The sequence below is a fragment of the Phaseolus vulgaris genome, chromosome 10 (assembly GCF_000499845.2).
Source record: "Phaseolus vulgaris cultivar G19833 chromosome 10, P. vulgaris v2.0, whole genome shotgun sequence".
NCBI classification, from domain to species: Eukaryota; Viridiplantae; Streptophyta; class Magnoliopsida; order Fabales; family Fabaceae; genus Phaseolus; species Phaseolus vulgaris.
The window spans coordinates 803,107-864,054 of record NC_023750.2 but is presented as its reverse complement, the minus strand read 5'-3'; the positions used below and the strand labels follow the sequence as shown (position 1 = coordinate 864,054).

At 31.6% G+C, this 60,948-nt stretch overlaps 5 protein-coding genes across 7 annotated transcripts; 2 read left to right on the top strand and 3 right to left on the bottom strand.

Moving 5' to 3' along the window:
• The first annotated feature begins 239 nt into the window (after positions 1-239).
• Positions 240-5,056, top strand: LOC137818224 (uncharacterized). 2 transcript variants are annotated; one of them, XM_068621513.1, is made up of 3 exons: positions 240-444; positions 1,511-4,207; positions 4,314-5,056. In XM_068621513.1, the coding sequence occupies exons 2-3, from the start codon at positions 1,598-1,600 to the stop codon at positions 4,584-4,586; spliced, it is 2,883 nt and encodes a 960-aa protein (XP_068477614.1). In that variant the 5' UTR covers positions 240-444; positions 1,511-1,597; the 3' UTR covers positions 4,587-5,056. The 2 variants fall into 2 exon arrangements, with proteins under 2 accessions (XP_068477614.1, XP_068477615.1); XM_068621514.1 differs by lacking the exon at positions 240-444 and adding an exon at positions 1,198-1,390.
• A 1,712-nt stretch (positions 5,057-6,768) lies between these two features.
• LOC137819307 (uncharacterized) lies at positions 6,769-9,874 on the top strand. Of its 2 annotated transcripts, none has more exons than XM_068623107.1 (6): positions 6,769-7,403; positions 7,815-7,896; positions 8,323-8,498; positions 8,950-9,010; positions 9,126-9,174; positions 9,659-9,874. In XM_068623107.1, the coding sequence occupies exons 1-5, from the start codon at positions 7,260-7,262 to the stop codon at positions 9,140-9,142; spliced, it is 480 nt and encodes a 159-aa protein (XP_068479208.1). In that variant the 5' UTR covers positions 6,769-7,259; the 3' UTR covers positions 9,143-9,174; positions 9,659-9,874. The 2 variants fall into 2 exon arrangements, 1 of the variants encoding a protein (XP_068479208.1); XR_011082268.1 differs by having other exon boundaries at positions 6,982-7,403; positions 9,126-9,369.
• Positions 9,875-12,340: 2,466 nt separating this feature from the next.
• LOC137818223 (uncharacterized) lies at positions 12,341-14,122 on the bottom strand. The gene is made up of 2 exons (XM_068621512.1): positions 13,685-14,122; positions 12,341-12,586 (listed from the first exon to the last, which is right to left on the bottom strand). Exons 1-2 carry the CDS (start codon positions 14,025-14,027, stop codon positions 12,570-12,572), a joined length of 360 nt encoding a protein of 119 aa, XP_068477613.1. The 5' UTR covers positions 14,028-14,122; the 3' UTR covers positions 12,341-12,569.
• Positions 14,123-16,011: 1,889 nt separating this feature from the next.
• Positions 16,012-22,859, bottom strand: LOC137818222 (rop guanine nucleotide exchange factor 7-like). Its single transcript, XM_068621511.1, has 9 exons — positions 22,663-22,859; positions 20,680-20,763; positions 19,370-20,202; positions 18,974-19,096; positions 18,704-18,858; positions 18,282-18,356; positions 17,912-18,202; positions 17,105-17,461; positions 16,012-16,749 (listed from the first exon to the last, which is right to left on the bottom strand). Exons 3-9 carry the CDS (start codon positions 19,701-19,703, stop codon positions 16,255-16,257), a joined length of 1,830 nt encoding a protein of 609 aa, XP_068477612.1. The 5' UTR covers positions 19,704-20,202; positions 20,680-20,763; positions 22,663-22,859; the 3' UTR covers positions 16,012-16,254.
• A 16,454-nt stretch (positions 22,860-39,313) lies between these two features.
• Positions 39,314-46,087, bottom strand: LOC137819558 (uncharacterized). Its single transcript, XM_068623445.1, has 2 exons — positions 45,299-46,087; positions 39,314-39,752 (listed from the first exon to the last, which is right to left on the bottom strand). The coding sequence occupies exons 1-2, from the start codon at positions 45,706-45,708 to the stop codon at positions 39,515-39,517; spliced, it is 648 nt and encodes a 215-aa protein (XP_068479546.1). The 5' UTR covers positions 45,709-46,087; the 3' UTR covers positions 39,314-39,514.
• Positions 46,088-60,948: the final 14,861 nt, after the last annotated feature.

The following is a 60,948-nucleotide window of genomic DNA, read 5'->3' as shown; positions in this document are numbered from 1 at the left end:
ATTTAGTTTTATTCATAACACATATTATTTATTTTTAAAGTAATTTCCTTATAAATAAATGATGTTATACATAATATATATTTCTTTTTACGAGGTAAATCACATAGTGCATTAAAACCATCTTTATTTTTCTTTCTCTTTTCTCTTTTTCTTTTTCTTTTCCTTTTTCCTGTACTAACGTAATCGATGATTATTCCAATTCTCTTTCCTAAGGAGAAAAAACGCGGCACGTTAATACAAAACCGAAAATAAAGAAAAAATATACGAAGATGAACGAAGAAGAAAGAACGAAATGATGAAAGAAACAACAATGGCCTTTTTGTAATTCTTTACTTCGCTTCTAAACTACGTTCTTATTGTTTTCCCACTATGCTTCGGATCCTTCTCTCGATCATTGCAGCCACACCAACGTTTCTTTCGGTTTTTCTTTTTCACTCTTCTTCGGTAAGATTTGATGTTCTCGTTTCCTCAGATGATTTCGTGTTGTTCAATTTTGAGTTTTGTGTCGCTTTCTTTTTCTGGGTTTGTCTCTCTTCTTCTAATAGGTAAGTGCAGTGACAATGAAGGAAAATTCGAGTTTTAGTGTTTGAAGGAAACTAATTGATATGCGTGTTTTAAAGTTGTTTTTCCTTTTGGGAATGTGGGTTTTGTTGCTCTTGATTCTTCAATGTAACTTGTAGTTTCTGTTCTTGTTACAGTGTCTTTTTTTTTTTCAAGGCTAGTTCGGTATTGATTATCTCATTTTTCTACATTAAATTTTATTTTTTTTCTGGTTTTTGAGTTGGGTTGAGTATTGGAAATTCAAGAATAGAAATCCATCGTTTTCGTTATTAACGACTTGCAGATATCACTGTCACAGTGTCGTGTATGTCAATTTATGTGCAATGAATGATGTGTATATGGTTCTCTGTATTTGGCTGGTGTTTCTGTTTTGGGTTATGCGATGTGAGATTCTGTGTAGTTAGCATCAAATTTAGAAGAATTGATATGACTTTTTAGTGTGAAGTGGAGTTTAGTCCCTCTGTTTTGGAAAGGAAGAGTAGGTATCCATCATCACTTTGTCCATTGAATCAGAGAGTGGATGAATGGGTTTGAACAAGTCTACGTGCATTTCCTTTGTTCAATGCATTCATTTGTTTCCTTTTCACGTTACCTTTTTCCTTAATAAATTCTGGAGGACAGCGTCAATTTTGTTCCATTTTTGTGGGGATTGATGTTGCTATTTATGTTTGGTGCCATGAGGAAACGGTACCCCTTCAGTGTGACCAATCTTTTTTTCCTCTGGATTGTTTAATAATCATGACTTGTGTCATGGCGTGAACCCTTCTTTTGAAAAACCTTGTCTCATTGTTTACTCTTTGGAGCCTGGTTAATTTTTTATTTTTTAAGGGTATTTACTTCCTTGATTCTAGTACTAGATAATGCAAAGTTCTTTGTGTACCATCATTTTAACCTTAATTTTCAAACCCCTTTTCTTTATACTGATGCAATTGTGGAAATTTACTGGCAGATAATTGAGTGAAGGAGAACCTCTTCTGCAGCATTAGCATATGGGTGAGTCGTCAGCGTGAAATGTGAAGTTTGAGTGTATATTTTGATGCCAACCAATAATATACAGCCAAGTAATGGATTGTTGAAACCTGCTGAGGACATGGGATTTAGTTTGGAGTTCGTAAAGAGCAGCTCAGAACAGCATAGCAGTTCAAAGACAGCAAAAGAATGTCCCGTATTGCGCCATTCGAAACGAAGTCTGAAGGAAGGTGATAAGTTGAAGTCAAAGAGTGGTGTTGGTGCACACTGCAGTGATCTCAAACAAAAGACCATGCTAGATGCAGGAGGCAAGATTCAGAACTCAGAAACTGTGAGGAAAAGGGCAACTGAAAGAGATGAACTTGTCAAGCACATGTCTAATTTACCAGGTTATCTCCAGCGTGCCAATAGAGTAGAAAACATTAAAGAGAAAGCTTTTAATGTTGGTGTTCTAGATTGGTCTCGACTTGAGAAGTGGAAGCAGAAGCATATCCCAGTACTAGCTAGTAATTTCTTATCATTCAACAGCAGCGAATCGTCGTCAAGAGCAGCCAACAAACCATCAACCAGTGTTGGCAGCAAGGGAAAATTCAAAGAAGAGAAAAGTTTGACTTCTTCAGGCAACAGGCCATCTTATAGGGAATCTGAAAGTGCCAAAATTCCTTATGATGTGAAACGATTTGAATCTTCCAGAAGTGTAATTAAGAGCACTGGAGACGAGAAGACAATGATACCCCGGGTGTTTGAGTCCTCTGGCAAAACTCACTCAGATATTTCACTTGGAAAGGAGAAGATGAATGACTATAGTAAAAGGAATTCAGGAGTCAATTTTTTTGCATCAAACACAAGGCTCCATGGAATCTCATCGGTCCCTAATGAAAATGCAAATGATAGGGTTGATGGAGATAAGCAGAACATGGAGGGTTTGCAAGAGCGTAATCACAAGAAAAAAGAAAGAAATCATAAGTCTAGTTTTGATATGGGACTGCCATCAATCAAGTCAAAAGGCAAAGGGGTCTCAACCAGTTGTAAGAATGTGAGTTCCAGCAATAGTGAAACCAGAAAAAAGGTAAATCAGTTGCAGGAATCAGATTTTGACATTGGTCGTAAACACTTCCATAGCAAGCCTAGTAATATTGTGCTGCTTTGTCCCCAAGAAATTCCCCAGTCAAGTTCTGCAGAGGATTTTCAGCTTTCTGAATCTAGATTGTCATCAGATGAAAACTTTTCAGAATCAACCAAAAGTAGTTTGTCATATATTTCCCTTCCTGAGGAGGTTTATACTGAAGATGGATGTTCCAAAATCTCACAGTCAGGGGCACTGCGTTCTGCAGTTGAGATTTCTCCTCCTATGGAAACAATGCAACACAGCATTAGTACTGACCACTGCATAGACCGCTCGTCTATTATGTCTGAGACACCATCTTCCATAATGAATAAGATGTCTAGTTTGCAATGTGCAGGTGCTAGCTTTGAAAAGGATATTTTAGATGCTAAGCTGAGAGATGAGTGTGCTTTCAATAATTTCAAGGAATCACTGGACCAAGAAACTGCTGAACTGACAGCTCAGGAGGAAATGAATCCATCCCATAGTCGTCGGTTTAGTTTCAGCCTAAGTCGAATTGGAAGAAGTTTCAGTTTTAAAGAGGGGCCAACACTTCCACAATATGGTTCCATGCATGTCAGTGCAAAGTCTGGTCCTGTGACCCCTCAATCTTCTATACGTTGGGACAATCCAAGCAAAGACAAGGCTAATAATAGTCATAACAGAAATCGATCCAGCCCCTTGCGGAGGTTGCTGGACCCTATATTGAAGCTCAAGGCTTCAGACAAACACCATTCAGCTCAAAGTGGTCAGACACTAGAGGGAAGCGTGAATTCAAGGTTCAGGACTGTTGGTGTCAATGAATCACTGCTTCTTTCCGAAAAGAGCAAAGGATCACGAGTTCAAGGCCTCTTGCAGCTTACAATAAAAAACGGTGTGCCTTTGTTTAAATTTGTGCTCAACAATGATAGAAAGATTTTTGCTGCTACCAGGAATAGTTTAACATCACTGGATAAGGGCGATTTAGGCTTCTGTTTCACGTTCTACCAAGTTAATGAAATTAAGAAAAAGAGTGGTGGGTGGATCAGTCATGGAAACAAAGAAAAAAACTGTGGCTATGCGTACAATGTTATTGCTCAGATGAAAAGCTCTAAACTCACAGAATCAGGCGATCAGCACCCTGATAAAAAGCTTATGGTTAAAGAATATGTTCTAGTGGGTGTGGAAGTTGGCCATACAGATCAAAGACCACCAAAGTTCGTCAAGAGCGCAGAGCTTGCAGCTGTTGTTATCACGACCTCATGTGAAAATAGCAATAGAGGACTGCATGATGATAATTACTTGCTGAAGAAAGGATGCTCAAAGTGCTTGGCAGATGAAAGTTGCCTGTGCAATTCAGGACAAAATGATGCCTCTGATTGCACTACAGTTATACTTCCAGGTGGTATACATGCTTCACCAAATAAAGGTGAACCAACCCCATTGATCTACCGATGGAAATCCAGAGGTTCATGTGATTGTGGCGGTTGGGACATTGGTTGTAAGCTGCTTGTGCTCTCTAACCCGAAGCAGTATTCAAGTATTCCAAAGAGCTGTCAACCTTACCAAGATCGTTTTCAACTTTTTGTTGAGGTATAGCTTTAAAGTTCTACATAAGGGCATCATGCTTTGTATACAGTTTCTAATATTGTATTGCAGACTTCCCATTACATATTGTTATCCTTATCTTTACTTTCAGGAAGGAGCTGAGCAAGACAAACCAGTTTTCACTTTGTTGCCTCTGAAGGACAGTTTCTACTCGGTTGAATTCGACTCAATAATCTCTCACTTACAGGCATTTTTCATCTCAGTTGCGGCTATAAACTGCCAGAAACTACCAGGTATTTTGGAAATAGATGACATGCATGAGGAAATCCTTAAGGAAGCCAGTTCCGAGAACAACAGCAAACTTCAGAAAGCACCTTTAAAATATGCTCCAATGCCACCATTATCCCCTGTTGGTAGAGTTTAAATTCACAAGAGGTTTTCATTTTTGTTGTTGATAGTTATTATGATTAGCTTTTAAAATCTTCAACAAGTAGCTGAGGAATAGCAAGTTAATGCAATGCAATTGTGTCATAAATGTTACTCTTGCACTTGAATTTTTACACTTTTACTTTCAACAAGGAGAGGAGGAAAAAAGAATTCTCTGCGCCTCCTCTCCCTTTTCTACTGCAAAAGTGTAGAGAATTAAGGCTTGGAGTAACATTTTTGTTTCTCTACTTTCTTATGTGTTTCCTTTCATACATGCAAACCGATATAGTAATAGTCCCTACCACTGGAATACCATATACCTGTTGTGGCAGAAAAACGGAATGGTCGTTGTATTTATCGTAACCATTGTACAAAAGGAACCACTGCAGCAAGACCATCTTTGTACAAAACAAAACGTCAAGAAATAAAACTAGTAGGGTTATCCTTTCCACTACTTGATTGAACATTCTCAGATTCTCAGATTTTTCAGTCCCAGAATTATTTGATTTTGGTTTTTTTCTTGAATTCTTAAGATAACCCAATCTAAAGTTAACTCTTTTAAATTTTATAGTTAAACTTCTAAACTAATTTAGCATATGAATAGTTACTTAAAATCAAGGAAAAACTCATGAAAACTATTCTATGTGGCACTAAGTTAATTTAAGACACATTTGAAACCAATCATTAAACTCATAAAAGTGATGTGTTACTTGAAATATTTCCTAGTTTTTTCTTATGACTCTGAGATTGTAATTTCTTAACAAAAACTAATATGGTTAATTTATTAATTTTATATTAATTATCTAAAAGGTCAAAACTAAGTATAATTTCGAAGAGAAAAAGAAAAACAACAAATATGTGTGCTAATAATAAACTATCTTCATTGCTGAGAAAAAAAAAATAGTAAACTATCTTATCAGTTAATAAAAACAATAAATTGTAAAAGGAAAACACAGAGTTAAAATAAAATTATACATTCATTATCACGGTAGTCTATGTGCAATATGTCATATCCTATCATTTTTTATAACTATTTAAAGTTACATGAAATATAGTTCTTTAAAAAGAAATGTAAAATATTAATTGTACTACAGAGATATGTAAATATGGGATATTATTATCATTAATCCTAAATAATCCGGAATAATAAATAATATTTAATGATGTCTAATGCATAATTAAAATCATTAAACTCTTTCATTAATATTATTAAAAAATCATTAAATAAAAATTAATTTTAAAAATATAAAATAATTAATAATTATATTGACTAAATTAGATTGATAAAATAGCTTCTAAATTGATAAATAGCTTCTAAATTGATGTCTAATAATTTAATTATTTTTTTTGAATTTTTAAGATAATAATATTAATATATATGAATTTTATTCGTATTATTACTGTTTATTTGTTATTTATTTTTACTACGGAAACACAGGTGCTACCGCGGCGGTTGTGTATCCGCATTTCCTTATTCAGTTCAACTTCTACCATAATAAAAAATTTAACATACACAAATAATTTTGGATAAGTCAAATTTGAAAAATAAAAATAATATGTAAAAGAAAAATGATAATTTGATTAATCAACTTTTTTTATGGTTTGAGTTTCAAGAAAAATGATAATTTGATTAATCAACTTTTTTTATGGTTTGAGTTTCTCTTCTTCAAACTTTAAACTTGATGAATATTTGTAGTAAGAAAACTATTGAAATAATTCCTTATTCATTATTTTTACATGATAAAATTTTTAGTGTGAATTAGAATGTTAAAATATTCTATAATTCATTTCTAATAGTAGTATTATAATATGTAATATAATTTACGTTGAAATCTTTTTATTAAATTAAAAAAAATTAACAAAAACTCATTTTAATAATTTCTTTTACTACAAATTAATTTTAGACTAAAAATAAAAATTAATTTCACAATGTAACGTGGTACATTTTCATCATCCACTGTTGAATTAACCGTTTTCTTATTAGTTATGTCTTAAAAGTGCAAAGTAAAAGAAAAGTGGTCCAAAATATTACAAACCAAACACCACTACAGATGAGTGAAGACATTGGACAGAATGAAGTACTTGTGCCAGAAAGAGGTTGGGATTTGCTTCATGGGCCCACATATTGGCCACGTGGCAGAGTTCCGTTTCATGCTGAACTCAACACGAGGACTAGAATTGGAAAACATTCGAACAGAAAACGGAAAGCAGAGAAGAAAGAAAGAAACTGCTCTCTCTGCTTCGGTTTCTCTCTTTAGGAGTTAATACGAACAAAATGAGGAAAAGTGCAAAACCCAAACTCCTAGTAAGAAAATCAACAGCAAAAGTTTGAAACTTTTTACAACACTCCATCTTTTCTGCCTTATAAAACGGTGTGAGGAGCTGTTTCATTTGAAAAACGCACACTCTTTGAAGAGGGTTTCATCATTCACGTGTCTCTCCCTTTTCTTCTGCTTGTTCTCTTCTTTTCTATTACGTTTTCTCTTCTCTTCTTGTTGTTTTCTGTTTGTTTCCCGAGAACAACGTGATTGGGTTTTTTCTCACTTCAAGACCTTTATCAGGCGGTGGTTGGTGTACTTTTGTGGGGTTGTCTGTTTATAAAGGACCCTGGCACACTTTCTTTTGATTCCACACTTGTTTCCATACATAAGATTTTAGTTTTAGAGGTAGAATGGAAGGGAATAAGCAAAAGGGTATCTCCTCTTCCTTCACTTCTGAGCTCTTTGGCTCCATCAAAGAGTCTCACCACCACCCTTCTTCTTCTGCTGCTGGTGGGATTTTTGGGTCCATTTTTTCTCCTCCGTCCAAGACCAAGGTGTGCTTTTCATTTCAGCACCTTGATTTCTGTTTTGATTCATCTTGTTTTACTTGTTGGTCAAATCAGTCCCTTTGTTTTGGTTTTCTGCATTTCATGGTTAAGTTTTATGATTGGTTACTGTCATGTGTTTGGTTGTAGTGTTAAAAGTCTGAGTTTTCTGCTAGGACATGTCTTTCACTGAGTTTATTTTCATTGGTGGAATTCAATCTCAGTTTAAATAACAAACCTGATCCCTCAATGAGCCTTTACACCTGAATGATTGAATTTAGATAGCTCTTGAAATACTTGATTGGATCATTGAGTTGAGTTGAATCATATATCATGTCTGTGTTCATTGTTCTTTGCATTTTTGAGTCATGCATAAACGGTTCTAAGATTTCTTTTGGGATTTCTTTCCTTCAATTTTAGGTGCTGGGGAGAGAATCTCTACGCTCTGAATTGAGCCGCAAAATTGCCAATGAAACCCGGAGCAACAAAATTGGTATTCAAGGTAGATACCTGGTATCAACCCTGGTTTTTACAGACTTGGTCATTACGTATAAATTTTGGTAACTTTTTAAGAGACAATTTTGAAAGTAAAATCATATAATGGTATATTTCTTGTTGGTGCAATTTTCCATTTTTCCTAAACTTTCCAAATTTTCCTTCTGCTGAATTGTCTGGTCCCTTGGTGGTTAGTGATCCGATTCCACTAGCCAACATCCTGTTCTCCAGAAATGATCATAAAAATATCTGTTTGTAGATTTATTATTGAGTTTGGCACCATTGAATTTAGCTGGTTAAGATTTTGCTTACATTGAATGTGATATATTCTATGTAGCCTAAATCTACAGGACCAACTTTTCAATACAGTGTTTCTTTTCAAATTATTCCTTTATCTCCAAGTTGGTATGCCTTATCCTTCCAATCAATGCAGATGACTTCTCCAAGGGAAGTAGTAGCAAAGCTCAGAACAGTGTGAATAAGGATATGAGTTCCATCTATCAGGATCAGAGAGTTCAACCGTGTCACCTTAGTTCATCAATTTACTATGGGGGCCAGGACATTTGTCCTAGTCCTCAGAGTACCCATAATGAGGGATTCAACTCTTTGGTGAGTTGCACTATACTTATTATTTTTTGTTCTTATACTACAGGGTTAGCCTCTATTGGTCACAGGTTCAAATTCTGAAACTCACTGGGAATCTTATCTATTGGATCTCCCAATTTATAATTTTATTCATACTAGATGTGTGTGTATATACTTGTAAACACCATTCACTGAACTTATGCTCTAATTCATGTATAATTAAATTTGAGAGACAGTTCCTACAAAGCCGAAAATTGCCTCAATGATGAATAAGAGTGTATCTTATTTTGGCAGGTTAAGATCATGATGCAGCTTATACACCCTATCTAGATTATTGTGATTAAAAATATGCAGATGATTATGACTAAGAGATCACGATGATGTCGATAAAAATATTGAATTATATTCCTATTCTATTTTGTTGATTGTTGTTTTCTGGTATGAATAAAGTTTAACATAATCCTTTGTTTATCAGTACCAGAATGATGTCGGAGATGATGATTCAGAACTTGCTTCAAGAGGAAATTGGTGGCAAGGTGCGTTATGATATCTTCTTTGTCTAATATTTGTTGTCTGAAAATATGCATATGAATTGTACAGGTCTGTCATTATTGTTCTGATTCTTTTGCTGTGCTAACTTTCTATCCACAGGGTCTCTCTATTATTAAGATCACCCTTGCAAAGGCATGCACTCCTCAAGGTATAGATTATCTTCTGGAACCAATGGTGAAATGACATTCTTAGAATAGTGTTTCATTCCTTTTTCAATTTAGATTAAGTCTTTGGAATTTGGAAAAACAAAGAAGAGGGTTGTTCTGAAGGGTTTGATTCGTCATACGAATTCATGTACCACACCGTAGCCTCTTCACCAACCCACAAGCTTAAGAGTACAGAGGTGAATAGTGTGAACAGATAATATAACTTTTTGTATTTCATTGGTGTTTTCAATGAAAATACAATCTTTCTAAATAATTTTATAATAAACTTCTCAAATTCTATCTTCTTTCTCATAAAAGCTATAGTATAATAATTTCTATTAGCTGCCTAAGATTTCAGCATCTCATGATTCTTATCTATTTCTGAATTATACATACAATTATTGATACATATTATCTTTCTTTCAGGATTCTAGTCATATTTCTTGTTCTATCATTTGTTATTAATCAATTGAACGCATATTGCAGGTACATAGCAGGATAGTTTAGTAGTGTAGTGGACAGCAATTGGCTTTGACAGAATCATCAGAGTCTATTATCATGTATGTTTCTTTTTTTATAAGTCATGCTAAGTCATGCTGTTGGAAAAAGTTATATTGGAATTGTAAGCATTATCAGCTACTCTGGTGTGGCTGAACCTGTGCAATTATTTACTTTAATGGAAGAAGCTCTTTACTTGCTTCACGTCTATATTAGTACTTCAGCTATGAATTATTTGTCTAAATTAGATTTTACTAAGATGAGATCTAACCAAAAGATAGCAACTAAAGTATGTTTGGTACTTTATTAATCAGTAGATATAATTTCAACTAAGAAAATAATCTTTTTGACCATCCACAACATTTTAGCTAGCACCTTCTTTTAACTGATTTTAAATATGATCTCAGAGTTATTTTGAATCAGTATTTATTAAGTTTATCATATGATCCGATGCATCGGATTTGCTATCAGACTGTTATCGAATACTCATAATATCGGATTCGCTATCGAACTGTTATCGAATACTCATAATATCGGATTCGCTATCGAACTGTTATTGAATACTCATAATATGGGATCCACTATCGGACTGTTATCGAATTACTCATATGCATCTATCAAATTACTCATGCATTTACGATGCATTGCATTTACGAGTAGTAACTTTCCCTAAATATAAAAGTCATCTATGATTTTATATCCTGATATGTAGTTTTACTATAAAGGAACAGTTCTTTATGACAGTCAATCATCAATTTAAACGTCTCTCACATGTGCAAAAAACTTGCGTGCACTAGAAAGTTTCGTGAAGCATTGAAAAAGAGAAAGAGAGTGAATTGAGATTCTGTGATGCACAGTGCAAACCGCTGCTTTGAGAGATTGTGTGGCCCAGCAAGCATAATAATTAACCAACTGATGTATTCAGCTTCTTATCTTAGCTGATAAAGACTTGTAGTCACGGCATATATATATTCAAAATCTGACCCGTCACCTTCACCTATCTTTATCCTTATCCATCAACAATGGGGACAAACAAAGCCTCTTCACTGACCATTTGGGCTCTTTGCTGCTTTGTCTGCTCTTTCGTTTCTTCTTTAGCTGTCACCTCTCTCCTCATTCAAGATTTTATCTTTCTTTTCTACTTTTTTTTATTCCTTTCTTCTTACCTATAATGTCAATGGACAAAAAGAGTCAAAGATATATACTGGTTCAAAAATGTTTATAATATCTTAAGGATCTCCAACACACTCATTTATTCACGTAGAGAGTAACAGTTCGTCCGTAAGACAACATATTGTGGGTGATCTGATAACAATCTTGCGTAAGACAACATATTATGAATGATTTGATAATGGTCGTACGAATGACAACATATTATGAGTGGTTCGATAATGGTCGTGTGAAGGATAACATATTATGGGTGATCCGATAATGGTCGTGTGTCGGATACCATATTATGGATGGTCACATAATGATCTGGATGGCCTGATAAACTCAACAACTTCTTGCTAGGATAGACTCAAAATGGGTCTGATACCATATCATAAAATAGCTCTGTTTTATTTTATAATATAATTTGACCAATATAATTCTAAAATTATTTAGTTTTAAAAAAAAATTATTTCTTTCTTTCATTTGTAGTATAGTAAAGCTATCAACTTAACAACGTTAATGTTGAAACTATTATCATAACTCCCTCTTCACTCACTTCACTTCTTCTATGTTTGACAGAAAACACCCACACTCTTCATACCCGGAACACACAACACCAAATACCACTCACCCATGTGTTCACTATTAGATTGGATTCATGAGTTTTTCTGTAAACCTTTAAGATAAAAAAAAATATGAATAACACATAAAGTAAATTTTTTACAATCTAAAACTAACTTATAAAAAATTTACACTACAAAAAATTATTAAATAATAATTAAATTTAAGTACAAAAAATAATTAGTTATTATATTAACTAAATTAAATATTAATTTAGAGACTAAAAAATTATTCATATTTAAAGTGATTTCTATTATTAATAAAGATTTATAAAATAATTTTTAAATTTGTATCTAAATTAGTTACCTAAGTTTTAGGGATTAATATTTTAAATTTTAAATTATTCTTTAAATAATTAATAAAGAATAAATTAGAATATAAAGTAATAAGTTAACTAAAACTTTAGTAGTTAATGGTTAAATACCAATTTAAAAATTATTTTATAAATTTTTATTAATAATAGAAATTACTTTAAATATCAATAACTTTTAAATTATAAAATAATCTTTAATTTAATTAAATAGTAATTAATTATTTTAGTTTTTAAAACTAGTTTCTATTTAATAATTTTTTATAGTGTTATTTTTTTTTTTAGAAATCATATAAAACTACTCTTACAAACTTACGAAGAAACCAAATTTATTTTCTTCCTATTTTTTTTTAAAAAAGAACTTTGGGTGAAAAAAATCGTTCAAACATATCTTAAAATATTTATAACATATTTTATTCCACTTGCTTTAACAAAAGCAACAACTTTTAAGAATAAACTTGATTGATTTGCTTCATGATAAATTTGTTTTCAAACACTCACTTAATTTAAAGTGAATTTTATTAGTAATGTATTAATGTTCCCTGATGATAAATATTTTTTTATATTTGTTGATTGAATTCCTTTACGATAGAAACAGAGGAAAAGGTATATATATTAATAGAGTAAACAATTTAAGAAACATTAAACGTTACACAAGTGCAGATTTTATTCAGGAAGATCAACAGTAGTAGAGTGTTGCTAGCCATTATTGATCAGAATGTTACATGGAGAATGAAATATAGTTTTGCAGTGACACTTGTAATTAACAGCTTTTGTGATTTGATGCCCCAGTTCATCCTTCTTTTCAGTACAAACTTAAGGCAGAGTGTAAGCTGCAAAAATCAGCAAATATCTTTTAGTTATGAACCCCCATTTAGATCAAGAAAAAGATTATAAAACATAACAAATTAAAATTTAAGTATATATGTATATTGGGTGTTTTTTTCAATTACAGTTCATAATCCTTGAAGCTCTTATTTTGATTAAGAACAACATAACAACAATGAAACATGAAACATGTATCACTATAACAAAATCATTCAATATAAACTAATTTTAATTTTAGATAAAAAAATAATTAGTTACTATATTGATAAAATTAAATACTATTTTAGAGATTAAAAAAATTATTAATATCTAAATTAGTTTCTATTATTGATAAACAATTTTTAAATTAGTATATAATTAGATACCAAGATTTTAGATACCAACTTTAGAATTTAAATAATTGGTTGCTAAAACTTAGATAGTTAATTAGATACCAATTTAGAAACTATTTATCAATAATAGAAACTAATTTAGATACTAATAATTTTTTAATCTTTAAAATAATATCTAATTTAGTCACTATAGAAATTTATAATTTTTTGTCTCTAAAATTAGTTTCTATTTAATGATTTTATGAGACTCAGACACTCCTATTTTTCGAACACACAGATCGGACACTGAGGTGAAATGTCCAATTTAAAAAATATTTATTGGATTTTTTACAATTCTAGTACAGTTCTAATAGATTTTTTTTAAATACATTAATTTTTTAAAAACTCAAATTTGTTGTATAAATTTTAATTATGCTTGTAATCATAAGGAACAAATCCTTTTGAACCAGTCATAAAAAAACATCTTTCTTCTGAAACATACTTGTGTACATAAATTCTTATTGTCAATTTATATAATTCATAATTATATAATATATAGATCTGTGTACTCGTGTTCCACATATTTTTGAAGATTATACATATTTTCGTTTTTGAAGATTATACATATTTTCGTGTTTGTGTGAGTTTATACTAAATAACATGTATCCAAGTTTTGTTCTAGTTTTATTTATATTAAATTGTAAACTTAAACATCTTATCCTTTTAGTGTTTAACTTAGAGAACTCAAACTAATACCAAAAAACAAGAGAAGATCATATAAAATATACTTACGTCCACACTTGTAACCAACAGGGCGAGTAGAAAGGTTGCAGCGTTTTGGGATGGTTACGGCAACCTTAGGGTCAGCTCCAGATAACTTGGCTGTGTTGGAAAGCATAACAGCACACAGACAACTAGGGTTCTTGCCAAGTTTCTGGACCTGAGCACAGCAACTTGAAGAAACTTTAGCATTTTCATCTTGTGCTGCAGAGGCACAAGGAATAAGCTTCAGTGCTTCATTATCTGGGGTAGTAGACCTCCCACATTCTCCTGCACCTGCCACTCTATGAATCTCTGAAATGCTTACAAAGACTAGAAGGCCAAGGAGGCAAAAACCCTTTGTGTAAGCTTCCATTTTTCTGAATCAGTGTGACAACACCTTGCTCCTTATGGCATTTTATAGCTCAACAAGCACCCAAAGGTGCTTTGTCCAGTCACCCATGTTGTGTTAATGGAGATGGCACTGGGACAAAAGTGAGTGTCTTATTGCACACTTTGCTATATAAAATAATAACTTATCTGAAGTCCGAATACATTAAGGTTTCTTTGTGTAAGAAATCCCATTTTGTTGCTTGTGTGCGTCTAGATGGTGCATCTCACATTCTAGTTTTGTCCGGTTTGCATCCACCTAATTTTGTCATATATTTATTCAATGTTTCTCTTAGGCAAGAAGATGTGGGTGACACGAGTCTGATGAACCCAATGTCATATTAAACAGTAAAACTTAAATCTAATTCAATTTCATAAAACTGATTCATATTAAACAGATTCATATTAAATAGTAAAACTTAAATCTAATTCAATTTCATAAAACTGATTCGATAAAAAGATTTAGTTTTTTAGTCTAAAGTGGCTAAGTGTTTAAAAAATATTTTATGGATTAGTTAGAAGTGACTACGTTTTTAATCAATACTGTCACGAGTTAGATAAAAATGACTACGAGTCAAAAAAATACTTGTGTTGTAACTTGGGTTATGAGAACTCACGGTAAAACCTTATAGTCAATGTCATCTTTTGAGTAAAACCTTTGACAACAAGTTGGGTCTTGTAATGTTTATATTTTCATAAGAGACATGTTTAGTCTTAAAGACCCATTTACATCCAACTCTTTTGCATCATTTTGGAAATTTCATAAGGTCTCATACATCATTTTGTGCCAATGATTTAAGATCATTTTTCATTGCATCTAATCATTTATCAGAATTATCACCATTGATGGCTTCTGAAAATGAAATTGGATCATTATCAATGCCTAAGTCTTTTTCTGAATCTTTTAAATAAACCACATAATCATTCAAAATAACATATCTTAACATTAATACTATAGGTTCATTTTTAATCTTGAGATCATTAATATATTCTTCTTCTTCATCATCATCATTGTGTGGTTCAACAACATGAAGAACAACAATTATTGAAATAAAAGTACGAGTTAAAGGAACTTGTACTCTAACTTGCTCACAATTCGTGAAGTTTCACTCACAATGGTTTCACCATTATCAATGAATCGAACATTTTCAGTTTCAACAATTCTAGTACCATGGGTAGGACAATAAAACATATACCCTTTTGACTTTACTAAATAACCAATGAAATATCTACTAATTGTTCTTGCATCCAGTTTTTTTTCTTGTAGATTATATATTATAATTTTCGCTTGACAACCCCAAACATGTAGGTGTCTCAAACTGGATTTCCTACATGTTCACAATTCAAAAGGTATCTTTTGAATTACCTTACTAGGAACCATGTTCAACAAATACATGGTCATTTTTAAAGCATACATCCACAATGATATATGTAAAGATGAATTACTTAACATGCTCCTAACCATATCTATTAAGGTTCGATTACGCCTTTCTGACACACCATTTTGTTGTGGTCTACCTAGCATTGTGTTTTGAGCACAAATACCTCGTTTCTCAAGGAACTTAGCAAATGGATCATCATAATTTCCAGAACATTCACCACCTTTATCTAACTTAAACAACTTTCACCTTTGTGTCTAATTTCCTTTCGACTTTATTTATACAAATTACCAAGACATTCACTCCTTGAGATGGACATAACCATAATGTGAAAAATAATCAATAAAGATGATAAAATACCTTTCTATATTGAAGGAATTTACATCAAAAGTTCATTTCAACTAAGTTTAAATTTACTTTGTTAAGATATCATTTGGTTCTTTACATGATCGTAGTGACAATTAAGGAAACTTTATATATGTGGTCCTGTGATGATAGTAACAATTGCGACAACTTTATAAATGTAGACTAATATGGAAAAATAAAGTAAAAACTTATGTCATGTGATGTAGAATGCAATGAATATCATATTTAAGGACCAGAAATTTGTTACCCAAATCATATACTCATAAATTTGTAATCCTTCTATCAGTATTTGAAACTAGAACCACATCAATTTTTATACTGTCAACTAATTATGAACTATCATATTATTAGAAATAACTAAGTTTTAAATTAACTACTTTAAATCTCATACTTAAAATGCTATCAACTTGTTGACAATATAAATCTTTTATGGTGACAGTGTATTATAACTAAAATCGATGATAATGGTCAATTAAGATCCTTTCCCTCTAGCCATGCCCGATCCAGTACATTGAGCTTAACATCTTCTGTGCAATCACTTGACTCCATTTCTGTTTCAAATGCTGGCACTTCGTCAAATGTTTTTAATGTTGGAACAAACTTCTCCATTGGACAGAAGACATAGTTCTTTTCTTTCCTCTCAGTGCTGCCAAAATCAGTCGAAACTTTACTAACTCCTACTCCTCTTTGGGGAAGGTTGCTTCTGTTGATGAATGGTGATTTGGCTCCCTTTGCAGGGCTAACACATCGTGCAGGAGAAAAGCTTTGTTTTGGGCAAGGCCTTGAGTATGGAACTGAAATGCTCTTGTGTGCAATTACACCAACTTTTGAGAGAGATGAGAATGAATCAGAATGTTTAGTCAAGTCATCAACATAGATCACATCATCAATCCGTGCAACAATGTTGGATGCCAAACTCTCTAGTACTCGTGAGTAGCTCTCCAGAATGGATTTTCCAACATCCTAGAAAACAGACAAATTCTTAAGTCTGAGATAAAATGTTCAACACTCAACAAATAACAAGAGACTTAAGACATTATTTACCACAATTAAAACCCTGTGCAGGGACTAAAACAAGTCAAATAACATTATTATTTATGAGTGGTAGTATGTTGACAACCTACAGCAGATTATAATTGGAATGAAAAATAATTTGTTAAGATGTGAACCTCATGTGAATCACAACGCGAAGAGATGGAATAATTTTGAAATTATATTGTATAATGTATTTCACATGTAGGAACTAAAAGACCTAAAAGAAAATATTTAAGACATAGAAAGACCTGAAGAAGGAGAATGATAAATATAACTAGATTACCTTGTTGCATTGGATTTTGCTCATATCTAAGGTTGTTTGTGGGAGACTGGGGAAACGTTGCTTCAAGGAGAGCAAAAGGCTTTCTGCTTTTTCTGCAAGAGTTTCATTCTTGTCTCCCTCAACAATCAGATCCCTGAACATTTCCCATGATGATTTTGAATTATTTCTTGTAGTGCGACCTGTAGGCCTAGAGTTGTTCTTTTTACGCCAAATATAAATGGAAGCCTCTACACTGTTGGCAATCTCTATGGCTTGATGTTCAGATGATAAATCAAGGCAAGATAGCAGGCACTCAGGAGAAAAATTGTCTGTTGTAATATATCTGTAAATCACATCCCCCATGCTGGCTCTTGCAGTCTGGAAAAAAGGGTTGTATCAGAAATTTTAGTTGTGAGCTTGGAAGAACTGATGCTCATTCAGGTTTGTAAAGGTAATTTTTTTGAACTCTTCTGAATTAATTTAGATGAATAGTTAAGATTGTGATTTTTTTTTTATCAACAAGAAAAATAAATAAATATGAATCACTTTAAGAGTTAGACCCTTGAACAAACAGCCTATAAAATTTCAAACAAAAACAGAAGCCCCTCGCAAACAGCAGAAAAAAATCACCTACCCAATCTAATATAAATCACTTGTTTTTAATTGAAAACATGCAAACCAATTAAAAAAGAAAAACAATTGTGACATAAGGTGTATGATAAGTTTATTAAAAGGTGCTTAATCAAACTGTTTAACCAAATGCACACAAGTCATTAGTATCTTATATATGATGCTTGAATAAATAGGGAATGAACATCCACATTATACCTTGGGGAGAGAGTCCATGTAAGTATCAGGAATCTCCATTTCAGCTAAAGCAGTGCTGTTAATGGCCATCACAGCTTTTAATATCTGGTTTGTGCAATCCCTCTTGTGCTGTAACTGCTTTCTTGAATTTTCATGGAGACCACTGGGAGGGACTTGAGGTACAGGAAGCCACCACTTCTCCTCTAGTCGCTGAAGAGCTTGGCGAAAAGAAGATGAACCGTCTGAATCAGGGGCCACAACCCCTTGGTCCACATACCTGAACTCTGGATCCACAAAACTATCTAGTATTTCCTTTGAAAAGAGAAAATGTTTTAGAATGTGCTATTTCTAGAAAGTGGATCAATGTGCTATAAATGCTGTAAAATCTTACAAGAAGCATGTTATCTAATTTTCGTAGAGCTGGCAGATTGACATAAAGATCTGAGCGAGGTCTACAAGTCATGACCTGATTCACATGTGAAAATAAACAGTCTTAACATCAAGAACTATATATTCCTTATTTGGTAGAAAGGTTAATCAATCCAAGAACAAGAAAAAGGATCATTTCTCCTGGGTCCCTCATGATCTTATCTACTGCAAGAGGCAGACTCCGAAGATATTGCATAGAGCATGCAATGTCTGATCAAGATGACTATCTTAAACATGGAGGGATTAGCACATTTTGAACTGATACATGTAAATCTAATCTTAAAAAGTGTAGAAGGCAAAAGAAACACATAGTTATAACCAATACATGCATCAAACAGCTACATAAATCAACAGCAAAATTGTTTTTCTAAGTAGTATTTGTACCTCAAGCTTGCTTCCATCAGGAAATGTTTGCCATGTAGGCTTCAATTCAACAATATGATCACTGACACCAAGAAGCCACTCCATCTCTCTTCGCCACATTGCTTTCTTCTCTGATGTCAAAGGTTCCAACCTCCAAAGTTGCCCAAATAGGGTAGCTAGAGATTCAGAAAATGTTTGGTTAGCTATCAGAACTTCAGATTCAAGTATGAATTGCAGTTCTTAAAATTCACTTCAGCAACCTTAATCAAGAAACTGCTTCATGATACATACCACATAGATTTGTGATGGCATTGGATATAGCCAAGGCTGTGGGGACTCCATTTCCCGAACCTGACATATCTTCTCCAAGTAACAATTTTGCAAACCTCTCCTTCATCATTTCAAGCTCTAGCTCTGAGAACCAAAATCACATTAGAGAACATAATATGCTGATATCATAAGCCAGGAGCCCCCCATTGTAGAAATGAAACTTAAATTATGAAAACCTCTAGCATTGAATCAAGTAGAACAAAACTAAGTCTAGCATATGATAAGTCACAGGCTTGAAATCCTGCTCTCTCTTTGGAGTAAGATAGATTAAACTTTTTCTGCAAGTTTAGCTTTTCCTGTCTTGACTCATACCACTAAAATTATGTAGTATGTACATAACAAATTAAATTTGAATACCTGGTATTGGTAGCACAGGAACTTGCTCCTCAAAAGTCTCATTACCCATGTCCTTTTTCTCTGCATCTTTACTTCCACATGGACTGGTACAGTGGGATTCAGAGATTTCCTGAACCGGCCACCCTATTGATGTTGATGAAGAGGAATCCTCAGCACTACCTTGACTCTGACCATCAAGTTCTGTCATCTCAGATGACAGATGCTCAGAGCTGGAACTGCTCTCCCCACCTTTGTCTTCAATCAAATCAGCAATATTCTTATCGTTGCGACCATTTTCCCATTCCTTGTCTCCTTCAACACCATCATTCTTCTCAATCAAAACCTCACCTTTCATTGCTGCTTACCCTTTTTCACAAAACAATGCACATATACTGCTAGAAAACAGTGTTGTTTGTTTGTTACCAACGTGCAGAGTACTTCTCATGCAAGACCCTTTAGAAAGTTGTGAAATTTAGAGGTAGTTGAGACACCAAGAACCTCAAAATGGATTGGATTAATGGGAATGATAAGGCACACCAATGGGACACCTTGCTTCGGCTGCTGATAGTGGTGTTTGTTGTCGAGTTTGTGCTCCTTGTTTGGTGAAAGAACCTTTCATAAGTTCTCAACAGTGTCTGATAGTGAAGGCAGATAGATACAGTGATGATGATGGACCATTTTGTGGGCTATGTTTGTTTGCTTACTTATACGTGAGGGATGAAAGTGAATCCAATCATAATTAGTTCTGAAGATTGCTCAAATCACGTGAATATAAGAGACACATCAGAAGCTATTCTTAAATCCATGTAATACAGAACGCTCCCCCTTAGATTCCCCATGACTCCATAATATTCCTGATTCAACATTTTATAGAACTTCATCAGAATATGTATTCTCAGTATAAAGTTTTTTCACAGTCATTCATTCGACCATGTCCTGTGCTTTTTTACACATTAAAAACAGCTGATTTAAATGGGAGGAAAAATTCTTGGAAGGAGTAAATTTTCATCCATTGTACTTTTAGAAATCAAATTATCATTTATTTTACAATGGTTTTTAATCAATTCTGAATGTAATTTACACACTAGAAATCAAAATAAACTCTATTTTATAATAGAAAAGCTTAAGAAGAACGTAAAATGAAGTCAGGTAATTTTAATTGATTTATTTAAAGAATGGAAAGTTGGTAGGATTAATATAAATGTATGATTTTATTTTACTTTTAATTTGAAAATTTTGACATTCTATATTTCCTTATCTAGAGAAATTTATGCATTCAAACATAACAGACATAATTAATTGAGAATTTCTGTCTATGAATTTGACCTTACCAATTATTGTTGCACGTAAGGTTGTGTCTTCAGTTTGCTATGCCTCCGCTCCAGTATGTCACATCCACTTATTCTAGATCAATGCTGAATTCAAGTAAAGACAAAGAAGTGAAATGACAGAAAGGGTAAGGGAATGAAAGTTGCATAAATATATTGTGATATACTATATATTTATATATATTATCATAAAATAAAATGTTTTTATCTTAAATTTTGAATATATTTTCTCATGTTAAAATTGTCAATATGTAGAATTATATAATTAGTGATTCGATAATGTTGAATAACAATGATCTTTGATTAATCTAACAAATTTGTATTAAGTATTAAGATAGATTTTAAATGATTTTGATATTATATTAATTTTTTTTAAATTTAATTTAATATTATAAAATTGGTTTATAAAGTGATATTTACACAATTTTTTTTTTATTTCTAAATCATTAAAAACTCCAACACTATTAAAAGGCTATTTTGGGAATTATGTGCAGAGTTAGAATTGATTTACAGGATTTGTGGTTTGTAAAGGGTGAAAGGGGCCACAGCAATGTGTTGTGAAGAAGGGATATTTCTGTCTTCTAGTTCTTTAAATCACATGGGGAGTTTCAAGAATCAGAAACCCATTTTGGCTTTACAGAAAATAATTTTCTTTTTTAAAGGAATAAAACTCATCAAATTGTAGTAACATGTATCTATCTAGTATCAAAAATGATAGTTTGAAAATTCTTAAATTTTTGTATAAAATTTTTAATATGATAAATTTAAAAATAAATATATATGATAAAAGTAAATGATAATTATTAAAATAATAATATTAAAAGTTGTAATATGATTATATAAAAAATTGGAATTATCAAATTGTATCATATTATCATTCAGTATTATTTTGTTTTTTTTTTTCTTTGTTTCACTTACTATGGTTTTGTTCACTTATGGTTTGACCTGGCAGAAACGTTTTCTGCCTACGTTATTTTGTTTTCAAAAACGAAAAGCGTTTATTTCAGTTTTTATAAATGATCAAAAGTTTAAACAATATAAAATCTGATTAAAATTAAACTATTTTAAACAACTTTCAAGAAAGATAAACTGTTATCTTAATAAAATTATTTTTATAATTAATTCATCAATTTTATTAATGATTAATGAGATGGTTCGTTTGTAGTTATTTGAAAAGGTTTTTTTAATAAAATAAGTCAACTCTATTTTTTTTTATCTAATATGCTTGTTTATTAAGAATAAGTAATTTTCTATTTGCTTTAAGAAGTAAATCCTACATATTCTTTAAATAAGTGATATTGTCAATTGTTTATTATTTTAACAAATTCAGTATCCGTAGGAAAAAAAAAACTTATTGATCAAACTCTGAAGTCTTTTAGCATCCTGTTTTATCATACAAAACCCAATCTTAAAATCTAATTTTTAAAATATCCAAATCCAGTTTTACTCAAACAAATGTATTGCTGGTGATTTTTCATAAGAATTAATAAATATAATTAAAATATTTCACATTATAAACTATTTTAATAAAAACTACTTAAAAAGAATTGAACAATTCGTTGAAGGTCATCATTTCAAAGTTAATGGTCATTTTTTTTCCAGACACAATGCAAGATAACATGTTTAACTGAAAGGGTAGAATCATTATGAAATGATAAGGAAAAAAAATAAAATTTTATTGGTAAAAGAAAAACATAGGTGTTTAGATGTGATCAAACTTTTATACATAACAATCATCTTAATAAAATCAAGCAACATCATCTGGTAAACAATCAAATAAGCATCTGATAAACTTAAAACAGATAACTTATTTTTAATCGAAAACTGAAAGTCTAAATAACAATCTGAAAAAAAAAAAAACTGAAAAAACTTTGCAGAAACTTATGGAGTTAACCAAAAATCAAAACTTAAAAAGAGATTAGTTTAAGATTAAAGAGTTGCAGTTGAGATCTCATGATAAATAAGCTATAATAGTTTGTGACTTACCTTACAAGGCTAGGTTGAGTCTCCAAATCACAATTTTCTGGTTCATCATAATGGTGCCGGTTGTTCCAACTTAACTTGCAGAACCCAAAAGCTTCTACCAAAGACCAGCACAACAACTGGGTTGGTGTGGATTAAAAACTTGAGACACTTGAGAGGGAAAAAGAAAACTTTAACATAAAATAATTGAGAACTTTCTTGCTTCTCTGTTCATTGTTTTGTTTATTTATTATGCAGATTTTTAAAAATGGGTGATTAAGATAGACTCTAGTTGGTGTTTTAAAATAAAAAGAGTTATTATTTGAAGATGTTCATTTATTATCCTATTTTAAATATTTATGTCTTTAATTCTATTAAATATTTAACTTGACTAGTCTGTATAAGAACAACTAATATTGTTAAACAAATTAATATTAAAATTTAATGCTAACTTAATGTATTTCTTTCAAAATTTGAATGTAAAATTAGTAAATGCACAACTTCCTAAATTTGTCCTCTTGCATCTCTTTTTATGTGCTCTTTTAATATTCTTTTTAAGAAATTAAAAAATGTAAAATTATTCGTTATAACATCTCCGGTTACTTACTTAATAATTATATTATATAATTTATAAATTTACAATATTCTATTACAAAATATTAAGCATTTATATAAGAATTTTTAAATAAATACATTAAAAGAAAATGATTTTTTTTTTTATGTTAACACTTCAACTTCTTACTACTGAAATTCATTACATGTAATTTTTACTCTAATGTAAAACACGATCATCACATATTAAAAAAAAACAATCATCACAAGAAAACATGATAAGCGAGATTTTAAAACTTTCAATATTATTAGAGTCAAATAATCTAATCACAAACATATGAATCATCACATTTCATCCATTTCCATGTAGGAAACAACCAAGTGTCTACAAATATCCCATGTTCAACATTATTTATGCCAGAAATTCACTGACATGTACACATAGGCACTTGATTATACTTCTAGAAGACTTGTACATTGAATTAAACTCAAAGAATTACATTTGTCATACTACTCTTGTTGTGAAATGTCTCGAAACAACCACATATAAACACATAAATTCATCAATCTCGTATGACATGGTTCATCCACATAATCTGCTTTGATTAATTATTTTTCAAATACACACAATGACAAATGTCTGGTAAAAATTTCAGACCAAGAGATCGAAGGAATAAGGCATAGTAAGTCCCAGACTGAGAGTGAACAAAATTGGATTTTCGAAAACAAAACGTCCTGTCTTTTCTTCCCTATATCTCCTTTTTGTGATTTGTTTATGAACGTGCCTCCTTAACTATGTGCAAAAAACATATGAAAGTATTTGTGTGAGTTTTTCCAACGCAATATGGACGAAAAATAAAATTGCAGAAAGTAGGGCGAAATTTCACAAATTTTGGTAGATGATAGCCTTGGTTTGCACAAAATTTTCGAAAAATTCTCCCGAAATAATTATTTGATGAAATTCCACGTAAGAATCTCGACTGATTTTGGGACAGAACGTGGCAAATTTCAAGTCAAAAAGATGAGTATTCACCTAGGAAAAGAGTCGAACAGTTTCACAAACAAATGAACCTTCCTTTCAGCCCTAACAGTGATGAATAAAACATTTATTGCAAACCTTGTGGGACGAATTTGGGGCTCAAATGTCAGCCAAAACTCAATACACACAATGACGAATGTCTGATAAAAATTTCAGACCAAAAGACCGAAGGAATAAGGCGTAGTACGTCCCAGACCAAGAGTGAAAAAAATTGGTTTTCCGAAAACAAAACGTCCTGGCTTTTCTTTCCTATATCTCCTTTTTGTGATTTTTTTTATGGACGTGCCTCCTTAGCTGAGTGCAAACCACATATGAAAGTACTTGTGTGTGTTCTTCCAATGCAATATGGACGTATAATAAAAATTCAGAAAGTAAGGCGAAATTTCACAAATTTTGGTAGAGGATAGCCTTGATTTGCACAAAATTTCTAAAAAATTCTCCCAAAATATTTTTTTGCTGAAATTACATGTAAGAATCTCAATTGAATTTGGGACAGAACGTGACAAATTTCAGGTCAAACGAATGAGTATTCACCAAGGAAAAAAGTCGAACAATTTTACACACAAACGACTTTTGCTTTCAGCCTTGGCAGTGATGAATAAAACATTTATTGCAAATCCTGTGGGACGAATATGGGGCTCAAATCTCAGCCAAAACTCAATACACACAATGACGAATGTCTGGTAAAAATTTCAGACCAAAAAACCGAAGGAATAAGGCGTAGTAAGTCCCAGACCGAGAGTAAACAAAACTGGGTTTCCGAAAACATAACGTCCTGGCTTTTTTTTCGTATGTCTCCTTTTTGTGATTTGTTTATGGACGTGCCTCCTTAGCTGGGAGCTAAGAACATATAAAAGTACTTGTGTGAGTTTTTCCAACGCAATATGGACGCAGAATAAAATTGCAGAAAGTAAGGTGAAATTTCACAAATTTTGGTAGATGATAGCCTTGGTATGCACAAAAATTCTTAAAAAATTCTCCCGAAATAATTTTTTTCTAAAATTCCACATAAGAAGCTCGATTGAATTTGGGACAAAACACAACAAATTTTAGGTCAAACGGATGAATATTCACCTAAGAAAAGAGTCTAATAGTTTCACACACATATTAACCTTCCTTTCAGCCTTGATAGTAATGAATAAAACATTTATTGCAAAATCTTATGGGACGAATATGGGGCTCAAATCTCAGCCAAAATTCAATACACAATGACGAATGACTGGTAAAAATTTCAGCTCAAAAGACCGATGAAATATGGTGTAGTAAGTTCCAGACCGAGAGTAAACAAATCTCGTTTTCCGAAAACAAAACGTCCTCACTATTTTTTCCTATATCTCCATTTTGAGATTTGTCTATGGACCTGCCTCCTTACTTGGGTGCAAACAACATATGAAAGTGCTTATGTGAATTGTTTTCAACGCAATACGGACCCAAAATAAAATTGCAGAAAGTAGGGGGAAATTTTACAAGTTTCGGTAGAGGATAACCTTGGATTGCACAAAATTTCTGAAAAATTCTCCCAAAATAGTTTTTTGCTGAAATTCCACGTAAGTATCTCCACAAAATTTGGGAAAGAATGCAACAAATTGAAAGTCAAATGGATGAGTATTCACCTAGGAAAGAAATCAAACAGTTTCACACACAAACGAACCATCCTTTCAGCCCTGGCAGTGATGAATAAAAAATTTATTGCAAATCTTGTGGGACGAATTTGGGGCTCAAATCTCATCCAAAACTTAGTAGACACAATGGCGACTGTCCGGTAAAATTTTCAGACCTAAATACACAAGGAGTAAAGCGTAGTGAGTCCCAGACCGAGAGTGAACGAAACTGGTTTTCCGAAAACAAAACGTCCTGACTTTTCTTCCTCATATCTTCTATGGACCTGCCTCCTTACCTGAGTGCAAACAACATATGAAAGTACTTGTGTGAATTTTTTTCAACGCAATACGGATTCAGAATAAAATTGCAAAAAGTAGGGCGAAATTTCACAAGTTTCGGTAGAGGATACCCTTGGTTTGCACAAAATTTCTGAAAAATTCTCCCGAAATAGTTTTTTCCTGAAATTCCAGGTACGAATCTCCACTGAATTTGGGACAAAACGCGACAAATTTCAAGTCAAACGGATGAGTATTCACCAAGGAAAGAAATCAAACAGTTTCACACACAAACGAACCTTCCTTTCAGTCCTGGCAGTGATGAATAAAAAATTTATTTCAAATCTTGTGGGACGAATTTGGAGCTCAAATCTCAGGCAAAACTCAGTAGACACAATGGCAATTGTCCGGTAAATGTTTCAGACCAAAATACCCAAGGAGTAAGGAGTAGTGAGTCCCAGACCGAGAGTGAACGAAACTGGTTTTCCGAAAACAAAACGTGCTGGCTTTTCTTCCCCGTATATTCTCTCTGGGATTTGTCTATGGACCTGCATCCTTACCTAGGTGCAAACAACATATGAAAGTACTTGTGTGAATTTTTTTTCAACGCAGTACTGACGCAGAATAAAATTGCAGAAAGTATGGCGAAATTTCACAATTTTGGATAGAGGAAGCCTTGGTTTGCAAAAAATTTCTGAAAAATTCTCCCAAAATAGTTTTCCCTGAAATTCCAGGTAAGAATCTACACTGAATTTGGCACAAAACGCGACAAATTTCAGGTCAAACGCATGAGTATTCACCTAGGAAAGAAATCAAACAGTTTCACACACAAACGAACCTTCCTTTCAGCCCTAGCAGTGATGAATAAAAAATTTATTACAAATCTTATGGGACGAATTTGGGGCTCAAATTTCACCCAAAACTCAGTAGACACAATGGCGAATGTCCGGTAGAAGTTTCAGACCAAAATACCCAAGGAGTAAGGCGTAGTGAGTCCCAGACCGAGAGTGAACGAAACTGGTTTTCCGAAAACAAAACGTCCTGGGTTTCCTTCCCCGTATCTTCTCTTTGTGATTTGTCTATGGACCTGCCTCCTTACCTGGGTGCACACAACATATGAAAGTACTTGTGTGAATTTTTTTTTTCAAAGCAATACGGACCCAGAATAAAATTGCAAAAAGTAGGGCGAAATTTCACAAGTTTCGGTAGAAGATATCACTGGATTCCACAAAATTTCTAAATTTTTTTCCTGAAATTCCAGGTAAGAATCTCCACTGAATATGGGACAAAACGCGATAAATTTCAGGTCAAACGGATGAGTATTCACGTAGGAAAGAAATCAAACAGTTTCACACACAAACGAACCTTCCATTCCGCTCTGGCAGTGATGAATAAAAAATTTATTGCAAATATAGTGGGACGAATTTGGGGCTCAAATCTCAGCCAAAACTCAGTAGACACAATGGCTAATGTCCGGTAAAAGTTTCAGACCAAAATACCCAAGGAGTAAGGCGTAGTGAGTCCCAGATCGAGAGTGAACCAAACCTGTTTTCCGAAAATAAAACGTTATGGCTTTTCTTACCTGTATCTTCTCTTTGTGATTTGTCTATGGACCTGCCTCCTTACCTGGGTGCAAACAATATATGAAATTACTTGTGAATTTTTTTCAACGCAATACGGGCCCAGAATAAAATTGGAGAAAGTTGGGCGAAATTTCACAAGTTTCGGTAGAGGATAGCCTTGGTTTGCACAAAATTTCTGAAAAATTCTCCCGAAATAGTTTTTTCCTGAAATTCCAGGTAAGAATTTCCACTGAATTTGGGACAAAACGCGACAAATTTCAGGTCAAACGGATGAGTATTCACCTACTAAAGAAATCAAACAGTTTCACACACAAACGGACCTTCCTTTCAGCCCTGGCAGTGATGAATACAAAATTTATTGCAAATCTTGTGGGACGAATTAGGGGCTCAAATCTCAGCCAAAACTCAGTAAACACAATGGTGAAAGTCCGACAAAAGTTTCATACCAAAATACCCAAGGAGTAAGGCGTAGTGAGTTCCAGACCGAGAGTGTGAAACTGGTTTTCCGAATACAAAACGTCCTAGCTTTTCTTCCCCGTATCTTCTTTTTGTTATTTGTCTATGGACCTCCCTCCTTACCTGGGTGCAAACAACATATGAAAGTACTTGTGTGAATTTTTTTCAACGCAATATGGACCCAGAATAAAATTGCAGAAAGTAGGGCAAAATTTCACATGTTTTGGTAGAGGATAGCCTTGGTTTGCACAAAATTTCTGAAAAATTCTCCCGAAATAGTATTTTTCCTGAAATTCCAGGTAAGAATCTCCAAAGAATTTGGGACAAAACGCGACAAATTTCAGGAAAAACGGATGAGTATTCACCTAGGAAACAAATCAAACAGCTTCACATATAAATGAACCTTCCTTTCAGCCCTGCCAGTGATGAATAAATCATTGATTGCAAATCTTGTGGGACGAATTTGGGGCTCAAATCTCAGCCAAAACTCAGTAGACACAATGGCGAATGTCCGGTAAAATTTTTCGACCAAAATACCAAGGGAATAAGGCTTAGTGAGTCCCAGACCGATAGTGAACGAAACTGGTTTTCCGAAAACAAAATCTCTTGGCTTTCCTTCCCTGTATATTCTTTTTGTGATTTGTCTATGAACCTGCCTCCTTACCTAGGTGCAAACAACATATGAAAGTACTTTTGTGAATTTTTTTCAACTCAATACGGACCCAGAATAAAATTGTAGAATGTAGGGCGAAATTTCACATGTTTGGGTAGATTGGTTTGCACAAAATTTTTGAAAAATTCTCCCAAAATATTATTTTCCTGAAATTCCAGGTAAGAATCTCCATTGAATTTGAGACAAAACGCGACAACTTAAAGGTAAATCGGATGAGTATTCACCTAGGAAAGAAATCAAACAATTTCACACACAAACGAACCTTCCTTTCAACCCTGGCAGTGATGAATAACAAATTTATTGCAGATGTTGAGGGACGAATTTGGGGCTCAGCCAAAAACTCAGCACACACAACGGCGAATATCCGGTAAAAGTTTCAGACCAAAATACCCAAGGAGTAAGGCGTAGTGAGTCGCAGAATGAGAGTGAACGAAACTGGTTTTCCGAAAACAAAACGTCCTGGCTTTTCTTTCCCGTATCTTCTTTTTGTGATAAGTCTATGGACCTGCCTCCTTACCTGGCTGCAAACAACTTATGAAAGTACTTGTGTGGATTTTTTTCAACGCAATACAGACCCATAATGAAATTGCAGAAAGTTGGGCGAAATTTCACAAGTTTCGGTTGAGGATACCCTTGGTTTGCACAAAATTTCTTAAAAATTCTCCCGAAATAGTTTTTTCCTGAAATTCCAGGTAAGAATCTCCACAGAATTTGGGACAAAATGCGACAATTTTTTGGTCAAACGGATGAGTATTCACCCAGGAAAGAAATCAAACAGTTTCACACACAAACGACCCTTCCTCTCATCCCTGGCAGTGATGAATAAATTTTTTATTGCAAATCTTGTGGGATGAATTTGGGGCTCAAATCTCAGTCAAAACTCAGTAGACACAATGGCGAATGTCCGTTAAAAGTTTCAGACCAAAATACCCAAGGAGTAAGGCGTAGTGAGTCCCAGCCCGAGAGTGAACGAAATTGGTTTTCCGAAAACAAAAACGTCCTGGCTTTTCTTCCCCGTATCTTCTCTTTGTGATTTGTCTATGGACCTGCCTCCTTACCTGGGTGAAAACAACATAAAAAAGTACTTGTGTGAATTTTTTTCAACGGAATACAGACCCAGAATAAAATTGCAGAAGGTAGGACGAAATTTCACAAGTTTCGATAGAGGATAGCCTTGGTTTGCACAAAATTTCTTAAAATTTCTCCCGAAATAGTTTTTTCCTGAAATTCCAGGTAAGAATCTCCACTGAATTTGGGACAAAGCACGACATATTTCAGGTCAAACGGATGAGTATTCACCTAGAAAAAAATCAAATAGTTTCACACACAAATGAACCTTCCTTTCAACTCTGGCAGTGATGAATAAAAATTTTATTTCAAATCTTGTGTGACGAATTTGGAGCTCAAATGTCAACAGACCCAATGACGAATGTCAGGTAAAAATTTTAAACCAAAATACCCAAGTAGTAAGGCGTAGTAATTCCCAGACCGAGAGTGATTAAACCTGGTTTTCCGAAAACAAAACGTCTTGCCTTTTCTTCGTCGTATCTTCTTTTTGTGATTTGTTTATGTACATGCCTCCTTACCTGGGTGCAAACAACATTTGAAAGTACTCGTGTGAGTTTTGTCAAAGCAGTACGGATCCAGTAAAAAATTGCAGAAAGTAAGGCAAAATTTCGCAAGTTTTGGTAGAGGATAACCTTGGTTTGCACAAAATTTCTGGAAAATTCTCCCCAAATAGTTTTCTCCTTAAACTCCAAGTAGGAGTCTCGACTGAATTTGGGACAAAACGCGACAAAATTCTGGTCAAACGAATGAGTATTCACCTAGGAAAAAAGTCAAAAGATTTCGCACACAACCAAACCTTCCTTTCAGCCTTGGAAATGATCAATAAAAAATTTATTGCAAATCTTGTGGGACGAATGTCTGGTAAAATTGAAGACCAAATTATCCAAGGTGTAAAGCGTAGTAAGTCTAAGACCGAGAGTGAACAAAATTGGTTTTCCGAAAACAAAACGTCCCTCTTTTCTTCCCCGCATCTTTTTTTTATGATTTTTTTAGTGACCTGCCCCCTTACATGGGTGCAAACAACATATGAAAGTTTTTTTGTGAATTTTTTTCAACGCAATACGGACCCAAAATAAAATTGCAGAAAGTATGGTGAAATTTCGAAAGTTTTGGTATGGGATAGCTTTGGTTTGCACAAAATTTCTGGAAAATTCTTCTGAAATATTTGTTTCCTTAAATTCTAGGTAAGAATCTCGACTAAATTTGAGACAAAACGCAACAAATTTCAGGTTAAACGGATGAGTATTCACTTTAGTGAAAAATCAAACAGTTTCCCACACAAACGAACCTTCCTTTCAGCCCTGACAATGATGAATAAAAACTTTATTCCAAATCTTGTGGGACGAATTTAGGGTTCAAATCTCAACAAAACTCAATTGACAAAACAACGAATGTCTGGTAAAACTTTCAGACCAAAATACCCATGAAGTAAGGCGTAGTAAGTCCAAGACCGAGAGTCAACAAAACTGGTTTTCCGAAAACAAAACGTCCTGATTTTCTTCCCTAGATCTTCTTTTTCGGATTTTTTTTTGGAACTGACTCCTTACCTTGGTACAAACAATATATGAAAGTACTCGTGTGAATTTTTTCAATGCAAAACGGTCCCAGGACAAAATTGCAGAAAGTAGGGCAAAATTTTGCATGTTTTGATAACCTTGGTTTGCACAAAATTTCTGAAAAATTCTCCCAAAATAGTTCTTTCCCGAAATTCCAAGTAACAATCTCGACTGAATTTGGGACAAAGCAAGACAAATTTCAGGTCAAACGGAAGAGTATTCACCCAGGAAAAAAATAAAACAGTTTCACACACAAACGAACCTTCCACTCAGCCCTGGCAGTGATGAATAAAAGTATTATTGCAAATCTTGTGCGACGAATTTGGGGCTCAAAACTCAATAGACACAATGACAAATGTCTGTTAAAATTTCATACCAAAATACCCAAGGAGTAAGGCATAGTAAGTCTCAGACCGATGGTGAATAAAACTAGTTTTCCGAAAACAAAACGTCCTGGCTTATTTTTCCCGTATCTTCTTTTTTTGATTTGTTTATGGACCTTCCTCCTTATCTGGGTGCAAACAACATATGAAAGTACTTGTGTTAGTTTTTCCAATGCAATATGGACACAAAATAAAATTGGAGAAGCTAGGGCGAAATTCCACAAATTTTGATAGAGGATAGCCTTGGTTTGAACAAAATTTCTGAAAAATTCTCTGAAAATTGTTTTTTCCTGAAACTCCAGGTAAGAATCTTGACTGAGTTTGGTACAAAACGCCACAAATTTTAGGTCAAACGGATGAGTATTCACCTAGGAAAAAAATCAAACAGTTTCACACACAAATGAACCATCCTTTCATCCTTGGCAGTAATGAATAAAACATTTATTGCAAATCTTGTGGGACGAATTTGGGGCTTAAATCATAGTCAAAACTCAATACACACAATGATGAATGTCTAGATAAAATTTCAGACCAAAAGAGCGAAGGAATAAGGCCTAGTAAGTCCCACACCGAGATTGAACAAAACAGGTTTTTCGGAAACAAATCATCCTTAATTTTCTTCCCTATATCTCCTTTTTTTGATTTATTTATGGTTGTGCCTCCTTAGCTGGGTGCAAATAACATATAAAAGTACTTGTGTGAGTGTTTCTAACGCAATATGGACGTAAAATAAAATTGCAAAAACTAGGGCAAAATTGCACAAATTTTGGTAGGTCGCCTTTGTTTGCACAAAATTTCTTAAGAATTCTCCTGAAATAATTTTTTGTTGAAATTCCATGTAATAATCTCGAGTGAATTTGGGACAAAACGCGACAAATTTTAGGTCAAACGGATGAGTATTCACCTAAGAAACGAGTCGAATAGTTTCACACACAAATGAACCTTCCTTTCAGCCCTGACAGTGATGAATAAAACATTTATTGCAAATTTTGTGAGACGAATTGGGGACTCAAATATCAGCCAAAACTCAATACACCCAATGAGGAACGTCTGGTAAAAATTTCATTCCAAAAGACTGAAGGAATAAGGCGTAGTAAGTCCCAGACCGAGAGTGAACAAAATTGGGTTTCTGAAAACATAACGTCCTAGCTTTTCTTTCCTATATCTCCTTTTTGTGATTTGTTTATGGATGTGCCTCCTTAGCTGGGTGCAAACAACATATGAAAGTACTTGTGTGAGTTTTTCCAACGTAATATGGACGCAGAATAAAATTGCAGAAAGTAGGGCAAATTTCACAAATTTTGGTAAGAATAGCTTTGCTTTGCACAAAATTTCCGTAAAATTCTCCTGAAATAATTTTTTTCTGAAATTCCACATAACAATTTCAAAGGAATTTGGAACAGAACGTGAAAAATTTCAGGTTAAACAGATGAGTATTCACCTAGAAAAAAATCGAACATTTTCACACAAAAATGAACCTTCCTTTCGGCCCTGGCAATGATGAATAAAACATTTATTGTGAATCTTGTCAAACGAATTTTGGGCTCAAACCTTAGCCAAAATTCAATACACACAATGACAAATGTCTTGTAAAAGTTTCATTCCGATAGATCAAAGGAGTTAGGCGTAGTAAGTCCCAAACCAAGAGTGAACAAAACTGGTATTCCGAAAACAAAACGTCCTGACTTTTCTTTCTATATCTCCTTTTTGTGATTTGTTTATAGGTGTGCCTCCTTAGCTGGGTGCAAACAACATATGAAAGTACTTGTGTGAGTTTTTCCAATGCAATATGGACGCATAATAAAACTTCAAAAAGTAGGGCGAAATTTCACAAATTTTTGTAGAGGATAGATAGCCTTGGTTTGCACACAATTTCTGAAAAAATCTCCCGGGTGCAAACAACATATGAAAGTACTTGTGTCAGTTTTTCCAACGCAATATGGACGTAGAATAAAACTTCAAAAAGTAGGGCGAAATTTCACAAATTTTTGTATAGGATAGATAGCCTTGGTTTGCACACAATTTCTGAAAAAATCTCCCAGAATAATTTTTTTTCTGAAATTCCACGTAAGAATCTCGACTGAATTTGGGACAGAACGTGACAAATGTTAGGTCAAACGGATGAGTATTCACCTAGGAAAAAAGTCGAATAGTTTCATACACAATCGAACCTTCCTTTCAACCCTGGCAGTGATGAATAAAATATTTATTGCGAATTTTGTGGGAAAAATTTGGGGCTCAAATCTCAGCCAATACTCAATACACACAATGACGAATATGTGGTAAAAATTTCATACCAAAAGAGCGAAGGAATAAGGCGTAGTCAGTCCCAGACCGAGAGTGAACAAAACTGGTTTTCTGAAAACAAAACGTCCTTGTTTTTCTTTCCTATATCTCTTTTTTGTGATTTGTTTATGGACGTGCCTGCTTAGCTGGGTGCAAACAACATATAATAGTACTTGTGTGAGTTTTTCCAACACAATATGGAAGCAGAATAAAATTGCAGAAAGTAGGGTGAAATTTCATAAATTTTGGTAGAGGATTTGTTTGCAAAAAAATTATGGAAAATTCTCCTGGAATAATTTTTTGTTGAAATTTCACGTAAGAATCTCAACTGAATTTGGTACAGAACGCGACAAATTTCAGGTCAAATGAATGAGTATTCACCTAGGAAAAAAGTCTAACAGTTTCATACACAAACAAACCTTCATTTCAGTCCAGACAGTTATTAATAAAACAATTATTGCAAAATTTGTGGGACAAATTTGAGGCTCAAATCTCAGTCAATACTCAATAAACAATGAAGAATGTTTGGTAAAAATTTCATACCAAAATATAAAAGGAATAAGACGTAAAACTATTTTTTTAGGTAATTACATTCATTCTAAATAATATAGTTATACAATTTCTTCGGACAAGTTTCTTCCCACGATTTTCTATAAGAAAAATTAGAATTAATTTATAACTTAAAGTTAAAGTAATTAGAGGGAGTAATAAATTGTATCTTGTTTGCTACATGCAATTATCAATCTAGAAAAACATTGCCTTTTTTACTGAATTTTTATTTTATGCTTCTTAATTTATTGTTTTGTGTTTTTTAGTATGCAAATATTTAAAGTCGCTTGTTTAAGATATAGTTCTTTCTTAATTTGCATGGATTGTGGTTGAAGTCTTGGATAAAAGAGTTACTATTGAGCTATGCCCACTTATTACCTCGATTAGTAATTGTTTTTATTTTAAATATACTTTAACAATTACTACAATCACTTTACAATTATATATTGTAATAATAATATAAATAGATATAATTGATAAATTAAATAAATTTGTTATTATATATATATATATATATATAGAGAGAGAGAGAGAGAGAGAGAGAGAGATATATATATATATCAATCTATTTTTTAAATTCTATTAAATGTATAACTTAAGATTAAATAGATTAACATTAAAAATAAATGGATATAAATTGTAATGAATTATATATAGTTTGCTACCATAGATTTATTACGAATTTAACAAAGCATATTTCTTTTATTGGAATTCTTGCTTCATTTTTTCCCCTTTTGTTCATGCAAATTTTTAAATTCACATGTTTAGGATAGTTTCATCTTTGAAAAGAGTTACTTGTTAACGATGTTAATTTATCGTGCCGTTGAAAACTAATTATTTTTTTAGCTATATTAAATGTATAACTACACCAACGCACCAATACAATTAATACTATTAAACACATTAATATTGGAAATAAAAATAAATGGTAATTTCTACATATTTCTTTTGAAACATAGTAAATGCAAAACCTTCCAAAATTTGTAATTAAAGGTAAACCCTCTCTTCTAATCTAATCTATATTTTAATAATTATAAAAATTGATTTTCAACGCTAATTTTGAATAACTTGTTTTTAAAAAAATTTATAAATTTTTTTAACTATTTTTTTTCTAATGATTTTTAATTTACTACAATTTAATTAGTTGAGTGTTTAAAAATGAAAAATATTAATACAAAAAATAGATTTTAGTTTTATTTCTTAAATTAATATTCTTAACAAATAATATATTTACTCAGTATCCAAAAATTTTACAGTACCATATAATAAAATTTGGTCATGGATTTTGTGTTATAAAAATTGAAAAGTTTTTTATAATTAAATGATAATATAAACATTCTTCGTAAAGTATAAAAAATAAGTTTATACTGTTTAAAAAAATTAACGTTAATTAATCATATATTTATATATACATATCATATTTTAAAAACTATACTTCTAAGAGAAAACAATTAAATAATTATACTTAATAGTTTATTTCAAGCTTATAAATTATATAAGTGGTCAAAATTATATATTTTCCCAATTTTTAATATTATAAATAAATATTGAAAACAAATATAATTAATGCAAGTAAAATTACAGTTACTAACATAATTATAGTCATAGGGTATTTTTTAAAAAATTTGGTGAAGTTAAAAAAATTTATCTATGTAATTTCTATTATTTATATTGTAATTTTTATCACGTAATATATAATATTAAAAAATATCAATTTTGTCTTTAATAAAAAAAATGAAATTTATTATATTTGTGTTAATCGAGAATATGATCATCATATATGATGTTTCTTTCTATTTAAAGATTAAAATAATCTTTTTAATATATTTTAATGTAAAATTTAATTTTATATATTTTACATTTTTAAAAATTCAATTAATTAGTGTCAACTAACTATAAGAAACCCTTATATTGTTGGTTTAAGTAACGCTTAATGCGACACAATGATTAAAATAACTTAATATTTGAAAAAATTAGAGTTGTTGAAGAAGATGTTAATATTATCTAATTTAAATATGAATAACATGTAGTATTATTGGTAAAAACGATACTATAGTTGAAAGCAAATATAATAATTAAATATTTTAATATCAGTTGGGTCAATATTAATATGGCGTGTCTGTGTGTATATATTAAATATAATATTATTTGCATGGTTCAACTTACGAGTTTTTTTTTTTTCAAGTGGAACGCTATTAGGAAATAATTTTTTTAATAGAACTGTTTGAGATTTATTTTTTCAAGTATCATTGATTTATGTTTACGGTGAGAATTTGATTTTTAGGAAGCTGAATTATCACTTTTGTTTTTTATTTTCGTAAAAAAATGTTTTAGAATTTGATTTTCAGGGATTTAAATTTTAGATGTATTTTTTTGTCTCAATAATGAATAGGAGTTGAAGAAGGTCGTTCAATGCGTCCTCAAAATTCACTTTTTGATTTTGACTTTCAGTTGTGTATGTATGAACGTTCATCCATAATAATCAATTATGTGGTGACCTGGATTTTGTGATGAAATTCTGAAATTTGTTGAAAATAAATGAGAAAAAAAGAAAAAAAATATAAAATTTATAATTTTTTTTGTAAGTAGGAAATGTTTTTAAAAAAATTTAATTCAAATGGGGAAAACAAATTTTAAATGACAGGTAAAAATTATTAAATTATTAAATTTTGTTGCATAGTAAATTTAAATATTTATAAAATTGAAATAGAAAGAATCATAAATTTGAAAATAAAAAAAAAATATTAAAATTAAAAGATAATTTAATACAAGAGAATAAATTAAATATTTTATTTTGATGTAATTAAATATTATAGAAAAAATAAATGAAAATTTGTTTTGTTTTTTTATTTTTATAATAAAATTGAATTGCGGAAAATAAATTATAATAAATTTGTAAATATATTTTTATAATAAAATTCAAATTGAATGAAAAACTATAATAAATTATAATATTGGTATCGAAATTATAAATGTTGGTGAAAGATATCAAAATAAGTAATACCAAAAATTAAACAAAATTTTTGGGATTTTTTATAAAAAAATATTAATTGGATGTTTACAAATTTTATAAATAAAAAATAATTTATTTATTGTTGATGTATATGTAATTATAAAAAAAATAAGCGAATAAGTGTATCATTGAGTTTAACAACAACAAAATAAGTGTATAAATCATAATTTTAAATTTTTAAATTTTAAATAAATTATAATTAAATTTAAAGATGATGTAAATAAAGAATGAGTTGTATATAAATATATATTATGTAATAATATTTAATTATAAATATATATAAGAAAATATAAAGAGAAATTATATATATGATGGCAACTAATTAAAATACAATTCATATATTATTTAAAGGTGGACGAAAGATGATACATGGAAATTTATATAACATAAATACGATAACAATGAAAGCACTACTAATTTAGAAAAGTGTGCATGTTGTTTTGTGGAGATGGTTGATGTAGGTATTGTCTTCTAAGTCCTAAGCCAATTCTTGAAGTGTTGTACTATGTTAATATTTAGTTTGGACAAATAGATCAATTTTTGTGGTTGAATCTTCATGTTGCACACTTGGGTTAAGAAATTTAGTACTTTTTCAACGATTAATCATTTGTTGGACGTTCGCATCATTTTGTATTTGTACTGTGTCGTGTACAATTTTTTTATTGACAACTCTAGCTGGACGATGATAGTTTAGTTGAGGTTGATTGTAGTACAACTTCATCGACAATGTTTGATTTTGTAGTCCCAAAGCGCCACAAAATTTATCCTTTAAATGGGAGAACGTACAATTATGAGGGATGCAGAAAAGTTTAGGAGACGAACATTCAAAATGGTCACCTTCATCATTTTCTATTATTCGACCATTTGCAAAGACAACAACAAGATCATAATTGTAAAAATTATCATTGCATGTTATGAAATGATGGTTCATTTGAAGATGAAAGCAAAAGTTTTGGAAAGAAGGAAGAATTTATATATATTTTGTGTTAGCTAAATGGTTTCAAAGTGGTGTGTGGGTCGAAGTTGGAATTTATAAGTGGAGAATGATTGAGATAGAGATAAAGATGGTTGTTTATGACGAGTACAATGAACTATGTATATTAGATGATAAATTTAATACAAGTATTATCATGTGCACATTAAAAGAGAATATGATATTTGTATATTGGTGCTACTGAAAATCTTGGCATGCGGAATCTATTTTTTGAGTCGTGAAAAAACAATTGTGGAGGAAGTGTTGTAATGATTCACACTATTGTGTTGTGTTGACTTAGGAAAAGCAATAATGAAGGAGTGATGTGACGATTCATATTATTTTGCTGTGTGGTCTCAAGAAAGCAACTATGAAGAGTGATGTGATGATGCAACTTATTGTGTTGTACAACCTAAGAGAAAAAAACAATTATGGAGGAGTGATGTGATAATACCCATTATTATATTGTGTGACTTGAAGAAAAGCAAATATGAAGAAATGATGTGACGATGCACATTATTATCTTGTGTGAGTCAAGGAGAATAATTGATGTTGTGGTTCTTAGTATTGACTAGTTTTACCTAGCAGAATATATATATATATATATATATATATATATATATATATATATTAAAAAAAAAAAAACTACTACAAAAGAGGCTCAATATTGTAGGAATAAATGACTAAAGTCACAAACTATTAACTTGTATGGAGGCAAAGTATAATGCAAACCTGTAACATAGCCCTAGCAAGGCCTTAATGTATAAGATCATTCAGTTCTTTAGGAACAATCTCTGGATTTTAGATGGTGATTTATCCCTTCTATTCTTTTCATTTTCTCTTTAAGACTATGAGGCTTGAGGGAAAACTATGATGAGGCCATATTGAAGTGAAAAAGCCATGATATGACAAATGCAAAAACTATACAAGCAAGCAAAAAATTGAGGAAGCGATGGCTATGCCAAAATCTTCGAGTTTCTAGTGGAGGAGCTATTCTTGAGATTGTGGATGCTACAATATCATTGTTGCTGTCACTCAAACTCTGACTTGTCTCCTCATTTGCCCCACCAATGTTCTGGGCAATAGAATGACATATTTCACATGTCCTAAGTTTAAACAAACAAAAAATACAATAAGAGAAGTACACAAAATTTAAATTGAAGAGTTAGATGTAAAGGGTATGTTTTCAATAACCCTTTTAACAAATATCTAGAAGACAAAAAAAAAACAAGTAAAATTCAAATAAACTTCTGCATAAACTAAACTAAAATTTGTTTTTATATATAAGATAAAAACTAACTTATAGAAGAATGAAAATGATTTTTTTTAATAAGCATTATTTAGCTTTTGGAGAACCTAGCTGCACATTTTGTGCTTATTTTTTATTCTTAGAAATATTTTTTTTAGAAGTTTATCATAACGAATCCTAAATTCACTCCATCTCTAATGAACACTTTAATCATAAATTTTAACTAATAAGAAAATGTAGTGTGTTGGAACCCTACTTTTCATTAATACAATTTTAATTGTGTAGTTACGTAAGTAGATGTGAATAATCCTTCAAGTTGTTTCTTTAATACTTAGAGAAGTGCTAAACACACACTTTCAAACGTATTTTGAACACACTCTTTAAAAAAATCCTATAAATTAACAAACTAGAGAATGTGTTCGTAATTAACGTCACTTTATCCTTTAAGAGACACTTCTGATATTGATAAAGCTGGTATGAGAGAGAACACATATAATCAATTATCATTTATTTAGCAGATACTATTATTGTCTCCTAAACAGAATATGAAAACAAAGCAAATGAGAACTCACATAGCATTAACAATGGATGATATATAGAAGAAAAAAAAAAGCCACATTGTTGTCAACAACAACAAACTTAATATATGTACAAAACATGAAACAACACAAGAGATGATTGATTGTGTTTTAATAATTTTTAAATCTTGTTCGTAAATTTGGTCTGAAATTGCATACTTAGATGATATTTTCATGAGACAAATGAACTGATAAATACCCCTTAGTAAGTTCTATATGATAAGATACAACAAATGTAGCTTTTCGTTAAATAGATTTACTTGTTTAAAAGACTGTTTTTCAAATTTAGTTTTAGTAGTGATTTTTTCTCTTAGATTAACATAGACGAAAATAATATGCAAAGTAAAAGAAATAAAAAGAAAGAAAAATACACAAGCTATTTTTATTTTGTTTGATTTGAAAAAACAAACTATATCTACTTTTCAATCAATAGATTGAGTTCCATTAAGGACACTAAAGTTGGAATGTACAATACAAATATTATTTGGAATTATAGTCACTCCTAACTTATCCCTTTGACTACTGTTTGAGAATGTAGTCACTCTCGACTAACGTCTTGAGTATTCTTTGGAAATGTAATACTTCTGGCTAATCCCTTGGGTATTCTTTAGACCCAGTGATAAACACCTCTTCTTCTAGTCTTCTTTGTAGTTTCTTCTTTGGATGGAAAATATATAGATGAAAGATGAGTTTCTAAAACATTCTAAAAACTCAAGAGTAGTTTTCAGTGATTGAAGAGAAATAAAAGAATTTGTGCAAGAGAGAGGTGAGACAAACCCATTAGAAAAATTTAATTTGAATTCAAACCCTAGTAGAAATTGGCACATGAGTGAAGGTGACACATGTTCACTCATGCTTTCTAAATGACCCTCACTCTTTCCTCATGCATTCACATATGTCTTGCGCTCCACCTTGATGTATGATCGATCTAAGGTTTCTCTTAGGCCCTTGGAAGTCCAATTGAAACCCTAGTTAGGTTTACAAAACCCTAATCTAACATAAGTTTAACACACAAGCCCAAAACCCTACTTTATTTAGCCCAAATGTACAAGACCGATTTATTCTAAGTTACTTGGCCCAATACATGACCCATGAAATATTGAGACTAATACTTGGTCCAAAATGATAAGGACTTAGACCTGTTAAGGTTAGCTAAAACTTAGTCTTCTTATAATCTTACGGTCAAAACTCTAGTTGTTGTTGTATGGTATGGAGACCTTTTATGAGATACTTTGTTCATTTATCCATAATAGAGTCGTCCTATTTATTGGGTCCACAAAGGACAAATAAAAGCCCAATTAGGTCTATTGTGTTTTTAAGCTCTTGAACAAAATTCTAGGTCTTCAACATTCTTATTTTGTGGATTGTGGCTAGATGGTTTTCCATCACCCAACCACTCTTAGCTAAATTGAGTATTCTTTGAACAACACCACTCTTGACTAAATCGAGTATCTTTGAACGCAATCACTCCTAACTAAACTTGAGTATTCTTTGAATCCAATCACTCATAGCTAAACCTGAGTATTATTTGAACCCAACCACTCCTGACTAAATAGAGTATTTTTTGAACCCAACCACTCTTGGCTAAACCAAGCATTCTTTTGTACCACAATAACTCCTAGATAACCTCGTTCGAGAGTATTCTTTGCCAAATAAGCACTCTTGTCTAAAATAGATATATTCTCGAAGTAGTGATCATCAAATCACAAGGTTCTTACTAGAGAGGTTGCATCTTTCAATGTGTACAAGGTTAAACATTTTCTTCTAGTTTGAGAAGTAAACATGCATAATATTCTATAATATTTTTTGGGGCACTGGATATTTTGACAGTTTCATCACTGTGCAACTTCATCTTTCATTCCTTTTCTTGATGGATGACTTAAATAGGCATTGGAGAACAAATCCATGGCAAATATGTTTTTGACAGTTTGAGCAACTTCAACTCTTTTGAGTGTAATGAGCTTGATTTTGAATGATGGACTAAATGCACCCGTGCAACATTAATTGTTTTTTCTTCTTTACTTGACATCCCAATAACTATATGTACTATACCTTCTTGGATAATATGTTTTTTCTTGAATTTCTCTAAAGTCTAAACCCTAAACCCTAAGCAAATAGTTATAACAAGAGTTGATAATGCTCGCATCAATGAGTTGTTGAAGAAAACAATTTTAGCTCTCTGTCCAAAAGATCATTTGAGACTTGTATTTGAGCATATCTTCTTGGCAAACCAAAGTAACAAACATTCCTTGTATCATAGATTAAGCATATATGTTTGTGTAGTATGAGGTTAGTTTAAATTTGTATTTATCATCTAAGTATATCCAATGCTTATCAAACATAAACTAAGACTACACAATGTTGTATTGTCTGACAGACAAAATAGTTGAATCTTAAATAATGTGTTATTGAATCAATACTATCGTCTTAGAGACGAAGCATGCCCACATTTTACACTTAGTTATTTCAAACACTTGATCAAATCATGAATGTTAGACTTTTTCTAAGAGTATAATAACAAAATCACGAATTTATACTCATAAAAAGGAAAAGCACATAAACATACTTGAAGGGTGGAGAACAATTATTCCGTCACTATTGAAACTAAAGAATGTTATTCGAATTGAATGAAAGTGTATTGTTAGCTAACGTATGTGTTTATTCCTAGTAAGACAAAACTCACTTGATACCTTCTTAAATGTTTTGTCTCTCGTGAGAATATCACAAGAATCGCTTGGTAAACCATGCAGCTTCTTCTAAATCCATCAACTAAAAAGTCATTTCATGAATTTTCTATTAATAAATCAAAACACATGAAGAGAAATATCAAAGAACAGAGAAAAGATTCAAATTCTATTTCACTTAATTTAGCCACTAATTATGCACTTGCCAGAACATTAGCCTAACGGAGAGTGTGATAAAAAAAAGTTTGACTAAGTAAACAAGTTTTAAACTTTTATGTGGATAAATATATGCAAGAAAATTATTTTGGTAATAAACACATATGCCAAACATTGAAATTATAGCTAACTTCCTTTTATAAATAAAAACATATATGTATTGAGTATAAAAATAATCTAAGAGAAAAGAAATAAAAAAATATAGAAGAGGCCCCACTAGGTCAATACCTCACAGTTAGGTTACCTCTCTGCACAACAACTCCACATGTTAATGAGGTGAAATTTTACATCTTACTTATTAAAATATATAAAATTTTAAAAGTTATTAAAATAAATAAGTTATGTCACTTTAACATTTCATCATGTGTTTTTAATTCAAATACATTAACATTGTATGATCTTAATATTACTTATCAATTTTAATAATTTTTTAAGATTTTATCTATTTTGGTAATTAAGATGTAAAATTGCACCATATTATTGAAAAAAATCATCTTTCCTCCATAGATGGACCTAAATTTATAGAAGAGATAATCCATCAATAAAATATACACACTAAAAATAGTACTCCTTTAAACTCTTCTACTATCTGCAAGTGACATGCTGAACCTTTACATGCAGGAATGCTATAATTTACCTTAAAGTTATTTATTTGCCTAGGATCTGGACATTGGTGACCAAATCAATTAAGCATACTAAAAGTTTAAGGTCATCCATCATATATCACAAACGACCAAATTACCATCAATTCTCTACTTTTTGGTTAAATTATCACTTGTGACACATCATCAAGCTATAAGCATCCACCAAGACTATAAAAGAAATCCCAAAAACATGAACAAATGGGTGAAGGCATCAAATCACTACTTTGTTTGAGATAAAGAAAATGAAAAGAAATAATATGAAAATTCCTCAATTTCTGAAAAGGGACAAAGCAACAAGGAATCCCACTTTGCTTGCACAAGCCAATGGCTAATGCTTTATGCCTTTCTCTTTAGTTCTCTTTAAATAATGCAATCTCCTACAACATTCCCCTCTCTTAAAGAAACGGTGGATCTTTTGACCATTTAACCAAGTTCTTTCTCTTTCGTTTTCCTCAACTTACCACAACAACAACTAAATTTAAAAAAAATATAATTAATCACTATATTAACTAAATTAAATACAAATTTAGAAATTAAAAAATTATTAATATCTAAGTAGTTTCTATTATTAATAAAAATTTATAAAATAATTTTAAATTGATATTTAAATTAATTATCTATATTTTAGATTTTAAATATTAAATACCAATTTAAAAATTATTTTATAAATTCTTATTAATAATAGAAACTACTTTAAATATCAATCATTCTTTTAGTTTATAAAATATTATCTAATTTAATAAATAATAACTAAATATTTTAATTTTTATTAAAATTAATTTTTATTTAATAATTTTCTTTATTTTACATTCCAAATTTAACCATATCATTTACTCTTAACCGACCAACTAAACACTTCAGTTCAGAATCTTTCTACTCAACAGTTTTGAGTATCATATCCATACCTTCCACTGAAGTAATAGTAACTTTTTGCCATGACTAGTTAATAAACTCAAATTCGCAATGCAACAAATCAACAATAGGTGCCTTTCAAGTTTTTGTTTGTTTTTAAAATTATGAAAGCTAAAATATTAACGAAGTTTCACTATGCAAGTAAGTGCATGTTGGATTAACACTTGTAAATTTAAGTTTGAGCTTCAATTAACTTCATTTACAAATGAGTTTGAAAACAAAAAAACTCTCCCTTTCTCCATTTCAAATCGAGTTTCAAGACAAAACTGAGGCAAAAATTGCTTTTTCGACAAACTTTGAGACTTCCAAGTTCCAATTCAAAACCAGACATAACCTAAGAAAAGATAAAACCTTAAAAATTATACTCACCTGTTCCCTTTAATCTTAAACCAGGCCTCTGCACATTTCTTGTGAGCAGCACCCAAATCATCCTTACAAGAACACCCCAATTCAATGGGAACTCCACTATCCAAACCAAGATGACAAATCCTGCAATCCCTCTCCACTGTGGCCAAATGCAACATGATTTCAGGAACCCCACTTTCAATTTCCAGCTCCACTGAACAATCAGTAAAAGAAGAAGCCCTTCTGGAATCAGCAGCATCAGAAACGCATGCAAAGGTGCAATCATCATAATGGTCACCATTTGTTGAATAGAAACGGGAGTAGCAGGAACCATTCTCTGCATCAGAAGAGCACATGCTCGTGTCACTGCCACTCATAGAACGCTGGTGACTCCCTTGCTCCAAATCCACACGACCCATCTGAGGATTTGACATTTTGGAGAAAAACAAACGAATTTCCAAACCTCAAAGTTTGTACCTATAAACCAAACCACGCACCCCTTGTACTAGAAAACTGCACATTGGAACCCCATTGGTGCATCATTCTTCAAGTTTCCCGTTTTGGAACAGGTTTAGGAAAGTTCCATGTTTTTCAATGCTGGTTAGAGAGAGAGAATGGTGTGAGTGAGCAAGGAGGAAAAGCTTGGTGTGTAAGAGAGAGACTATCTTTTGGTGTGGGTGAAGACAGGGACAATGACACAGTGCAGGCGAGAATAGAAAACGTGCAGTGAGAGTACAGAGAAACAGGGCAGGTTTTGCACAGATGATTGAAAACAAAAAGATGAAAGAAGGTTAAGGTTAGTGAATTAAGTGGGAGGAAGTGTTGGTGTCTTGGAATCTTTATATAATTTTTTAATTATACAGTATGATAATATTATATTAATTAATTTATTCTTACTTCTTTTATACAATTATAAGTTAATTTAATGTTTAAAAAAATAATGAAACATAACACAATTCATAAAACTTGCAGTTTTATATTATATGTGTGAAAATACGTTAAATATACGTGAGAGTTGAATTTTGTATTAAAATATTTTGTAAATTTTGCATTTTGTAGTTATGGTGCATAGTCTCACGATAATTTTTAACTTTAGATATATAATTTGTTAAAGAACTTTAAAAAAATTAATTTAAAAATTTATCTTTTAAGTTAGTACATAAAGTTAAGGAAAAGAAGAATTTATACTTATATTTTTAATACTATAGTTTGTCTCATAACTAGTACTATGTCTAGTCCTCAATCAATTAGTAGAGTTTTGACTGTTGTTGGCGAAGACATATTTGAGGTTGTCATTCGCGTTTGGATCAAGTGATATGTGAGAAAATGGAAGTGAGGATTTATAGGGAAATGGTGTTTGTGGTCCCTTGTAGGCGTGAAGTGAAGGCAAAGAAAGCCAAGTCGGTGAGAGTGTATTATCCGAATTGTACTTGCTTTTTTCACATACATGGTAGAGATTTTTTTGCATGTAGAGGTTCCTGAAGTGGTAGAGGCTCAAATATTCTTTTGTTGACCATGATGAGGTTTGAAGATGACATTTAAAACCTGTGAATACACGTCTTGGGTTCGCACTATGATAACAATCGTTTTGCGATCTAATTAAAAGAATTTCCAATTCTAGTGTAGAGACCGTCTAATAGTGGTGTTACTGTCTAACACCAAAATGATGATAGAATAGAAGAGGTCAAATGACTTCAACTTGTCTCCTAATAGCAAATTTATTGAAAGAGAGTTCAAAATTTATCTGCAAACAATGGAAGTTAGTAGTAACAATAAAGTAAAAAGAGGTTGAGATAGTTTAGTCGAAAAATAGAATAGATGATAAAAATAGTAAAGAAAACAAGTTGACTCCCAAGTTCATTCACCACGAATTCCTCATTTTTTATCATAAGATTATCATCTTCAATTCTCACACAAATCTCGAACTTAATCAAGTAAATGTCAATCAAATTCAACATAATCTTATTAGGAAAAACAAGCATTTATGTATGTATTGTGTACCTCACTAGTTCCAAGCGTCTATTCGTTGAGATGTTTATCTTTTACCTCTCAAGCTAAGTGAATAAGAGATTGATTAGAGCTAAGTAAAATAACCAAGAGTTCGATCAAAGAAAAGAACTGAATTCTCAAAAAACATTCAAAAAGACTAAAGGATTAAAACAAACTGCTATAGAAAACTGAAGAATAAAACTTTATTGAATAAAACTTCAAAATTCAATGGAAAATCACAAGGGAATCAATCCTAAAGGTTTAGCATTCCATGAGAAAGACAAAGGCAAAAGAAAAATAACTTTAGGTCTAAGAGCACTATTCAACAATGAAACTTAATGCCCATGTTCATCCTCTGAAATCTCTTTTATAATCTTCTTTTTCTTTACACAAAATCAAAGTCAGGATATGCCTTAGGATATTATTTTACAATTATCAAATGTTTCCTTTCTATGTTTAACTAAATATATTCTTTCCCAATCAATTCCAAATCCGGTTCTCGCTTCTAATTTCGAAACTCAATTATGATTTACGCATTCATTATAATTAACCCAGCGTTTCTACAAGAGATATTTGCAGAAGATTTACTTCAACAATATATTTGAAGGAGAGTTGCTATATTTGTTGTGCGTTTAACATGAGATTTTTAATTTAAAAAATGTAAGAGAATATCCTTGCATAACATTGAGTTGGTTTCTATTCTTGCTTCCTCATAATGTAATAGAATCGCCAAACCAATATCTTCCTTTCCCATAATGGAGAATCCATCAGTAAACGCTTCGAGAATCTAGTCCTTTCATGACCAAGCTTTCCAATCTTCAAAGTGACATAAATCTTCACTGGGAAATCTTTAACATCTTCACAAAGGATAACTGAATTCAAATCTTTTTATTCAGAGCAACTTTTCCAACATGTATTTAAAAACCATATTTAAGTAATGATTCTAGTTATGGTCTAGTTTCATCCATCTATGTGAATATCATAAAAAAGAGTGGATTTTGCTCAATTACAAACTAAGAAAGTTGTGCTAGACAATCTAAAAATGGATAGAAATGTACTCATCACACTCCTCATTCAAAATTCATATATCACCAAAAACCCATGAAAAATAACATGGAAAACAAGAATATTTTGCAAAAGAAATCGAACAATGGATTGAGACTTAAAAATGAAAAAGAATACACCACCTTTGTGATGAATCCCAAAAGACAAGTGTAGGAAGATTCGCTAGTTGAGAAGTTTCACAAGGTAAGAACAAGGACAAGAGTAGAAAACTCTCACGATTTTCAAAATGAGCTCACAAGAAAAATTCCATTTAATCTTCAAAAGTGATTTTACAAGATGGGTTTGTTCTCTTTCGTAAGTAGCATGACCCAAATTTGAAGAGGAAAAGACACCTCTAATGTGTTTAGAAACATTAGGAAATTCAAATACAAACATAAGACTACTTAAGTTAAAGTTAACTCAACTAATCCTATGTTTAACACATGACAACTCATAAATGTAGAGTCTTTTAGGTGCCACATGTCACTCCATGATTGGAGAATTTTTAGAGTTCCATTAGTCACTTTTGACTCTATAAATAAAGAGTTTTTCTATTTTAAAAATAAGAATTTAATTAAGTAAAAACTTTCTACCTAAACGGTTTTCAGAATTTTTCTCAAGTATCACTTTTCTTTTGCTCTCACTCTCTAAATGTAGAAGCCTTGGAAAAAGTTAGAAGGTTGGTCTAACCTCCTTCCTAGCACCATTCCTCAAATCCAAACATATTCATATTCTTACCCATTTCTATTGAAATCTTCCGCTCCCATGTTTTCTCCACCATTATCAATTAGTGAGGAAATGTGAGGAACTTAATAAAGGAGAGAGAGAACTCATCAGTAACTGTAGTCGTCATTATATTTATCACTACAATAAAAATCAAAATTATTCCCAATCAAAATTTCTTTCATGAGAAACATTCCAATTCACTATTTAAATCCTTCATGTTTTTTCCAATTCACTATTTAAATCCTTCATGTTTTTTGGTGGGAATATCTCAACTGAAACAAGTTTGAGTTGCTGTATTTGATTAGAAAAAACTTACCACGATAAAAAAAAGTAAACTTTCGCTATGTTAATTTTCCACCCAAAATATTTAACACAAAAAAGTTTCTATAGTGATCAAGGGATGTAAATTAAAAGTACGTAATGAAAACAGTTTTTTTTTTTTTAAAAAAAAAGCGGTTTGCTCTATATTTTAATTCACAACCTGAATTCTATAATAGAAACAATTTTTTTCTATTTTAATCTTTTTAATATATAAATAACTGCTCTTTTCATATAATTAGTTTTTTTTTAAAAAAATTATTTCTTTAAATTCCTTATAATTAGCTCTTTAAATAAAATGCATATAGAATTAAAATATAACAAAATTTATGTTTTTGTTTTTTCACTTTTTTTTTTAAAACATAATACATAAGAAAATTGTTTTCATAACAGAAAAAGGGTGAAAACTTGGAAGATTCAGGTTAAAACAATGAGGAAGTGTGAATAGTAAGACACCAACGTACTTTATATTGTTCAGTGTAGGCTATTTTGATATGGGTTTAAATGAAGGCTTTTACTTCCTATACCCTCTTCTTTAACCTGCACCCCTCTTCAACCTGCACCCCCTCTTTTCAACCTTCACCTCCAACACTTGGATGAAATGACCGAATTGTCTTCCGTCCACTTCTCCCTCACTGCACCCAATTATCGCTGTTGCAGAAGAAGAGAAGGAGAACACTGTACTTGGAAAAGAAGAGGAAAACAAATCTGGTTCAAGAAAGGTCTTTTTTTCATGTACTTTGTTCTAAAAAACTCATTCTAACAAATGCATTCAGAAGAAGTCTTATCTTTATGTATTTCATAAATTCTGAAAACATGTTCCGGAAATTTTTTCAAAACAAGTAATCCAAAATTCAATTTAAATAAAAGTAAAATAGTAATTTTATAAATTGTGAAGGTGCAAGTTGAAACATGGGGTGCAGAAAGTAAAAGCCTTAAATGGAACATACAATACTATTACCTTTTTACTGGCTCAATAAATATATTATTACTTTGATATTCTGAAATGAAAAGCATTCTCTCAAAAAATATATAGGGACAAGTTGAAAAAAAGTGAACATTTCATTGAAAATTAAGATTAGTCAACTTGATTTTTTTGAAAAAAACTTTGTAGTTATTTTGGGTAAAAACAAGTATCAGGCAATTGTTTCTAGCCAAGGAATGATGTCTTATTTCGGACAAAACCAATTAGCCACAACTTCCTACATTCTTAAATAAAAATAAAAAGTTTAAGTAACATCCTCTTCAAAATAAAATAAAATAAAAGTTTTAGGTTGAGTTTTTTTAAGTTCCAAAACATTATGAATTCGAGCCATTTATTCTACTAAAACTTATTAAACTTATGCCATATCTTCTTGATTGAGGTGGGGTCTCTTCATTTTGCAACCCTGTTTTTTAGACATGTAACCTCATAGGAGTGGTGAATGACAAAAATACCCCACTTCAATTTATAAATCAACCCCACTTTTCCCTTTCTCTCCCACTTCTCTTCTTGCTCCATCGGTACACCCCTATTTCCTATACCTTATTTCCTACACATTGCTAGTGTTTGTGTGTAAGAGACCCTACTAGAATACCATTGACTTCCTAAGAATCGTCTCCGACTTTGTTTCCCATCACGCCACTTAAATAATTTCATTTTTTTTTATTTTCCTTCGTTATCGTTGTTGGTAGTGTGTACTCAAGAATGGTTTATCAGGAACATTTTCAAACTGTACAATCAAGAACATATTTTTTGTACATTCCAAAACGTATTTGTTTATTATAAATTAACTGCTAATAGAATCGTTTGGCATTCGGCAACGATGTGGCTAGGACTAAAGGTGTAGCGTTTAAGTTGAAGCTAGACAGAGACTCGGTTCATAGAAGATATTGGGAGAAAATTGCCATTGAAATTGATTCAAATGTATTGGTATAGATTACTGTCACACTCGTACATACATCTTGGGACATACGAAAATCGACCATTTTCTCGTACATACATCTTGGGACATACGAAAATCGACCATTTTTATTGCCAAGTCAGTCGCATAGTCTGAATGATGGAAAGTACACGACTTGCGTCACAACAAAGAGAAGATTTTCACTGAACACGAACTTAACCAAGTGGTTAAGTAAGTGTAAATGTTCACTTCTAAAGGATAAAGAGAAAAACACAAAATAAGGTGATGATGATGATGATGAGGTGCTAAAATTAAAATAACATAAGATGGAAGGAAGCAAGATGATGACTGAATAAAAAATGAAGAATAAATAAGAAAATGGAAATGGAATTATGGAAGGCGTAATGGAAGAAAGAAAAAAATAAGGACGAGAGAAAGCTTATGGAATGGAAATGGATCACGCCACTTGGAAGGATGGAAGCTTCCAAGATGAGTGGTGAAGAGCCGCCACTTGAAGTGTATTACACTCACAAGATAAGACCCAAGAACCTTTAGGAGACTCAGCTCACTAGACACTCTGACATAGTTTCTTTTCTATTAAAAATTCAATGTGTCAAATACATGAGGCAAGACACTCTATTTATAGGAGATAATGTCTTGGATAGCAAGATAGAGGGGTAGGGGTGTCATTTGTGAGAAACCTTCTAGAAGGTAGGTCAAAGTGAAGTGCCTCCCAAGCTAGCCTACATCTTCTAGAAACTAGGTTAAAAACCCTAATCCTAGATGCATTGTTATGAAAAGTGGGTTTGGCACAAGCCCAAATTACTAAGCACACCCTACTCTAGCTTATTCTTCTATTTGGACCTCCAAAATAGCCAAAATTATTTACATAAACTTGTCTTGTAAAAAGACCAAGAGAAAGAACATATGATGCTCTAGCCTATGTCTAGTCTTCTTCTGCTGATGTCCTTCTGATATTTGGTGGGGCCTTGTCTTGTAAGCTAAGTTGACTAATCTAATTCTGAAGTGTCTCTTGTGTCCTTGGTCATCTGCTTGTCTAATTGGATTGTATCATGAACCATGCCACATAATATAAAAAGGTTCGTCCGAATTACCTAATTTGGAACCTCGAAAAAAACCACTTTCGAATTATCTAATCTATAACTTATTTAAGATAACAAAAATACCGGTAATTTAGAACCTAATTAAACAACAAAACTACTGGATTACATAATGCATAACTTATTTAACAAACTAATAATAATGAATTTCCCAGAACATATTTAAGAAAACAAACCTACCAGATTACGTAATCCAAAACCTAATTAGACACCCATCGAATTACGTAATCCAGAACCTATTTAAAAAACTAACACTACATGATTACGTAATATGAAACCTAATTAAACAAAGAAAATATCGGATTAGGTGATTCGGTTTAAAACAGCTCCACCAAATTCAAATTAGAAAGAGTTACAAATTCAAAAAATACAAAACTACTAACCTCCGTGGGGATGAAGAGAGCAAGTGTGGTGAATGATTGAAGGAGAGTGTTTGAAAGAGAGTTTTGGAGGTGGAGGTGGGCGTTGCTGCTGCCGGGAGGCAATGTTTTAGAGAGTGAAAAGTGAAAAGATAGGTTAAAGTAAAATTTAGGTTTAGTTTTTTATTTTTTAATATTATTTACTGAATGGTATAATGGTAAAATTAGTTTTAGTATAGGGGTGGCTGAAGAAGTAATGGAGGTGCAGGAAGAAGTAAACCCTGAGGTGGTCTCAACTATTTGAATTAGGCCCATTTTACTCAACTCAAAAGAGTTATTATAAGACAATTTTTTTTCCTTCACCTTCATAGTTTCTTCTTGCACCTCCATAAAATTTTATATTCCAAAATTATCCTTAAGCAAAAGGTGCATGGTTTACTTTTCTCATTTTCGAATTGTATAATCCGTAGACCTTTCAAACTCTAGAATTTAAAGTTGAAGTCTAAAATTCATAATACAATTTTGTATTATGAATTCTAGAGTTTGAAAGGTATATTTTGGATTTCAAAATGCATTTCAAATTTTAGAGTTTGGAAGGTATTTTCGAATCAACGAAATACATTTTGAACTCTAGAATTCAACATATAATTTTTTATTCTGAATTTTATAGTTCAAAAGGTATTTGATGGGTTCAAAAAGTATTTGATGGGTTCAAAATTGTATTCCAAACTCTAAAATCCAGAATACAAAATTGTATTTTGCATTTTAGAGTTTGAAATGTATTTTCGAACCTAGAAAATTCATTCTAAACTCTAATATTTGGAATAAAATTTTGTATTATAAAAATTATAAATTATAGAGTTTAAAAAAAGAAGAGGAATGTCAATAAAAAAATGAAAAAGGACAAAATTGTTATTTCACGTGTTCTATGAACTCAAAGAAAGAATTGAGGTGCAGGAAGAAATTCTCTATTATAATTATTAAAATTAACCTATGAGCAAAGAATTTTCTCAGTTAACATGAAAAAAAAATTTGCAGTGCTAAAATCCATAATGAATTATTCTATTATTACATTATAGAAAGTAGTCTAAAGAGAAGGATGAATGGAGCATAGTTTTCTCCAAATTAACAAGATGTTTTGAAATATTTTAATTAGTTTGCAAGCATTCTCAATATTTGCCTACTTTTTTAAATCATGATATTATTATCTATTGACAAAGTTGATGACCCATTTTGTAGGATCTCCTTTCTCAGCTACATGTTTTCATCCACAAAATTAAAAATATTAAACCTTCTTTAATGCTAACTATTTCAGTTTTTATTGCAATTTATAATTTCTTTCACATTTTTGAAATATAGAAATATAGAAACACATATTTTAGCAATTATTTTCCTGTAAGAAATGAATGGAATATATGAAATGGAGGCAAAGATTGGTGGTGGGTCCAGAGATATGCTGTGTAGGAAGAGCACGCTGTTCCCCATCAAAGAAAAAGAATAAACAAATCACAAAAACTTTCAAGATGCATATTTTTTTTTTCCTCACCAAAGAAGCATATCTTTGTGATATTCTTTCATATATTCTAAATCAACTTTTATTTTTAAGATAATCCCTTTTTTCTTCCATGTTTCTTGGACACATGGTTTTCTTTAAATTATTCTGAGTCACAGATGCCAATTAATCACTCTCTTCACTCATTTCATTATCTCCAACTTTGGTTACTAAGGAATATTCTTCTTAATTTATCAATTTGATGTGATGAAATTTAATTGTTTATGTTAAAAGAAAAATTTACTTGTTTGCTTATTATTACAAATTTCTAATAATTGTTTAGTCTATGTAGGTAGATTTATTAGTGTTGTTTTATAGGTGTTTTTATTGGGAGATTCTAGCAAGATTATAGAGTTTTTTTTTGCTGATTCCCCCTACACCCAATGGACCTACACTCAATTGTATTTGTAAAAGTACCGAATTACTCTTAATGAAAATGAAATTAGGGTTTAGTGATTTTTGCACCCAATCACACACCCAAGTTCGTTTCTATCATTCTCGCACCCAACACCATCTCTCGCACGAGCGTTGGCATCCTCACACTTTGATTGACATTTTTCCGGTAGCGTAGTGTTGAGTGGAAGGACCCCTTGAACAAAAATGAAACCAGGAGCGCGAAGGTCGTCCATTGTTACGCGAAGGTTTGAGGGCATCATCTGCATCAACGCACCCTACAAGCCTTTTCAAAATAAACATGACAAGGGTACAATTGAGTTTTAAAATGTACGTCAAGTACTAATTACAATTGATTGGGTGGAGGAAGAAATTGCCTTTTTTGGATGCATTTATTAATAAAAAATTCTCACTGTTTAGGTTAAAAAAAACCCTAATTTCAGTGGATAAAAAAAGCCCAAAAAGAGTTAATTTCACATGAGTACTGTGGAATATTCTGTCATATCATCATCACGTTATTTGTCTTCAAGATTATGTCGTTTATTTTCAAAAGATACATAGCTACACGTGAGAGAGGAACAGAAGTACAATTTTTCATTCCCAAAAGGATAACTTAAATTTAGATAAAATCAATGAGTCAAAATTATTGAAAAAAATTTCTATAAATAATTTTCGTACATTAAATAAGAACAAATGAAATAGAAAAAAATCGTTTATATACAAATTAAAAATAATAATTTAAAAAATTATATAAAATAATTTATAATAATTAATTTATGTATAAACTAATTTTATCTAATAAAAAAGTTCCTTTATTTTTTCTGCTTAAAATATATTTCCTTCAATTTACGGGACCAGTTTTTCCTCTACTTGTTACCAAACTAAATAAAGCGAAAGAGACCTGCATTTACATTTTAGACATGTTCTAATCTTTTGAACATTCCATTTGTTTAAAACATCCTTAAACATTTATTATTTCTTTATTTTTCTCACTTTCTACGCCATCGTATTAGTTACTATATGTATATTTTTATCTGTCTGCATATTTTTTTTTGTTTATTTGAAAAAGAGGGAGAGTTTTAAAAATGCTTCTTTTTACTTTTTACTGACTTTGTTGGATATGAAAAAGGAAGATAAATAAATAAATTTATATGGGTACACCTTTTTTTTTCTTTCTTACCATTTTTTAATGAAGAGTGGGTTGTGATGTTTAAAGAAAAACGTGTTTTTATTTATTGTGTTTTTTCTTTGGAGTTTGGTTGCGTCGGTTAAAGTTCATATGTTAAAATTGGAATGAAATACTCTACTGGATAATTATTCTTTTTCTTAGGTCATTTTTTTTTTACTTCGGTTTTTGTTTGGAAATGTATTTATAAAAGATTCTTTAATATTAAGTGAATATTTATTTGGAAATGTATTTATAAAAGGTTTTTTAACATTCAGTAAATATTTGATAGTTAAGTGTTGTTAATATTGTAATAATGACTTATTTTTATTTTGTCTAATATATTTGTTTATAATGGGTTCAATCATTGATGAGTCACACTTGATTTATTGTGTATTTCTTTTTATCTTGATGTATTCATATTAGTCGGCTAGTCAACATCGGATACCAATCGTTCGCTTTCGACTAGTAAAAAACACAATTTTAACTTTTAGAGTTAAAATGATTTTTTTAGGATATTATATTTAAACTTTACTGTTTAAAACTACTTTTATTCTATCAAATTTAATGTTTATAGTGTAAAACCATATATTTTTTAAAATTTAGAATACCAAAATCAGAATCGTATCTAATTTTATAGGCTGTTCTTATAATTAAATTTTTTTTTTCAAACCGATATGAGTTGAATAAGATTTTGGTGTCCCTTACATCTTCCTTTAGACAAGGAGTGTCAGCTTTTGGTTTTTTTACACACATAGTGATACTTGTCAAAGATGTCACTTTTTCTATTTTTGTTTTTTAACGGGTACAAAGGTATAAGTACGTTTTTTTCTTTATTCTCTAATCACTGCCACCATGAATGAACATATTTGGTAATGAAGTGACACAAAGACTCCCTCTAATTGTGACGCACGAGCAATTAAGGTAGTGGGAACAAGAGACGTAGTCAACAACACTTCACTCACTACTATTCACTATTCACTCCTGACTATTACCTATTTTTGTCTCATTCACTTAATTAAAATCTTCAATTTTCTCCTAAAAAATAATCTGTTTATTTTTTATTTAGATCGATGTTTTGAACTTTTATATTACAAGAAAAATGCGAATTATATACGGATTATTACATGTGATCAAAATTCATATGTAAAATCAATATTACATACGAATTTTTACATATAAATCAAAATCTGTATGTAAATTTGATTTAACTTTAGTTTTAGTTTGTTGGTTTCTAAGTTTAAAATTTTTTGTTTTAGAGTAATTTGGATAACTTTTAAGTAGTTTGGTTAATATTTTGTTGGTTGACTGTTTATTAGTAAGTTGTATAAGGGTTGAATCATCCCGAAATGATTTATATTTATTTATTTATTATTGTTAATAAAAAAAATAACTATTAATGTGTTGGTTGCTACTTATGCATTGCACACCCACTAACTTAGTCACACACACCAACCTTGACTATCCACAGGTTGACTCATCACCCGTGTAATGCATTCATAACACTTACCATCATTTTCTAATACAACAATTATATCATCATTTTCTAATACAGCAATTATATCTTGGACACAATGGAAGGAAAGAGTGTTTTTCCCTACACACCTTCTCCTTCTTTCCTACTTAAATCATGTTAATTACTTTTTTTAGGAGATAGTTTGAAGTCTCCCATTTAAAATAAAAATACGAGTAAGATTAATATAAATTGTTTTCTATATCTAAACTTGCTTTTAAAATCATTCTTTTAGACTGGTACATATAATCATTATACTTTATTATGAATAATAATAATTATAACGTTAATAACATTAATATTATTATTATCATTATCATTAATATTACTATTAGTATTATTTTTATTATCATTAATATTATTATTAATAATAATAATATAGTAATAATAATTATAATTTGGATTTTGATTTGAGAACTAACGGTTTGGTTTGGATTTTAATTTGTAAGGCATTGGCTTATGATTTAGATTTAGAAATGCGTTTGGAGAATTGAAAATAAAACAAATTGAATTGTAAATTTGGAATCTGAAAGGAGAATTTTTGTTATTTTTTTAATTTTATCAATGGATTAATTAAATGTGGTTTAAAATAGCTACAATTTCAAAAACATGTTCAAAGTAACTATGTTAATAATCATTGTCTATATTAAAGACAACTTTATTAATATAGTTTAAAATATCCACAATCAAATACCACATTTTTATTATTTTAAACCACAAGTGATTTATTATTTTTTAAAGGTCACGATCATAAAATTGTGGCTTAAACATTTATGACATAAAAAAATGTGGTCTATAGTGATTCATAAGCTACATTAGTAAAAATGTTGTTGTTTCCACTTTTAGACAACATTTATATGTTTATGGTCAATTTTAGGTCATAATTTTATTCTTTATCCCACACATTCTTAATGCAACACTTAAAAAAATATGATATAATCAACAGTTTTATAAACGTAGTCTTTGGTAATCCTTAAACTACATTTGTAAAATCATTGTCTTTTATTTGTTAGGCATTGTGATGTACTTCGTTCTTGAGTTTTGGAGGATTTGATGGAAGGCAGCGAAAGACTTAAGGAATTAATGGAGGAAGCACCGATTGGCCATGGAGGAGAAGGTGAATGGCATGAATATTCTAGGTCCAAAGGCCAAGTAAGAGCTTAGGCCAACTTCATCGAGTTTCTAGAATGCAAGGGAGCATCTCAGAAAAGAGAGTCTTAGAGAGAAATGTGTTGAGAATTTCAGAAACACATTCAATATTATTCAAGTCTAAAGTTTTACAAGGTAAACACATTTATTTATAGTGCTAAGAGTCTCCTAAGATGACTATTGAAGTTCTAAAATTTTCTCCATTCATAACATGCCATGTGCCAATCATGTGTTCAAGAAAATCTCCATTCAGTTTGACACATGACACCTAATGATTAGAGAGATCTTGAATGAGGTGCCTAACAAGTCTTTAAAGGAGCTTGAAAAGTCACTCTTGCACAGAGGAGGTGCCATGTGGATACCTTGTTGGAGAGAATTGAGCTTCTTTTTAAGAGTTTCTAAATGTAGACTCAAGGCTCAACATTCCTATACTAAATTGGCTTTGAAATACAAACCCAAAAAAATACTATTTACAAATTTATACAAGACTAAGGCATATATTTTCTTATGTATTTTTCTAAGGTTGGTACTCCATCATGGTCCCCCTCTTCAAAAAGATCCGCCCTTAGATCTGATTCGTTTTGAGCCACGTTGTTCAAAATTCCAGCTCAATCCACCAGGTTCAAATATCCATCTGAAAAAAAGGGAAGCATTAGAAAAACACAAAGGAAGAAAAGAAAAATTAGACAAAACCATGGTGGAAAAGAAATGGTCATTTGTTTTTGTTTTATATTTTGAAATTTATTTTTACTAAAAGAAGAAGAAAGAGTGGAAGAAGAATTACCTCTCTCAAATGTAGATTTCATGAAACAAAGAGGTTTGAAGGATGTTCATTTTTTTCTTTCTCACTATCTATTTTTGTTTTCAATTTTATTTCATTATCTGTTACCTGTTGAGGTGTAAGAGGACACAAAATAAACTTATGACCTCAAAAAGAAAATGTGATTTTATTTGTATGGCCCTAATGATAAGAAATATGATCAAACTGTAGGGTCTCCCAAGAATAATGTTACCTATGTCCATTGGAAGTATATCATACAAAATGTTTTCTTTATATTTTCCTTTTCCTATGGCTATAGGCACACTAGTTTTTTACTACCACTCCACTCTTTTAACTTATCCAATCTAGTTTATAAGGTTGGGGATGTGGAATGATTTTCAAGGATCACTTATTTACCAACTGATAAGTGTCATTGTTTGTTTCATTTGTCATATGGTTAGGAAAAAAGATCAGGGTATAGAAGCCCAAAATGTGACCCCACACCTACTGCCTCACGGGGGATATTATAAGCTTGAACAAACTATGATAAAGGATAAGGAGAAAACACGACCGACGATTACTTTTGAGAACGATACAGAGGTCAGTGAACCTCCATCACCACCAAAAAATGGAAGCAAGCAAGTATGAAAAGATCGGTGCATATAGTTCTAAGCAATCACGAATAGTCCCAAAAAAATTGTAAGTTATTTTCTTGTCATCATATTTTATGGTATTACTTATATGAAAAAAAAAATATAATTTTGGGGTCTTGTATGATCTTTTTTTGAGCAAAGCTCCCAAGGTAATTTTGACCCTCATGGTCAAGATATACTTGGTGCAGCTATTGAATGACCTGAGCACTCTGGTCGTGTGCGTTCATTAGTTCTTCGGAGGTGCACCATAATATTCATCCTCCTCAAAGCCCAACCAAGAAGTGATAAGTCAATTACAACAGCAGATCACCGAATAGGTGATAGAGGACGTGATCGACAAGATTACTCAAAAGGTAACTCAACAAGTAATTTAGCAATTGTCTCAACGGTTGAAGCATAAGTTTTAGGAGTAGCTCCAGACATTAGGTCTATCACAACAAATGGCTCATGTCCAGCCACTTGTGACTCCCACTCTCATTAGCATAAAGGAGAGTTATGCAGGTCTTGCAGAATCAGGGGATGACATTGGCGAGATAAGCCAATGTGAGCTACTTGTAGAGGATGGTTTGACTCCTCGGGTGGTGGCCTTATGGAAAATCTTTGAAGGGCCCACTTCTTTACATAATGTGGCTCTCCCCCTGATGTGGTAAAGGTCATTGTAGCAAAAGTACAAGTTGCTAATGCTTTTGTTCCTTTACCAACTAATAAGATCACTATTATGGTCGAGGCTTTTCAAGCATTCATAACCTAACCCAGACACCTTGTTCGTCTTATTCTTGAACCTCCGGTAAGAAATTAATTTTTAATTATTAATTTACATTTATGTATTATATTTAATTTAATTTAATGTTCTTTATTTTGTAGTAACTGCATTGGAAACCAAGTCCGCAAAGAAAGAAGCGACCAATTTCAATTTATGATCCTATAGCCGCACTATTAGAGATTGTTGTGGCTAGAGTTACAAACCCAACGGAGGTTCTGTGGGATGACAATGTGTTTGGAAGAAATAGTTTCATGCCTTTATACATACACAGGTCTGATGTGTTAAA

Excerpts from the sequence above, each read along its gene's own strand:
- LOC137819558 (XM_068623445.1), bottom strand. The coding sequence starts at position 45,708 with ATGTCAAATCCTCAGATGGGTCGTGTGGATTTGGAGCAAGGGAGTCAC. Across the intron at positions 39,753-45,298 it reads TTTAAGATTAAAGGGAACAG|GACATGTGAAATATGTCATT; the intron begins GTGAGTATAATT and ends GTTTAAACTTAG.
- LOC137818222 (XM_068621511.1), bottom strand. The coding sequence starts at position 19,703 with ATGAAAGGTGAGGTTTTGATTGAGAAGAATGATGGTGTTGAAGGAGAC. Across the intron at positions 18,357-18,703 it reads CTGATGGAAGCAAGCTTGAG|GTCATGACTTGTAGACCTCG; the intron begins GTACAAATACTA and ends CATGTGAATCAG. Across the intron at positions 17,462-17,911 it reads ACATGGACTCTCTCCCCAAG|ACTGCAAGAGCCAGCATGGG; the intron begins GTATAATGTGGA and ends CCTTTTTTCCAG.
- LOC137818223 (XM_068621512.1), bottom strand. The coding sequence starts at position 14,027 with ATGGAAGCTTACACAAAGGGTTTTTGCCTCCTTGGCCTTCTAGTCTTT.
- LOC137818224 (XM_068621513.1), top strand. The coding sequence starts at position 1,598 with ATGCCAACCAATAATATACAGCCAAGTAATGGATTGTTGAAACCTGCT. Across the intron at positions 4,208-4,313 it reads GTTTTCAACTTTTTGTTGAG|GAAGGAGCTGAGCAAGACAA; the intron begins GTATAGCTTTAA and ends CTTTACTTTCAG.
- LOC137819307 (XM_068623107.1), top strand. The coding sequence starts at position 7,260 with ATGGAAGGGAATAAGCAAAAGGGTATCTCCTCTTCCTTCACTTCTGAG. Across the intron at positions 7,897-8,322 it reads CAACAAAATTGGTATTCAAG|ATGACTTCTCCAAGGGAAGT; the intron begins GTAGATACCTGG and ends CAATCAATGCAG. Across the intron at positions 8,499-8,949 it reads ATGAGGGATTCAACTCTTTG|TACCAGAATGATGTCGGAGA; the intron begins GTGAGTTGCACT and ends TTTGTTTATCAG.